Genomic DNA, 72,089 nt, shown 5'->3' with positions numbered 1-72,089 from the left:
TGCAAGCTTTCAACATTGCCTGACTGGTTTTGGTTCTCCCCACAAAAAACAGTGCCCATTCTTTTCTCCATTGCCATTGCTCCAGAGCCAATGCCCCAGATTTCATTTGTGTATCCGCCGCAGGGAATCTGTAGCTTTGGCATTAAACTCCTGATCCCAACACGTCGCTGCTTCGAATACTGGATATGGCAGCCGTTTGCTCTTCCATGAAAGCGAATGTTGAAGGACCCCACTCAAGGACACCACCGGGTTATCTAAATACGGAGCATACAACCGAGTCGTCCGCCTTCGTTCATATCTCGTTTCGAGACGTTGAGCGCCACAGTTTGTTTTATTTCATTTCTGTGGCATTCTGCAGTGGCGGATAAATTCTTTGGTATTGCGCAGACATTAATTAGGCTGCTTCCTGAAACCTAGTTTTTTCTCACAGTGCAGTGTACTGTGCTCATATAGGATTCTCATTCGCAGCCGTGTCAGAGGTGGAAGCGAGAATTCGACCTGGAGTACTCGCTGCGTCTCTGGAGTCGACGCCACGACCAGGTCCTGGCAGTTCAGGCTCCACCACCATGGCCCTGTGAGTGATTGTTGGTGAGCGGTTGGGATCAACCTTGTAGTACTGCACAGGTGAAAACGTTGGATAATTCCCAAGAATGTGTAATTTCGACGGTTATTAAATAGAGTGCCAGTAAGAAAGCCACACAGCATTGAGCTTTCTCAGGAACTAAGGATTTAAAAAATGTGGTATCAACTTTCTTTCCAGCTTGGAAACAAGTCCTCTTCCCATCACGCTTGCTGGACGCAAGAGTGAACTTACATGCTTCCGGCTCGAGCCATGAAGCATGTGAGCAAGTTGTGCGTTCGTCTCAGTTATCAACAGCACCCCTCGGCACAGCAAATTATAGAGACGGATGTGTAACTCAAGATGCATAAGGCCTGAGAACCTTAGAGCATCCTTAAAAAGCAAGCTACAACCAGGAGTGGACGCGGACACTTGGAGTGCAGTCGGACGATAACTCTGAACAAGCATTGCTTTACTTTGACACGGCTTTACTTGGGGTGGTCATACTCCATAGATACCGTTTCAGCGCATAAAGGGCAGTTGCATTCCCTTTTAGCATATACCTGAAATCACCACTTCAAGCGACTGATACCCGGAGATTACCAGATGCTTAAGTGCTTAGTCTTTGTGCCATATTAACAACCCCTCTTCCATTTCTTCTTCAGTTACAAGTCATGAAACAGGTCTCTACACACTTGACTAGTCAAATAGACATCACAGTGTCTTGCGCCATTAAAACAGTTTTTTCTTGTTGGTTCCGTTTTCAGTTCTTGATGATCCTTAGTCGACAGCAGCCACCGCGGTGGCTCAGTGGTTATGGTGCTCGGCTGCTGACCCAAAAGACGCGGGTTCGATCCCGGCCGTGGCGGCTAGAATTTTTTTGGAGGACAAATTCTAGAGGCCCGTATACTGTGCGATGTCAGCGCACGTTAAAGAACCCCAGGTGGTCGAAATTTCCGGAACCCTTCACTACGGCGTCTCTCATAGCCTGAGTCGCTTTGTGACGTTAAACCCCATAAACTAAACTAAACTAAACTTAGTCGACAGCGCGGGGCGGGGGATTTTACAGTATTTCCAGAGGACTTTTTAGTTCTATATCAGCATCATAAAAAAAAGTGACGAAAAAAATATGAGCTCCATCTCGTGCATGATAACTTAACAAAGCAAGAAAATGTAGCAGGAACTTTAAGGTTTCTATTCTTGGAAGCCGTTCTGACTTACGTTTCGATAACTTCACTTTATTTATATTGTTTGTAATGTATCGTTTTTAAGTATGCTCTGTTAAGAAGTAGCACACATGCCAGTATTTCTAGGAACCTTCTAGATCGCGGCGTGCCGTACTTGGAAGGCTCTTTAATTCTGTCAAGTAGTATTTCATCGCCATTTCTCACTGGCAGAAGCCTAGTCCCATACCTGCCTATAAGAGAAATTTTTTACAATGCCTGTTTAACTGCTGAGTCTTTGTGCAGTAATGACAACGCCCCATACATTTCTTCAGTTACGTGTCATGGGACAGGTTTCTACGCACTTGACTAGTCTTCAACAGACTTCACACTCCCTTGCGCCATTAAAACCGACCATAATCATCGTCATCAATTCTTAAGCAAAAATCTGCGTTGAGGTAAAATTTTACGATTGGCTTATACATGGAAAAGTGGAATATATTACCCAAGTATGCGTCATATTTGCGCGAAAAGGAAGTGTTTCTTCCTATTCCTTGGCCTCCTTGGTCATGAGAACATTGCTGGTCTGCATCGAAATTTCTGGAGTCCTTCACTTTGGCGTCCCTTGTTGCCTGAGTCAGCTTGGGATGTTAAACCCGCATTCAACTTCGGACCACCCTTATGGAAGTACGGGCATTCCGGTATTTTGCACACTCGTCATCGTCTCCATTAATGGCAGTGTTCAAGCGGTTGCTAATTAATGCTTTGTTATATATCTGCGCCTATAATCCGTTCCAACCGCCACCTTTCCAAGCCTTTTACTCTCCCAAGCCCTGGTCCCTGTGCATAGGATCAGTGCTGACATTCACCTTTCCGCCTTGTATCATAAACAACATCCCTCGCACGCCCCCATTTCGTCTCTATCACCATTGACTGAGTCCGCCCTCGTCTTACCTTTGAGCCGTTCACTAAGGCGTCCCACATAGACTGAGTCGCTTTGGGACGTTAAAATAAACTGTCTTACCTTTGTCAACTCTGATTCTCTTCAGCTGCGTTTGTCGACTACCTTTGAGCCTTTATTTCTGAAGAAAAAAATCACTTTTATCGCACAACTGTGCAGGAGACGGATTCTGACTCCGCGGCAAACAGATGCAAGGACTTGCAGCAAGTGCCAGGACCAGATCTACCTTGCTGCCACATTCTGCAGGATAACTCTTCAAAAGGTGAGCTTCTGGTAACGTGTGTATTCAGAAAAAAATTCAGGGGAGCGCTTTGTTGACCTAAAGTGCGCTGAGGCGAAAGCCTTAAGCGCGGAGTTGCTGCTTGTGTTACTGATGTGTGGTTAAGATGTTAAGCTTCGCCTCCAAGAGTGGAACGCGACAATGTCTTGCAGCGCTGACAGGGAGTCCATAGAACGCCATCGCCCGTTCTGTTCTAGCCCTTGCTCGTCGGTAAATTGGTTTTTGAGGAAAGGAAATGTATCTGTCTCGAATATTTTGATGGACACCTAAACCTTGCTGTAACGGGAAGGGAGGAAAGTGGGGGTGAACGAAGACACGTGTTCACTAGACGTGTCTTTTTCATTCCAAACCATCGAGCTGGCATGGCGGAGTGGTAAGCATGCTCGCCTCGCACTTCAGAGACCGGGATTCGATTGCCGAGCTCGACCAAGTTCCCACTCGGTTTTATTTATTAATCTGGCCTAATAGAAAGGTTAATTAGGCAAATTGTGTAATTAAGCAATTAAGTAAATTACCAAATAATTATTTCCTTTCCGATAATTATAATTCCTTTCCGATTGGAGAGCTCAGGACAGGACAACTTACCTTAATGCGCTTCACGGGTTAGGAAAGAAGAGCGAACATAGCACGAAGAGCTTAAAAGAAACGGTTAGTTATATAGAGAGCTGAGTACTATTTAGTAATTGTAATCTTATCTAGTACAAGCACCAATTATCGAGTATGAACCAGGGCTCCAGATAATTTTGATATCGCTGTTTAGCGCATACACGTGAAAACAGCCCTATTTGGGCTTCTTCCCTTACATCACCCCAGTGTTCGGATAGCAAAGTTCTGTCAACAATGCTCGTAGCCATGCTCTACCTCTCATACATGCAAAGATCACAACTGGGTGCGTCGTTTTGCTTCACCGCAATTGTGGGACCATTGAAATGCATTCTGAATGCATTCTCTCACCGATTCTGTGCATGTTTAGCTACAGTCCATTTCTAGAGGTCCGTTTACTGTGTGATGTCACTGCACATTAAAGAAGTCTAATTGCTCGAAGTTTCCAAAGTCGTTAACTACGATATCCCTCATAGCCTAAGTCACTTTCGGACATTGAACTCCTGTAATCCATAAACCTAGATATAGTCTGTCGGCCACCTCTCTCGTAGTATCCGCCAACATAATTCCTTGACTGACTGCTAGCAAAAGCCGTCTCGAGGATGTGAAAGCTTCTACATAACTTGGGTCAGAAAAGACGGGAATAATTCGTTTCAGGGACAGTCTGTTAGCAAGAATTGGTTTTTGGTCACTTCTAATTTGACGGATCAGAGTAGAGCCGCCTCTTCAGTCGGATTTTCCGTATGAGATAGTATGGCCGTGAACACGTGAAAAGTTGTTTGTTGAGTTGGTGAAGAGATGGCAGCGGCATTATACTGAATAATTGTCTCCAACCCCTATAACTACTCACCTTCATGGTGAATAGAATAGACCGAGCCTCCTACCACTACCCCGGAAAACCAGGATTCTCTCAACCTTTTAGAATAAACTTCTACCTTTACAAACAGAGCAACGTGAGTGCAATGATATAACGACTCGGAGTGCAGTTCATTCAGGCTTTGTGTTGTGTTCTCCTCTGTTGTTTCGACCATAAAATGTAGAACTTGTAAATGCCATAATTTGTAACTAAGTTACAACGTTAAGGAGCCCAAACTGAATAGTATGTTTGAAGGGCTGAGCATGTGTTGTTCACGACGCCATAGAGATGCTACGATGAGTTCTATTCCTTGATTGGTTACTGCAATATCCTAATGACCCCTTTTCTGTCCATAAAATTATATGTTTAATTTTACAGAAGTGAAGCCGAAAGAACCGCCTGCAACTCGACCATGAGTCTTGATGAAGAACCGCGGCAGCGCATATACTCTGAAGCGCATTCGTGACGTGGGTGCAAAGAAGGTCGCCGACAGCCAGACCCGCCTTCACATAAGTGACATTGAGGGCGAGTACAGACAGCTGTCACAGGTAAGGAAATTTTCCACCAGAGAAGTGCACGTAGCTGTCCCTAGGATTCCTCGCTGTCGTATCAGACGACCATTAAGGCAATGTATTTGTGTCAAAATGCGTGGCTGTGCTCTTAGGATCATTTTAAATATGAAGCTATAAATGTCTTACTTTATTGCATATGATACCATCAGCAACAATGTACCGCATGAAACATGTGCGGCAAAAGCCTCTGAAGGGTGAATAGCTGCAGTCAGTCAGTGTGGAAAAAAATGTGCACTGAGGCAGCACCGCAAGAGACCGCAGCATCTTAAAACTTTGCTGTCGTCAAAAGCGTTCTCCGTCGGTTTTCTATGGCAGTCTTGAGCAGTAGCGAAAACATTGTTGATACACATCTGAAGCAAGGGCCATTACCTCCAATATTTCCACAACAGTACCTCACAATTTTCTAATATTCAAAATTTTTGTTCAAATTGGTTGGACCTAATTAATCATTGGGCACGACAGGCTGCTCAGGAAGGGCAGCCTGGGTCGCTCAAGACCCGCTGTGGCAGGACTTGCCATCGCAGGGCAGTTGCGCGTCGCTTGACCGCTGCACCGATGGGCCTAGAGTCACCATTGCACAATTGTTAGTCAATCTTTCCCCGCGGCTTACATGTTCTCGGTAGGATTGCCCTGAAGCTAGAAAGGGAGCAAGAAAACCTTTAGAGTCGTCAAAGGTTGAGAGGAAAGTATCGATTCTTCAATGGGAGGTAAACTGACAACTTCCATTTCCGCTTCTACTCAAAACATATCTTCGTTCCATGGTATCACGAATACATAAGTGGGTAATACCTGCATCGCAATGCTTGCCCTTTCCCATGTACGCTAGTTAAATTAGACATCGTGACAGCTGAAGAGTAAGGCAAAATTAAATTATTCCACGTCGCCGCTTTGCCTACGTGCTCATTCCAGTGTGTAATTTTTAGAGCTATAATGCTCTGGAATTTGTTAGCTCACGGTAAACGCGCTGGTATACACATATGTGCGCGCAAAAAAAGGCGCACCCTATATTGTGCCGCCTGGGATCCCGTGGTGATGGTGGCGCCTGCAGATTTCCGGAGGATATATCCTTGATTCTTTAGATAGAAAGAGTCGTGAGGACCTGGCGCTGTTTGGTACATGCCTGCCATTGCGTGCGCGCCTGGTGTTTTCAACTCGTGTTTTCTTCTTGTGTCTTTGTAAGAATGGAAATGTACCAATACCGTTAGGTATTATCAATACGGAAAGCCATATCTGTGTCAAGATAACTGTTGAATATAGCAGCGCTATTTTCTGATCTAACATGTCTCTTTTGCAGGAACGGCCCTTCTTTCAATATGATACAAAGGAGGAGGACAGTTCGTGCTGTGCCGACCCCTTAACTTCATGCGTAACTATGGGGCTGCATTGTCCTGTTCCCATGACATGGTCATGTTCATGACCTGGCTCTTTTTGTGTACGTAAAGCATGTTCATCTGAGGTACCCACCTTAGAAATGATCGATTAAGTCTGTTGTAATATGATGAATGCATGATTTCTTGGCACCTTTGTTGAAATCCAGAAGCATTTCGCAGACTTGAAATCACTAGCAATGGTGCCAAGACAATACACCGGCTCGAAGATCTATGCGGTCAAAGCAAAGATGTAAGCAGGAAAAGTAAAATCGAGTTATTTAAGCACAGTCCCAATAATAGAGTAAACTGTCAGCAACTCTGTGGGACACCTTTGCAAGCCGCCCACATTGACCGCGCCATGGTGGCCAGAGCGTGTACGACTATTTACGACAGATCGGCAACGCTCAATACCCACGTGGCCTCAGAAACCGCTGCACACACGCGAAAGCAATGCAAATGTGTATAACTTCAATTATGCTTTTGAACGACCAATCGTATTCCCCTTCGTTCTTGGCAGTATAATACTAACCTTTTATTTCACATAGAATGGTTTTCATGGAGGACAAGGTTACTTGGAGAGACATGAAAGATGCCTTTGTCCTGCAGTGGGCATAGCCAGGCTGATGATGATGATGATGGTTTTCATGGCTGAACGCAATTTGGGACAGATCCTTTTTAAACCGACTTGAGCCCCCTTTTATTTACCCGTTTGATGTTCCATAGGCTGGTAGAATATATTTTGCGTGGTTAGTCTGCTGATTTGCCTCCTAAACACCTTTCATACCGCTCAGGATGAACGAGGGCCCAAATCGCCTTATGCGTCGGCAAGTATTTTTGCTTTTGTTTTCATTTGTTTTGTTTTGCACCAGTCCAGAACGCAGCCAGAGAGTCTGGCTGGCGGATAAGATGAGAAGTTAGCAGGTGGCGGGGACCGGCTGGCCCCAGCTAGCAAAGGGCAGGATTAACTGGATGGATATGAGAGAGGCTTTTCTCCTGCTGTGTATGCACTTGGGCGTATGATGATGATGTGAGAAAAAGCATTATCATAATCAGGGATTAGCAGTTGTCGAAGCGGGCAATGGCGTCAAGCTGCCAACCGCGACACCATGCAATGAAAGGAACTGCAACTTTTAAAATTAAAAGCTCTTATATCAGCACAGCAAAATATTTCATCTTCAGTTTCTTTCCCAGCCATTATGACTCCTACTGCTTGTAGCGGAATAGGTGCGTACTGTCTCAGTGGCGGTTAGGTTAGGACCGTACCCAAAAGACGGGTGACCTGGCTCGTAAGGATTTTTTCTGCAGATACGTGCCTTGAACCGCAAAAAAAAAACATCGAATTAGCCTTCAAGGATGCATTCTTGCGTCAGTGCCCATGTGCTTGCGTGTCTTGGTGCAAGTGTTGCTTACCAGAACGCTAGTACCACTGTTAGGACTGGGGCACCCAACCGATTGCAGCTACTGTTGTGACTGAAGCGTCCTCGGTTCATGAAGGTCAGGTGAAAAAAAACGACGGCAGCACAGACGAAGAAGGGGGCTTTAGGTACACTACTTACATGGCAGTAAGATACTGCACAAGCATCGACAGCATAATGGCCTCGCTCAGACATCGAAGAACCCGAACGCTATGTCTCTCTCCTACCGACCTCCGGGCTCGTTTTTACACCCTCGGCGGTGGCGATTTCCGCCAGCCAGGGCATGTCCTCTCTAGTGCTCTTGGTATTCTAGTTCAGTTCTCTTGTTCAGTGTTTTTGTTCAGTTTTCTTCAGTTCTCTTGTTCGCATTTAATTTTTTGCTCATGCTTCCGAAGAATCTGCAAGTTCGGCGCTATTGAGGCCATAGTCTCACCTTTCGGGATACCTGTGCACCGTCTTTACCAAAAGTAACCTGACAACGGCGGTAACACAGGGAAAGGGTGGAAGTCGCATACGATGAGCTGCGTGCATATATTTTGGAAGATTTCATCACCGAGGCAAGAGAAAGAGCAGCCTTAGAACCTCTGTCCTAGTCTTAACCCTTGCAGGACAGCGCAGGATTGCAAGACAGTTTCGCTCTCTTCTTTCTACCTGTAGTCTAATACGCAAGTTCTTGCCGGTACCCTAAATGAATTACATGTTCCTGCCTGGCGTCTAGCATGCTAGTCACCGTTTCACTCGCGGTCTCTCTTCTATCAGTGAATTCATCTTTATGTTCGGGCAACGGTCTTAATAGGAGACCGTTGTGAGTCGATACGGTCGTTTGATATCCGCTCTTTACTCGAGAACTTATCTCAGGACGTCTGTTTCTGAACTCACTGAATTGGGAAGAGGATGTGGACGGAAGGATCCTTAAACTGGATGTACCCATGCCTCTTTCTTTAAACTACAATGCTGATATACTTTTCACGAGGGTATGTTAGAGAGAGGGTTGGCAGATTAGTGGTTTACAGTCTTCTTTATTGCACGGCGTGTTTCCCGTGCAGGCTCTGTATTTGCGCGAATAAGCAGCCCTGGGTGATGGCACATGGCTGCCTAAGAAGAGCTGGGACCAGTCCTCTTCCTACGAGCGGCCCTACAGCACTGAGCGTGCATACGAGGGACTTGGAGAGTCAGACGGTAAGCTGACGTCGTTGCCGAGTGGCTGCTGTGAGGAGGACACCCGAAACACGTTTTGCCCCTCTTGTCTTTGAGACATCACCCAATGTTCTCGTCTATTCTCTATCCTAAGTCTCTAACTGTCCTCTGGTCGAATATGTGTTAAGCTGCAGTGAGATGCGGACTTAACTAGGGAGCACGTAGCTTCAAAAAGTTTGCAAAAAGGCTTAGTAATAGAGGAATTACAGCCGTCGCTTTCAAGTGGGTTCATTCTAGACCCATTCAGATTTTCTCTTCTGTCATGTCGGGTAACTACCGCAAGCGAGATATTCCCAAATTGTCCGATTTTAGCCAGAGGTGCGATGTACTTATTTCAGATCCTGCGTCATCGTCCCGCCTTTCAAGTACACTTTTCTTGCTTTTTGCTACCCGGAATGGTTCCTGAGGCGCTGCCAGTGATGTTTCCATACTCTGTATGCTTGATTTTCTTCGTAACACTCGCTGTTCACAGATGCATTCTTCACCCTTATGATTGGAAAGTCCACAATAGTGTTCACTTTGAAATAGGCCCAACCGTTAATGGCTGAATGGAAAGATTCCCGGAGAATCACCTGGAGAGTGTGAACACTGGATTATGATTCACCAGCTTTTCGCACTTAAGACGACGAATATCAACACTGCTATGCAGGCAGCAAAGCAGCGCGCGCTAGTAAATGGTCTCAAAATATAGTTAGGCAATGTTTAGACAATGTCTAACCTGCTGTGAAAGGGGGTTTGCGTTGTAGTGCTTTAAAAGCGAAAATATGCACGAGCTACAGGCGACACGAACCTGGCAGCACTCAGTGCACTGAATAATTTGTGACTGGCAAGCGCGTTATTTCTGTGAACCACCACTAAGTTCAGTGACGTCACAATGACTGGGGCAAGTGAACCTCAACGTCACTCCATACGGGTGGAAGCATTTGAAAACATGTTCAGTTATGTTCCACCCAACCGCTTGCTAGAATTATCTCTGAGCACCCATGAAACAAATCGCATTGTTTGTTCGGATTCCAAACTTCTTTCTTGTGACCCTTAAAACAAGTGGACATGTCTGCGTCTCTCAAAGGGTACAACGGCAGCGGTTTGCGGCGTTCATCGTATTCGGAGCAACATTTCCAACTCACTACCTATATCAGTGAACGTGACACGCAAGCGGCATTGTGACGCCCTCATATGCCATCATACTTCAGCTATTTTTTCATGATGCTGATACGGCACTGGAAGTTCTCTGGTCTGCAGTAAAACCCCCGGCCCTGCGCTGTCCTCCAGCCTTCTCATCAATTCAACGACTGTTCTTTACTTTTGCCCCACGACCTTTCGGTGCATGCTCGGGGCATAACACAAAAAATGTTATTAAATAGAGTGCCAGTTACAAAGCCCCACAGCATTGAGCTTTTCCGGGAACTAAGGATTTAAAAAAAAAATTGGTACCAACCTTCTTCCGAGCTTGGAAACAAGTCTTCGCTTCACGCTTGCTCGGCGCAAAAGTGAACTTAAATGCTTCCGGCTCGAGCCATGAAGCATGTGAGCAAGTTTTGCCATGCACCATTAAAACCTACCATCATCATAATCATTTCTTAAGCAAAAATCTGCGTTGAAGTGAAATTTTACGATCGGTTTATACATTGGAAAGTGGAATATATTACCAAAGTATGCGTCATATTTGCGCGAAAAGAAATGGCTTCTTCCTATTCCTTGGCCTCTTTGGGCATAAGAACTTTGCTGGTCTGCGTCGAAATTTCTGGAGCCCGTCACTACGGCGGCCCTCATAGCCTTAGTCGCCTTAGGATGTTAAACCCGCATTCATGTTCGGAGCGTTCTCACGGAAGTAAGAGCATTCCGGCATTTTGCACTCTCCTCATCGTCTGCATTCGTGGCAGTGTTCAAGCGGTTCCTAATGCTTTGTTATATATCTGCGCCTATATGTCGTTCCCACCGCCACCTTTCCAAGCCTTTTACTATCCTGAACACTGGTCCCTGTCCATAGAATCACTGCTTACATTCAGCTTTCCGCCTTGTATCTTAAACAACACCCCCGCTCTGCCACCGTTTCGTCTGTATCAACATTGACTGAGTGTGCCCTCTTCTTACCTTTGAGCCCTTCACTACGGTGTCCCAGATAGCCTGATTCCCTTTGGGATGTTAAATCCCATACACCGTCTTACCTTTGTCAACCGTGATTCCTATCGACCGTGTTTCGCGACTACCTTTGAGCTTTTCTCTGCACACAACTGTGCAGGAGAAGGATTCCGACTCCACGGCAACCAGATGCAATGACGTGCAGCAAGTGCCAGGACCAGACCTACCTTGCTGCCACATCGTGCACGATAATTTTTAAATGGTGAGCTTCTGGTGTGTTCTGTAGAAAAACCAAATTGTATGTGGCTTAGCTAAGGTTAAGCCTGGATATCTCGAAGCGAAAATCTGCAGCAAGGCGGAAGAGGAGCCTCGCCTGTAGTGAATACGGTGCTGTCTTAGAAGGTTGCTTTAGAGACATGTACTGTGGTGTGCATTCCTCTCGGGTGTACACCAAGATATGAGTGAGAGGCATTTGCTTTCCTTAAAAGCAATTTCCTATAGCTGCTCACCTTCATGGTGGATAGAATACGCCGAGCCTCCCACCACTACCCCGGAAGGCCATGATTTTCTCAACTTTTTAGAATAATCTTCTACCTTTACAAACAGAGCGACGTGAGTGCAATGATATAACGACACGGTGTGCAGTTCATTCAGGCTTTGTGTTGTGTTTTCCTGGTATTTTCAACCGTAAAATGTTGAACTTGTACGTGCCGTAATTCGTAACTAAGTTACAACGCTAACAAGCCCGACCTGGACCGTATGTTGGAAGGCTGGGCATGTGTTGTTCACGATGCTATAGAGATTTTGCGATGAGTTCTATCCCTTGCTTGTTTACTGCAATATCTTGATGACCCCTTCTCTGTCCATAAAGTTCTATGTTTAATTTTACAGACGTGAAGCCGAAAGAACCGCCTGCAAGGCGAGAACGAGTCTTGATGAAGAACCGCGGCAGCGCATATACTCTGAAGCGCATTCATGACGTGGGTGCAAAGGAGGTCGCCGACAGCCAGACCCGCCTTCACATAACAGTGACAGTGAGGGCGGGTAGAGAGCGCTGTCACAGGTGAGGAAATTTTCCACCAGAGAAGTGCTCGTAGCTGTCCTCGAGGATTCATCATTGTCGTATTGGACGACCACTAAGACAGTGTTTTTGTGTCAAAATGTATGCTAAAATTAATTATGAAGCTAATAATGTTTTCCTTTATCGCATGTGATACCATCAGGACCAATGTGCCACATAAGGCATGTATGGAAAAAAGGCCTCTTACGGAAAAATAGCCACAGTCAGGGCTAAAAGAAAGATGTATTGCGGCAGCTGCGGATATCTCACAGCCTTTTAAGACAAGAGCAACAGAGACAGACAACAAAACACATCTTCCTTCCATGGTGTCGAGAATGCATTCATATGTAAAAGCTGCTTCGCAATGCGTATTGTTTTCCGCACACTCTAGTCGAACTGATAGTGACAGGTAAAGAGTGAGGCAAAATTAAATTATTCCAGGGCACCATGTTTTGCCCACGTCCTCATTCTTGTGTGTAATTTTTTAGAGCTATAGTGTTCTTGGGTAGTTAGTTCTCGGTAAACAAGCTATTTCTCGGTAAATGCACTGGTGTCGTACAGACACGTACGCGCAAGATTGGGTGCTCCCTCTAATGTGCCGCCTGGGATCATGTGAAGCGGGCGCCTGAAGGTTCCTGAAGGATGTATTCTTGATTCTTTAGATAGAAAGTCACGAACACCTTGCGCTGTTTGGTACGCGCCTACCACTGCATGCGCACCTGCTCAGTTCAACTCGTATTGTTTTCTTGCACCTTTGTAAGGATACAAACGCACGAATAGCTTTGGGTGTTATCAATACGGAAAGCCATATCTGTGTCGTTGAATATACCAGCGCTATTCTTTGATCCAACATACAACTATGACGCTTTTGCATGAACGGCGCTTCTTTGAATGTGGTACAAAGGAAGAGGACAGTTCGTGCTGTGCCGAGCACTTAACTTTATGGGCGAGTATGCGGTTAAATCCTCGTGGAGATTACTACAACTTTTCCCTAGCAAAGCGAATATCTAGTAGAATGTTCATGACCTGGCTGTTTTTGTGTGCGCGAAAACAGTTCATCTGAGGTGCCCACCTGAGCAATTGATAGAGGAAATCTGCTAAAGCTGTAATATGACGAATTTCTCTACATCGGCAGATTTGTTGAAATCTGGAATGATTTCGCCAGCTTGAAAACACTAGTTGTGTTGGCAAGACAATATTCCGGCTCGAATGTCTAAGCGGTCAACGCAAATTCTTAAGAAGGAAAAGTACTATGGAGTTCTTTACCTACTAATAACGAAAATTATCTGACACTTCCAAAAAAGTTTCAACAGGAACCAGACAATGGCGGTAACAGAGGGAATGGGTGGAAGGCGCACACTGTGTGCTGCGCACATCTATTCGAGAAGATTTCGTCGCCAACTTGAAAACTGTGTCCTAGTCTTAACCGTTGCGGGGTAGTGCAGGATTACAAGACATTGTGTCACTCCCTTTTTTCTACCTGTAGCCCCATAATCAAGTTCCTACCGGTACCCTCAACGAATTATGTGTTCCTGGCTGACGTCTATCGGTCACCGTTTCGCACCCGGTCTCTCTTCCGTCAGTGAATTCACCTTTGTAGCACATGAAGTGCATTGACTAAGACCCTTATCTAAAACATTGTTAAAAAACTGCTTAGTATTTGCGAAAGCCTAGTAATTCTTCTGCTACCTTGGGAATAACACTGGTGTCTTTGACAGGCAACAGTCTATAAAGGATAGCGGTGTGAGTCTGCACGCTCATTTGATGCCCCCTATTTACTCGAGAGGTTATCTCAGGACTTTTCTGTTCTGAGCGTAGTGAATGGGGAGGAGGGTTCGGGGGGGAGGATTTTCCTTAAACTGGTTGTGCACATGCCTCTTGCTTTCAACTAGAACTCTGAGACATTTTTGATGAGGCTATGGTAGAGAAAAGGGTGGGCATATTAGAGGTTTACAAACAGTCTTACATACAGCAGGGCTGTTTCTGATGCAGGCTCTGTATTTGCACGAATAAGCTGTCCTGGGCAAATGCGCATGGCTTCCAATGGTAGAACCGCGACCAGTCCTCACGAGCAGCCCTACGAGAGCACACGAGGGACCTGGACAGCGAGATGGTAAGCTGACGGCGTTGTAGAGTGGCTCCTGTGAGGACACCCGAAGCATGTTTTTGCACGCTGAGGCGCCGTATGCCGCTTTAGTCTTTGAGCTATCAGCGAATGTTTTCTCAGGCCTGGAAAGGTCTTTATTTGATTTGTTCAGCTCCACTTGTCCGCACAAGAACTGTCACCGAGGACACCCAGTACTTGAAAGAAATTATACCATGTGTTTGGCGCATGACGGTCCAAGTTGTTTATGAGCCATAAACCCAATAGAATACAAAATTCAGGGGCCCACTTGGTTGACCTAAAGTGCGGTGAGGCGGAAGCCTTAAGCGCGGTGTTGCTGTTTGTGTCACTCATGTGTGCTTAATTTGTTATGCTTCGCCTCTAAACGTGCAACGCGACAGCGTCTTGCAAAGCTACCAGAGGGTCCACAGAACGCCATTACCGGTTCTACTGTACGCCTTGCTCGTCAGTAATTTTTTTTTTTTGAGGAAAGGAAATGTATCTCTCTCTTGCATACCTCGGTGGACACCTGAACCTCGCCGTAAGGAAATGGAGGAAGATGGGAGTGAACGAAAACACTGTACTCACTAGACGCGCCTTTGTTCATTCCAAACCATCGAGCTGTGATAATGGAGTGGTTAGCGTGCTCGTCTCACACTCCGGAGATCCTGGTTCGATTCCCCAACTCGGCATATTTGCTACTCAGTTTTATTTATTTACCTCGTCTCACTGGAAATATATACTAGGCTAATTATTTAAACTCAGTCCCACTTACTTCCAAAGTACGATTGGCCCCGTTTGAAATTCGCGCACTGTGACGTCACGACCATTAGAAAACGTGACAATTCTGTCGACAACTCCTGCTTCCAACGATGAGGCATTAAATAAAGGCTTCCGCCTTAATAAATGTTCCATTTTATTCGTCTCTCTCTCGCTCTCTCCCTAACTATCCTCTGGTCGAAATTGTGTTAAACCGCAGTGGGTGTGAAGTCGTCTGGGAAACACTTAGCTTTATTAAGAGTCAGTAATAGCGGAATTGCAGCCGTCGCTGTCAAGTGGGCTCGTTCGAGACCTGTTCTCATGATCTCTTCAAAGCAAACATTTTCTCTCATCATGTCGACTAGGTATACCGCAAGCGAAATATTTCCAGTTTACCCGATTTTAGCTAGAGGAGCAATGTACATACGTCCGATCCTGTGTCATCGTCCCCGTATCGTCATGTTTCCAGAGGCACTGCCGGTGAAGATTCCATAATCTGTGAGCTCGATTTTTTTTTAAACCTGAAGTTGTTGATGGGCGCGTTGTATATCTTTTCCCCGGGCTCAAGCAAACCCTTCTGTTTTTCTATATTCTTGGCTTGTGTAGCTACTGCATTGTTTCTTCTTGCTTGGCATGATAATTTATATGTTGTCAATTTTTCTATTTTTGAAATTGTGTATTTTTGTCTCTGTTTGCATTTTTGGAAACTCCACGCAGCTGCGGGCGGCGTCGAGATCCCCGCAGAGTTATGGCCGGCCGCAGGTGAGTCCAGCGGGCCCCGCCGATGCCGGAGCGCCCTTGGTGAGACAGTGAACCGCGAGTGTTCTAAACAAATGAAATTGGGAAGTGCACGATCGTGTTCACTTTGAAGGCCCCGCCATGAATGGCTGTTTGGAAATACCACCGAGGAGTCATCTGGCTGGTGTGGCGACTGGGTTATTATAATTCCCTAGCTTCGCGCTAAAAACGACCCTTATCAACACTGCTCTGCACTGAGCAGAGCAGCGCGCTAGCAGTGGTCTCAAAATTGAGTTGATATATATATCAACTTTCTGCCCCTTCTCCCCTCTGTAATGCCCTCTGGGCCAAGAGGGTAACTTCAAATAAATAAATAAAAGGGAGTATACGTTCAAGTGCTCTAAAAAGGGGAAATATGGACGAGGCGCAGGCGTTACCAAACTTACATCGCTCATAACACGCGGAATAGTTTATTGACCGGTACAAAAACAAAATCTAGCTCTGTGCGTACGTGCGTGCATCTATGCTTCGTGCATTCATTCGTCTGTCTAACCACGCGTCCATCCCTCTTGGAAAGTCGTTCATTCGCTGAGACGTCCCAGCGAGCTCTCGAATGCTAGCATAGAGGGTAAGCTTTTGTGAAAGGAAGCTTAAATGGCTTCGATTTCAATTTCGCCGTTTTTCCGCCAGCTTTCAGTAGACCACATTAGATCATATTTTGTCGTAGAGGTCAATTTCAGGTTTGTTGCGAACCTAAATGAAAGAGTGCAATCCTAAGACAAGTTTCGTCTGTGTGCAGCCTGGGGGAAGGTCATAGGAAGTTAAAAGGTTTCAGATATTGCTTGAGTCCTTTCTCGCTCCTAGTATTAGTCAGCGGACATAGCCTAACTCTCACGTGAAGTGCACGATGAGGGTGAGGGTAGTGGTTGGGTATTTTTCTTGGAATATCGGGTTGTGGAGAATCGGGCCCAGTCCACTTCTTGAGATATGCAGGACGATAGCTGTCCTGAGGAATAGCATGAGCTTATTACGGTCGTCTAGCAGTAGGTAACATAAAACGTCACGGGTATCTTCAACTGTTTCCATAACTAATGAACTGGTTTAGTGCAGCTGTTGGTATTTTCCCTCCCTGTCCAGTGTCCAGTGGTCCTCTTCGTAACCCCAGGAAAACTGTGAGCGCTTTGGATGCGGGACCTGCCTAGAGGTTTACGAGGCTCGTTACAGGAACGCGGCCAATGAAACGAGAGTTGTTATAACGAGGGTCCTTGGGCACTTTTGTAGAGGCAACAATGCTTAGTCTTGACGCTGTGGGAAAGAAATTATATGCGCCTCTTGTGGACTTTGCCCCTTAGCATCGCATAAAATAGGAAGACGCGACCTTCTTCAGCAAGGAGAGTTTGGCGTAATTGCGAGCAGTGCTGAGCACTTAGCGCATGAGCACTTAGTGTCTCGTTCACTTCGATGACATGCCCCGCCGCGGTGGCTCCGTGGTTACGGCGTTCGGCTGCTGACCCGAAAGACGCGGGTTCGATCCCGGCCGCGGCGGCCGAATTTCGATGGAGGTGAAATTCTAGAGGCTCGTGTACAGTGCGATGTCAGTGCAGGTTAAAGAACCCCAGGTGGTCAAAATTTCCGGAGCCCTTCACTATTGCGTCCCTCATAGCCTAAGTTGCTTTGGGACGTTAAGCCTCAATAAACCTAGTAAAACTTCGATGACCACGATAGCACTTGTTAGATGTGATTGTAATTTTCCGAGGCTCAAAACATCTTATGGAATGACCGCAATATGAGCAAACTCAAGAGTGCTGCGACAGGTAGTGGTTGGTTGGTTGGTTGGTAACAACTTTATTCATAGTCCTGCAGAGCTTTCGCCGACGGGGCCTTAAGTCTCCCACGTGGGGACGTCGAGGCGCTGCTTCGCCGTCGCCTCGCGGGCCTGCTGGACGGCCCAGAGTTGGTCCCCGAGGCTGGGGCTGCGCAAGGCAGCGGCCAACTGCGGCGGGAGGGTTCCGGAATCAGCACCGTGAAGGTTTTGTTACAGTCCCAGAGCATGTGAGTTAAAGTGGCTACATTGGCGTTGCAGACCTTGCATATATTTGTCGGGTATGTACCGGGGTAAAGCCTGTGGTATAGTTCCGGGTTGGGGTACGTGAGCGTCTGCAGTTGTCTGAGGGTTCGTGGGAAAATTATTCTTACGGCGGAAAATCCCGCCAACGGCATAGATACCGTGGGGACGGTATCCGGACGCCAGTCTCATGTAACTGCAAGCTTAGGGCTACAGACGTCGGGGCGTAGCCCCAAATAATTCAGGAAACCGTTCGTTAGTCTATATAGCATATTCTAGATAAATAGGTATTTACGTTCCACCTGCCGAGGCTCATTATACTTAGAACCGCTGTGGAGATTTCCATTGCATGGTCCTCAAGGAGCGTAACGCTACAAAATTAGAGAAAAGTTCTTCTCCTCGCGGCAAAAACGGCACCAGAAACACATTATTCGTACAGTCACCACCACTACGCAAAGGGTGGGCCGATATGTACGGCTGGTGAAGCCTTCACAAGCTGAGCGCCAAGCATTCAACGTCTCCATAGCCAAAAGTAGCCGGCCACCCCCTTCCTAGGAGTTCGCACCACTTGCGAGCTCCGTTTCTTTCATGCGATTCTATGTTTAGGAATAAATCCTGCCAGCGTTTTATGGGCAACGAAATACCAGACGGAACCCTGTGGTGACTTTTGCTAGGCTGCTGCGCTGACTTGTTCTTGCCCAGTCATATTCGGCCCCGGCAGGGGCTAGAATCTTGCGAAGAATCCCTTGCAATTGCGTGTGCAAGTGAACAACCACTTTCGTTCTCTTGTTATCTGGATAGGCATTGTGACGGAAGAGCGGGCGTGCGCAGCATACTAAGAGCTTTTTTCTTTGAAAGCGGGCCTTAAAGATGCGGACATACAAAACAAAATCCACGTAAAAGAAGGCTTTCCAATCCACACAGACATCTATAAATGCAGCTCTGGTGTGTTGCTGATTCGTACTGCAATCAGAACCTCGACTTTCTTTCGCTCGTTCCATAAAGTCGTAATAAGCGAGCTTGTGAGGTTTTTTAGCTACGCTAGCTCTGCTCTGTTTGTTCAGATACCATGTGCTTTTTGTCCTTAATTGTTGGGACAACTTCATTCTGTTCTCCTGAACGACTGTATCGTCTGTCCTTGAGAGGTGAGAACTCGTGTGGTACGTAGTCCAGAGCCTGAAGACAACGCTCAGAACTTGAGAGAGAAAAAAAAAACCTTATACAGGCGCCTATACTGGTTTGTGTATCCATTATTACCAGGAATATATCCGTTGAGCGTCTAGTAACAGTTCATACTACTATTTCAAGCATGCTGTTCGATCAGCAATACTTGTTGACCAGAAGTAGCACCCTAGCATACCAGAACATGTCTTTCTTCGACATGTAAACAACAGGTGGCCGACATTTCAGTCCAGTCTTGAGAGGGTGCTGGAACAATTTGAAGTTGTAAAGGTCTACGGCAGCTAGCAGTATAACATAGGAACTCTTCTGGGATTCCGTTTCTCTTGATGCGGTTCTACGCAGTTGAGTGTTGGGTGGCAACCATGGAATTCAACAGATAACTCCGAAGTTCTGGGGCGAGTTTGTTGCTTTTTCAGGAGTTAAGCAAATAGGTGATGTCATTCCACTTTAAGCAAGTGACCAATTGCCAGCAGATGTGTAGATGAGTACATAACACTGTCTCCGCAGATGTGCAGCTGCCGGCTTTACCGTACATTAAACTATGCACCGTACCGGCTGTTGCACTTAAGATGCTCTAAGTACACGGTTTAGCGTTTCATCACGGCTGTCTATACTCACGCGAGCGCAAGACATTGAAAATTAGCCTTAACGTTTGCATCCATCATGGTGCCCATCCGCTTCCACTGTACACATGTGACTCATAAGCTTATCTGTGTTGTCTTCATTGATAGTTCGTGAGGTTCACTGAGGGGTGAAAGTTTTTTCTAGCACCGTCGAAAAAAATTGACTGAATGTTGTTTCGTGTGCGAGAATAAGCTGCTCGGGAATTTACTGCAGGGATCACAGGTAGACCCTGTATTCTGGGTTAGCGACATAACAAAACCGATGATGTCATCACCTCTGCATCATCAAACCGACACGAAAATTCTGATCGCTCTCTGAATATCAGCAACGCGCTAGGCTGGGTGGGCATCCGGATTCCTTTTCCGAAGCCACTGCGTAAGCGGGTGTTGATGCTCAAAGACTCCGAATGCACTTAAGCAAGAAACAAAGAGGGGAGAATTGTAGGGGGTCCCTTTTCGTTACCTTGAGAAACTAGTTTTTGCCCGAAGCATCCCTTGCACTGAACATGTAAACATGTCCAGCATTCTTGGACAAAGATTTTGACTATTGGATGGTTTTGGGGGGTTCAACGTCCCAAAGCGACTCAGGCTATGAGGAACGCCGTAGTGAAGGGCTCCGGAAATTTGGACCACCTGGGGTTTTTTAACATCCAATAACATCGCACAGTACACGGGCCTCTAGAAATTGGTCTCCACCAAAATTCGACCGCCGCGGCCGGGATCGAACCCATGTCTTTCGGGTCAGCAGTCGAGCACCATAACCACTGCGCCACCGCGCAGGTAGAGGAGGAGGAGGAAGAACATTTACTTCCGCCGAATATGGCGTGGCAGCCACCTCCGGGTCCGCACGCAGGCGCCCGGGGAGGCAGTCTGTCGCACCGCAGCCGAAGGACAACCGATCCCGTCTAGGAGAAGAGGTCTTCAGCCTCGGCCGCCAGGCGGACGGCGAAGCGCTGAGTTTTTTCGTCGGAGCTTCTCAGCGTGGTGTCCCATTCATCGCCAGTTTTAATCGCGTTGTGCCCTGGGGCACGAACGCACCTCCAAATTATGTGATCTAATGTTGCCACGTGGCCGCAAAATTTACAAATTTCGGTTTCTGCACCGTCCCTGTTCCGCCCTCTGTAACCCGTCCAACTCCTCCACAGGGGCGAGAAGAAATTTCGAGCTTGGAGTCTTCTCGAGTCGTACGATTCCTTTTTACTCAGGGATCTATCCGGTGGCTGATATATCCTCCGGTCTTTCTTTGGATTTTCGGTTACATCCCTAAACGTACCAATACTTTCTTTGCTTTTAGATGATGTTGTGGAGGCGTCCGCAGAACCCCAGGCAGCCTCGTTGACGGCGATACCGGCGTGTGCTGGGGTCCAGATTATATTCACGCTTTCGGCTAGAGGGGACTTGTTCAGAATTTTGGCAGCACGATTGCTGACTCTACACTTGCTAAAATTCCTAACCGCCGCTTTGCTATCGCTGACGACGTGTTTCACGCCTGGTCGTGCAATGGCAATGGCTATTGCAATCTTCTCCGCCTCTACCGGCGGTAGATCTCGGTTTTTTCGATTCCTATGGTGATCCCGGTGTCTAATAGGGCGACTGAGCTTACGTCACCTTCTTTCCCAATCGCTGCATTGGTGTAGGCGACCGATCCCGGCGGGAGTTTGTACAATTTGTTAGCGAGGTGCTCAGCTCTGCTTTTCCTCCTCCCCTCGTCGTGTACGGGGTGCATGTTCTTCGGTATGGGGCAGACGTATAGATGCTTTCTGATTTCTGGATCTATGCTTTCCCTGACACTTTCACCTTCCCGGGGCGCTAGTAGGTTTACCCAGTCGAGGATTTGTCTACCTGCCGTCGTTCCTGTGAGTCGCTCTCTCTGGGATATCCTGACCGCCTCAGCCAGCTCTTTCCACTCATTATGCAAGCCCATTTTCTCTAGAATGTCGTTAGAAGTAGCTATGGGGAGCCCTAGAGCGCACTTCGTGCATCTCTTAATTATGGTGTTTATTTCCCGTTCTTCGCTCTTGTTGATATTGCCACGTATCATTGTAGCGTCCATTCGTTCGCGCAAGGCCGCAGAAAAGGGGTGTTATCATTTTTGTTCCTGACGCGAGAAGCGACCGGACTAATCTCGATTGTTCACAGCCATGAACAGCTTAGCCTACGTGTTTCTAGATTACTCTAGATGATCTCGACCTGTTATCTCGAAGTTTCCTAGCTGGCTTTAAATTGAACGATGCCGCGAGCGGCGGGCGTTAGTAGATCGTCGATTGACGAGCACGCTTGTTGTTTACGCCACCACCGAGTGATTCAGTTCTTTTGCGGGCGCAAGTCAGCCCAAATAAACAGCTTCATTTGCAAGTCTTTCTGGTGTCTTCCTGACCGCTGGACTGCCGTCACTACAACGTGACAATATTTAGGAATGGAGTCGCGTAGCAGATTCTGCTCGTGACAAAAGCTTGTACGAGTCTGAGTCTACTAGATTCCGTGAGGCCACTCCTTCTGTTGGACGTCGTCTTAAAAACTCTGACTACGAGCTCCGCCTGGTCTTTTAATTTCTTAATCAGGCTTTTGTTACTACCCCTGCGGTTGATAATCATACCTAATATTCTAATTTCATCTACTTTCGGGACCTCGTTCCCGTTGACTTTAATTTTGATATCTGGAGTTATCTTCCCGCTACTGCTGGTAATTACCAGGAGCTCCTCAAGCTCATCAAGATGCCCAAGCTTACGGGGGAGCTTCCTCATTACGGTGTTAAAAAGGAAGGGTGAGAGCAGAGCCCCTGCGGAGTGCCTCTAATGCCCAGCGGGAACTCTTCCGATGTTAAGCCCTGAAAGCTGATGATCGCCGTCCTGTCTCGCAGGAATGATCTAATGTAGCTGTAGGTTCTTTCGCCTACTCCTAGCTCAGCTAGCCCGTCAAGAATGGCGTCGTGGCTGACGTTGTCGAAAGCTTTCTTGATATCTAAGCCTAGAATGGCTTTCGTATTTTATTTCCTGAAGTCGCTGACTACATCGATATGTAGTCTGAGCATGGTATCTTGCATACAGAGGCCGTGCCTGAATCCGACCAATTCAGCCGGCCACACATCACTCTCTTCGGTGCATGTGGTTATTAGAAAATTGTAAGGTACTGTTATGGCAGTATTGCAGGCAATGGTCCAGTCTTCCGATATGTAACAATGTTTTTCTTTTTAAGTGTTTCCTTCGATTGCATCGAACAGTTAAGGCTGCCGTAGAAAACCAAATAGGGTACGCGTTTTATGATAGCAAAAACTGAAATATAATTAGCGTTAATAGACTTTAATAACCTTAATAAACGTTAATAGACTGCTGTTGGCTGATCCGCGCCGATATATTGTTATTGTGAAATCTTACATTATATGAAAAAATTGCGTTCATAAATGCTTTCCCGCACAAAAATTATTTTGTCCAAAATTGTTGTGTACGCATCGGCCTATTGCCCCATTGTCGTTGAAAGGTTTGCTGCCGGTGTGTTCTTTAGAAATCGCCATTCACTATCCCCTGAAAATGGATACTCAGCAGGTGATCGGATCTGAAGTCCAATCTCAGAAGTGATCTCAGAGGTTGTTGGATCTGAATGGCTCCAAACCTTAGGTGCGTCTCAGGGTGCCGCATTAATTTATTTTCTTAATTTATTTCTAGTAACTCACACACAGGGGTGCGGGGCATTTGCATTAGGCGCAGGCTGCACAGAGTTTAACAGAACAGTTATGTAATGTCAGTTTTCGAAGTAAATGGAACTGGAGTGAAGGATGACGTAAGGTATGGTAAGAAACCTTATGAAATAGGCGGTGTCTAGATATTTTACGGCCGAATTCTAGCCTGCCGAGATCGGCTTTATCTATAGAAAATTTCAATCTGGCACCATGGTTTTGAATTGATTTGATTGTAGTGATTTGATGATTGGAATTATTGGGATTATTAGAATTCTGTCTCCATCGAAATTCAACCACCACGGCCGGGATTTAACCCGAGTCTTTAGGGCCAGCAGCCAAACGCCGTAACCACTTAGCCACCGCGGCGACCAGTGATTCGATTAGGATGATGCAGGTCTCTTATGACACAAGCGTACTCAAGTTTCGGCCTCAAAAGGATTACATATAGTATGTTTAATTAATTTACAGGAGAATGAGCATACGCTAGGAAATCGCTGAAAATGTGGTCGCCTAATTGTTTTATAGAAGAGACAGAGGAGATAGTAACAAGATCTGTGGAAAAATATAATAGATGTTTGTGGAGACATAGAGTCATGGGTCTATTTTGACGCCCTTCGATTTTTGCTAGGTAGTTCTCACCACCTGGATTATCAGTAGGGCTATAAATGAGGCAGTAGGTAACATAATAATTAGCGACAACCGAAACGTATGGACAAGTCATAAAATTATGCTGAGTTCCGAGCCCTGTCGGCATAGCCGATAACGAAATAGCTGGCGTTTGTGCGTTACGTGTTCACAAAACATATGCAGAAAGTAAAGCTTCCACTCAAACATGGCTTAAAACTAGTACAGAGGAAAGACATGAAGGGTGACATAGAAGCATGGTTGTAGGTGGGTGCCTAAGGATGTATAGACATAGCATCGCCTCTATAGCTTGAGCTTACTGAATGGTCTCAAAAAAGGAACCTATCGACGTTTTCGACCTGGAGTCACATAGCTTGCTTAATTCACTCTGCTTTGCCTCAAAAGCTGCCGTGTGGTATTACAAGCCGGGATTCAACACAGAGGTCATTAAACTCTGTTTGCTACAGATGCGAACTGTTCAGATGTATGCTGACCTATGAGTCTGATCTCGCTTTACGCAGTCCGTGGTACCGCCTCTGACACGGGGAACTTCATTTCTCGGTAAAACTGACGAGTTCTGAATGCTACGATCTTCCAACACTGCTAAAAGGGTACATGACACAAGCAGTTGTATGCTAATACCAGATTCGATAATGTGGCGAATATCATTCGAAATGCCACGAGTGGTGTTCTTATTGTGCGCCAATCTTCCCACATCACTGCGAGTTTTACAACTGAAGACTACGCTGAGGCGCTGGAGAGCCCAGCACCAGGCCAGCGGAAAGCTTGTACCAATTAGGAAACCCGTGTATACCAGAGGGGACTGCCGGTCGAACTCAGCATCTCCCTATTGCGAGGCGGATGGTCATTCGGTAGCCTTGAGATTAACTTGTGGACTCCATAAGTTACGTCTACATAGTGTGCCCCGGTATATTTTAAACCCACGGCTAAAGTTAGCTCGGACTCCCAGTAAAGTAGAAAAGCTGCACTATATTTTTAAACGCGGATTAGAAAACTGAAATATTTCGTTCGCTTGGGCTATATTTGAAGTTACGAAACCATGAACCATCATCAATGCGTAGTCAAAAATGAGCAAGTACAGCTTCACCTTCTGCCGCGTTCAACACAGCATAGACTTGCTGCCCAACCACTTCATGGTTCCCTCACATATACATTTATTGGCTGTGATCCCATTTTGCCTGCTACTTGTCTGCCTGCTGTCACAATTGACATGAAACAAAATCTTAAGAGGATATGAGAGCAGCCGTGGAAATAATTATGGCGGCAAAACAAGATATGTCGTCCCGAGAAAATTTTCCACAGTTAGGAGCACAAAAATGCCTCGTACAAGGTACGATTACCCCTCTGCCTTAAATGAAATTTCCTGGCTCTTTTTCGCAGCATCCTTTCCTTCCCTCAAAGTGTATTTAAAATGTTCAATGTTAGGGAGACATACAGGGCCAATCATCTCATAACCAGCCAACTGAATTCTTTTTTTTATTTAATTTCAGCTCCAGAAGCGACGCCCCACCAACAGCACAGAAGTTTTGAACAGCGCTACCCACTGTAATTGATTTTTGCCACTAACCGCTAGTGCGAGCTAGTGACTGGGAGCTCTGTCTCCATACCATGGAGAAACGAGAAAGGCGGAAAAGTCCGCTCCTTCCGTCCTGCCATTGCAAGTACGTCCCCGTTGCTGGTTGCTGTTGAGTGTGCCTGGACTTAGGTGGCTTCCAGAAACGCGTAACTTACCCCTTTTTCTTTCTCCATGGCAGCTACAGAGCAGAAAGGACAAAATGTAGAACCTACGAGCAATAGCACCGTTTATTATACCCACCAAGCACCATATGTTCTCTGGAAAAAAACGCGGTGTAACCATGCCTCTTTTTTATGCGAAGCATATTGCTAGAGCTACCACTCACGCCGTCGCCGTGGGACCCCCACGTGACACCGTGACGTCACACCACGTGACATCGGATGAGAGAGCCGGCCTCCACCTCGCGCCGTCGCCGTGGGACCTCTAGCCGTCACGCCACGTGACACCGTGACGTCACACCACGTGACATCGGATGAGAGAGCCGGCCTCCACCTCGCACCGTCGCCGTGGGACCCCTAGCCGTCACACCCGCGCATTCCCGCGCATTTCGAACGCGCGTTCACACTCGGTGTAGGTGAAACGCTCGCTCCACCGGGCAGGCAGACGCGGCTTCCGTGGCAATCCAGGCGCTCACCCAACGCGCGTCTCGGGGTTAGTCGGCGTTCCGCTGTAGCCATGCCGTTGTCTTCCCCCACGACGAAGGCTTCTAGTGGTTGTATTAAAATGACCAAGTATTCAACCAAGGAAAGCCATGTATTACCAAGCCTAGCCACTAATATGCTTCGCATTCCCCAGGCTCAGCCAAGCTGAGCCTCAGCAATTTTTTGTGTCCACTTTCCCTGCATGTGCAACAACCATAGTGTGATGTGAAGTTTTCTGTTTAGTCATACAGCTGCGAAGCTGTGGCATGCAGAACGTCACCACGCCAAGTATGTGCAACGGTTCCCAGCAAGGGGGCGCTGTTCACAGTGGCGTGACCGCCATAGTGTATAGTTGTCAATACACCCACGAGAGAGACTGCGTATTCACCATTTTTGACTGCACAAAGAGAAGGTCTGCAATAAATCAGCCCGAAACATGTTAGCCCTTCTTCGTTTTCAGACTACAAAATTTGCATGTACGCACTGCCGTTTTAAAGCCCACGGTGAGGCGGTGTTGTAGTCGTGTAGTCAGTCATTCTGTGATCTAGGAATCATATTGGTGCTGGTGCATTAAACGTGACATTGTATAAAAAAAACGTTAATATGCCCCATTCTAATCTTCTCAAACCACCCGCTAGATCTGAGGAACCTGATTGTCCTGTTTCCCCACCTATTGTGACAGCTATAGACCAATTTGTTTTGCAGGCTAAATATTTCCATCGTCACAGAATTACTCCAAATAGCCACATTTGTGGCGGTCTTGTCCTGGCCTTCAACCAATACAAAACCAATGCTTATAATTCGTGTTTCAAGCTTTCTATCCAACCCGCACCTCTTTGCAATCCTTGAGGAACTAATTGGTGCCCCCAACCGAGCAACCATTCCGTGTACCATAAAGTGTGCATTCGCTGGCATTGCTACATTCTAGACGGGACGATTTGGTTTGGTTTATGGCGTTTAACTTCCCAAAGCGACTCAGGCTATGAGGGACGCTGTAGTGGAGGGCTCCGGAAATTTCGACCACCTGGGGTTCTTTAACGTGCACTCACATCGCACACTACACGGGCCTCATGAATTTCTCCTCCAAAGAAATTCAGCCGACGCGGCCTGGATCGAACCCGCATCTTTCGGGTCAGCAGCCGAGTGCCATAACCACTGAGCCACTGCGGCGGGGCTCTAGACGGGACGAAAATAGAACTTAAATTCATGGACGTAAATCAAGTGCGACACACACAACTGGCAACAGGGAACCTGCTGCAGTCACCATATCTCCCCAATCGACTCGGCTACGAGGGACGCCGCATTGAAGGGCTGTAGAAATTTGGACCACCTGGGGTTTAACATGCACAGATATCGCACAGTACACGGGCCTCTAGAATTTCGTCTCCATCGGTGGTCGGATTTTGATGGAGATGAAATGCTAGAGGCCTGTGCACTGTGCGATGTCAGTGCACGTTGAAGAACCCCAGATGGTCGGAATTTCCGGAGCCCTTTTTTCTTTTTTCTTGCCTAATGGTCTACTCAGAGAAAGTGCAGCCTAAGCGGTCTTGATAGCTCAGTATTTATGGTGCTCGGCTGCTGTACCGAAAACCGCAGATTCTATCCCGGCCCCAAGAAGCATGTCCATTCTATCGCTTGCTCCTTCGGGCCCTAACGTACTCAAGCCTGCTCCCTGGCGACCCGTAGCGGTGTGCATCATCGTGCAGCGAAGCTATTCCTGCAGCTCTGAACGGACAGCTTAGATGATGATGATGAAAAAGTTTATTTAAAGCCACAATGCCTTAGTTGAAGGGAAGGCTTATCGGGTCCCTAGTCGGGTACGCCGCTGGTAAAAGCCGCTGCCCGTGCTCTGGCGACGAGGGCTCGTTGTTCCTCGAAGGCCGAGCTGGACAGGGCCGCCTCCCAGCCCTTCCGCGTTGGCTGATTTATGATGTCAATGCTGTCATTTTTCTGACAAGCCCATACCATATGGAATAAGTTTGCGAAAAAAAAAGTTAGGAGCGATCAGTTGATTGACAAGGAGTTAACTCGACAGCGTCCTCCTTTCAATCACCAATCAATTCCAGTTGTGATTTTATTGCAATTATCAGTACATTGTCTTTCACACTCCAGTATATCCTAATTCTTATTTTACTGCATTTCTGACTACGCAACTACGCAAATTGTGTTACGCTTTAAGATCGCGGTGAGCACTCCGACCACTGCCGGTGCTGCGGTACAGCGGTTAAGCGATGCGCCACTGCACTGGCAGGTGCCTGTTTCAAACACAGCCACCGGCGGAGGTTGTGAAACCCAAGTGGCTCTTCCAGAGCTCACGTAAGATTCATCTTCGCACAGGTAGTTCTTCGAAATTTCCTCGAGTGGGAGAGGAGTAAGTGTAGAGGGGGGCCAGTCGACCGATGGCTGATATCGATATTTACAACAGCGGGCTACAAGTGCGCTAGTGAGTATGTCTTAGCTGCATTCTGATGCAGTATATACTGCTGACAGAACTGGAGAGAAACTTAAGCTCCGCCTTAAGGGTATGACGCAATAGCGTAATAGGTCAATTCCAAAATTTGCAGAAGGGCATTATCTACTTCACGTTCATTGATCCCTGCAGTCCTAATATCCCTCCCGACGCAGTGGTGCAGCGGTTAAGCGATGCGCCTTGCCCTGCGATGGCAAGCGCTTCCATGTTGCTGTTCCCGGGTTTCCAATCGTAAATTGTGCTGCCTGCAATGGTGGGTAGTTTGCTCGCAATCAGGTGGCCGGGCTGTGATGATGCCGCAAGGTCATGTGACCTAGGTATGCCACCTACCTCCAAGATTGCTCTCTGGTGACATCCCAGAACATTGACGATGGTTCTTCGCTGACAACGCCGACGCCGAATTTTATTCTGAACCGGGCCTTTAACACTGCGACTTTAATACTATGGCAAAGAAACGCTCTCGTAACTCAAAATGGTCTTTTCTAAAAAACGCTCACAGTCTTAAGTAAAACAGCCTGCATATAAATTGTTTTGTCGCGCTCAATTTTACGTGCTAGGAAGCAAGGATCAGGAGCCTTGTATCTTCTTTTGTTCTCTATATTTCGGGGAGCGACCCAGTAAACTGCTGGATACATTTGGTTTATTGTGGGTGTTTAACGCCTCAAAGCGGCGCAGGTTATAAGCAACCGGTCAGCACAAGTATTGAGCCACTGCAGCGTTAAAATGTGTAGTGTCTATTTCAACCACTCGCAAAGAGATCAGTTTCTAGTTTAATGGCTCGCTCGTCTCGTGGTGACGACTGAATTTGGCTGCTTGCTTACCCTATATCATCATCATCATCAGCCGAATGATTTCTACTGCAGGACAAAGGTTGCTTACATATATCTCCATTTAACGCTGTGCCTTGCAAGCAGCGGTCACCATATCTCCCTAAATCGACTCAGGCTATGAGGGACGCCGTAGTGAACGGCCCCAGAAATTTGGACCACATGGGTTTTAACGTTTGCAGATATCGCACAGCACATGGGCCTCTAGAATTCCGTGTCCATCGGTGGTCGAATTTCGATGAAGGCCAAATTTTGGAGGCCCGTGTACTGTGCGATGTCGGTGCACATTAAAAAACCCCAGATGGTCGGAATTTCCGGAACCCTTTTTTCTTTTGTCTTGCCTAATGGTCTACGCAGAAAAAACGTGCAGCCTAAGCGGTCTTGATAGCTCAGTATTTTTTATGCTTGGCTGCTGTACCGAAAACCGTGGATTCTATCCCGGTCCCAACGGTTGCAGTTCGTTGAAGCCGAAAGGCCAGAGGCTTGTGTACTGTGCGATGTCAGCGCTCGGCTACAGCGTTCCTCACTGTCGCTTTGGGACGTTAGGCTCCATAAAACAAGTAAAACCAACAGACACGCAGCCTTACGCGCTCCCTGAATTGCTTCTCTCTTACAGGCCAGGAGCAAGAAGCTGCCACTTCGTTGTCATGGAAACAGCCAGTAGCGGGACGTTGTGGCTCGCTCTGCCATTGGGTCACGCGTCTCCGACATTTAGCTCGGAGACATTCGATCAGCGAGCGGCCATTGCACGATGCAGCGTCGCTCCGTCGGTCCCAGAACAAGGAACATGTCCAGTCGTACCTGCCAGGCAGCCCGCTCAACACCGAAGAAAACTGCCGGAGGTGAGTATGTGGTTCCTAAGATACAATAGCGTACAGAGGACAAGCTTGCCTTTGTAATTTAGAATGACGTTGTCGCTCTTCTGTGCGAGAAAATTTGTTACTCTGGCTGAGAGTTTTAACAAGCACGCTAATGCAAGATGAAATGAACGGCGGCGCAACAAGGACACTAACAAGAAAGAGACACTACCACCTCTTTCTTGTTAGTGTCCTTGTTGCGCCGCCGTTCATTTCGTCATGCACCAACTCGCCCCTCAGGCAATTCTTCTGACGCTAATGCATGTGTAGAAATTTATGCACAAGACATTTGCACAGAGGTTAAAGTAATAAATATATTTGTTTTCTTCGCTCTTGTGGCCTAATCTTCTACGCTGAGAAAATAACGTGGATCCTGAAGAGCCGAAGGCTGTGTAGCAGACAATGTCATCACAAACCAGATGCCCTCAGATCAGCTGACATAACATGCCTGAAATTTCTTTCGGTTGATCAAAATGTGTAGCTGTGTATTTATTTTGATTGAGCGAAATTTCCCACAAAAACCACCTATTCACGCAATTTTCTGTGGAAGAATAAATGGGAAAACTCTGGAAAACTGGTCACTTAGCTGACGATAGAATTCCCAGTTTTCTCTTGATCTTGTAACAACCGAGCAAGCTGAAACAGGAACACAATCAACAGTGGTGTGTGTTTTCGCCCAAAGCATTATAATATAGAAATATGCCAGCTCCCCCAAAAGAATTAGCAGTAGGAGTAGGAGACAAGGGTCCTAAATTTTTATAGGATGCAAGTTTTTAGCCAGTTCGCGGTATACTTCAGTGAGCGCATTTGCAATCTATTGAGGTGCAGGTGTTTAGTTTTCCACTTACAAATGAAACATCGGTACAGGCTTGAAGATGCAGTTCATCAATAGGTGTCCAGGTAGATCGTCGACTCAAGTGGAAGCTCTCTGAATCCACCATTCGTGGTATTAATCCCTAACGCAAACATTTTCTGCAACATGGACGGCAGTAGTCTTGCTGTCACTGTAGTCTGCACATTGCAGTCGTAAAGCCATTGCCTGTGGCAGGGACCCAAGGCCGGTCGATGGTCAGGATTGAATATATCAGCGGTGTCGTAGGATGTAACTGCCAAATATTGCTTTGGTTTTGCAGGTGTCTGCGCTTCCTTTGTAGCAGTACCTCATCCCCTCCGGTCTGCGGTGGGACGCTCACTTTTGGTCGCTTACACCTAAACTAGACAGGTAGGCTGCTGTTAAGGCACGTTCACAGTGGCGAGTAGCGGAGGTCACGCGACACAATAGAGCTGATTCATCATGTAAGAGGCGCCCTCAGCAAGTCGCCAGCGACCATTTTGGGCTGTCATTCATTGACCAATTCTTGCGACGCGACTACATGTCGCAGAACTCCTCAAGCAATTTCTTTAAGCGAATTATCTCTGCAGTTTCGACTCCAAGCTTGTGACAAAAGCCCTTGTTCCTCGTAGGTACAAGCATTTTCCTAACTCTGACGAACCGGAGTCGTAGCCCCTTGTTCGTATCTTATACTTGCACCCAGTCAAGACGGGGTGCCTGTCGACACACAACCAGTTTCCTTTACAGCCCGCGTTCAAATACAGTAGGCGGATAAGGGTCGCATACACCAAGAATGAGGGAGGTCAGGATGTGAGCCACATAATGCCGCGATTAAGAAAACTAGACAACAATAAGCATGCAAAAGTTTCCTCGATGTTGCAATCGGGGTATAATACAAAACTGCCCGTGTGCTTGGTGATGTCATGAGTTTAATGAACTCCAAGTGCTCAAGCATTAATCCGGAGTCTTGAACTGTGATGTTCCTCATGGCATAAGGGCCGTGTCGGCACACTGAACCATCATACTCACACCGTACCAATAACATCTCCTATCGTATTTTGCCAAACCATATTATACTATATCTTAGTCGAGCACTATGCCACGAAAAAAAATGATTCATTTCTTAAACTGTGCATTGCTAACTTAAGTGTTAACAGAAAAAATTGGTAGCCCGTCTCTCGCTCCTGGTATGACGTCACGCCATACCGTCACTAGCGCCTCTAGCGGGAGGAGCGCGGCGCACCGTGCCAAGCAGCCGCCGTTACCCGACTAGCCGAGTTGGTAGCCCCTATCTCGCTCCTGGTATGACGTCACGCTATAACGTTACTAGCGCCTGTACGTAATTTCCTTTCCTCTAATTCATTTTAAGGCGAAAGTCTTTAATGGCTCATGCTCGCGGTGTCCGTCCGTTCTCGCGGCGCCCGTTCATGCTCGCGGTGTTCATCCGTGCGCTGGAATCGTGCCAACTGTGGCCTCTCCTCCGCGCAATTCATTTTCTTCACTGCGGGCCCTCTTTCTGTTTCTTCTTTCACTCCCACTTCCTGCCTTCCTCTGCAAACGGATGACGGGTGTCCACCGAGAGATGCCAGAGACGGGTGTCTGTTAGGGTGTCTGTTATGCGCAATTTCCTTAATTTCCTCAAATAGAATTTTCATTTTCTTCACTACGGCTCCTCTTCATCTTTCTACTTTCACTCCCATTGCCTCCCTTATGTACGGTGCGGTTCGGGTTTCCACCATAACGGTTACTACTTTTTATTTATTTTATTTATAGATACTGCGATCTTGTACAGATCATAGCAGGGTGGGACAAAACAAAATACAAGCATATAAATACACACAAATTCACAACATTTACAGGCACTTTTCAAACAGAAGTAAAGAATTTTGATTAACAGTCTCGCTATTAAGTTTGTTCCAATCAGTAATTGTCCTCGGAAAAAAAGAATATTTAAAGCAGTTATTTCGCGCGTTCAAAGGGGTGATTGTTAGTGCATGCCTTTGTCTCGTGTGATAACCTGAGTAGTAAGAAAAATAATTAGAGGTATCAACTTTATAATGTCCTTTTATAAGCTGGAAAAAAAACTTTAATCGACAAACACGATTGCGCTCAGTGACAGGGGGCAACCCACTTCGCCTCACGAGCTCACTTACAGATGCACGGCCATATGAGTTAAAAACAAATCTAGCTACTTTATGCTGTATTCGCTGTAATTTCTGAATGTTTGTTAAAGTGAAAGGGTCCCAAATGATTACGTCAGAGGTCATTCTAAAGCCCAGCGTGCCTACCGGCCGCCGCTACGCGAAATGCCGTTAGTGAGCGTAGTATTGCTTTCGCAATAAAAGGTATGTACTCATTATGTTGTTGCTACGAGGATCTCTCTTTTTTTTTCTCTCTCGCAACGCGAAAATCTCAACGCCATTAGGTGCCAGTACTTGTGGGCCTCCGGGTCCGTTCTCAGAAAATTTGTGAAAATGTGTGTCACGGACGATGCTTGTCTACGTAGGCGTTCGCAAGCGATGTTCGGTGAATGTCGCCATAGCGCAAGTCGTATAGCGAACCAGCTTGAACTTTTGTCCCTTCTTCCTCAAACAACAGAGCCAGCGGGGCCGATGTATAGCAAGACGCGGCAGACAGCGCTGTCTGGAGTGCCTTCGTCACGTGGGTGCGAGAGGGTCCTCCGGCCTTATCTCCCTCGCCCTTACCAACGGGACGGGGACGAAGAGAGCTGTACGAGGTGAGCAGGATTGATACTTGACTCTTGTGGCAATGGCTGGCCCGCTCGCATTGCTGTAGTGCAATTCATTCGACAGTCTGTATTCTAAAAAATTTCACGGGGCACTTTGTTGACCTGAAGTGCGGTGAGGCAAAAGCCTTAAGTACGGTGTTGCTGCTTGCGTCACTGATGTGTGGTTAAGATGTTAAGCTTCGTCTCTAACAGTGGAACGCGGCAGCGTCTTGCAACGCTGCCAGGGAGTCCAAAGAACGCCACCACCCAATCCGCTCTGGGTCTTGCTGGTCGGTAAATTGGTTTTTGAGGAAAGGAAATGTATCTCGGTCGGTGGACACCTGAACCTCGCCGTAAGAGAAGGGAGGTAGATGGTAGTAAACGAAGACACTGTATTCACTAGATGAGCCTTTGTTCATTCCAAACCATCGGGCTGGCATGGCGGAGTGCTTAGCATGCTCGTCACGCACTCCGGAGACCCTGGTTCGATTCCCCAACTCGACCAGTTTCCTACTCGGTTTTATTAATCTATCTGGTCTGACTAGAATGGTTAATTAGGGTAACTGGTTAATTCAGCAATTAATTAAACTCAGTCCCACATACTCGGAGTATAACCATACCATCCCTTTCATTGGTTGCATGGTTACTAACCAAAGAACAATTGGCCCCGTCTGAAATTCGCGCACCGTGACGTCACGACCATTTTGACCAATTGAAAAGTGTGACATTTTTGTCGACAACTCATGCTTAAAGGCATTAAAGGGGCATTAAAGGCATCCGCCTTAATATACGAGTTCGGCCTTTAATGTGCTTCGACGTGTCTCTAAAACTCGCTCATCCTCACTACGCATCGTACATTATTTCATGAGTGAAAGCTATTGTCTTGTGCCACCCTTACTTTTCTGCAAAGAACTGCAGTGTTGCTGGTTTAAATTGTGCAAAATTCTTTTTTTTTTGCCCTCCTTTGGGCGGTTTACTCATGGCAGCGTAATAGGCATAGGAGGTTATGGCATGGACACATACATGAACAGGGCCTGTAAAAGTATGACCTCTTAAGAATGCTTCAGTACTGAGAGGTGGGAAATTGAGCTTAGCGCTTACCAAGAGCCAGATAAACACCAACCGCTTTTCAGCCTAAGCCACCCCTATTTGAGGCAGTTCAATGGGGAAAGACGTCGCTTTTCCACTGTCATGGATACAAATAGCTGAGATTCCTTGTGCCTTAGCTGTGTCACTTGATTTTGGGCGCTGCAGTTGCCAATGCAGAAACGTCAGCATCCAGTCAGCATGGTAGGACATGGCTTCAATCCATCCAGCTCAAAACTCAGTACCAAATATATATGAAAATGAATATGAGCATCAACCAAACGTGAAGTTCAATGCCACAAAAAGGCTGAGTTGCAAAATAAGGCCATTCTATGCACGGTATCTTCAGCAGTTATAACCAGATTTATTCTAGTAAAAGATTATACAAATAATGTATACTGCGTCCCCGCAAGAATATAGGTGCTCTTTACCAAAACTCGCTTGGATTTCTGCCGCATCATTCTCGCTCGTATTTTTCAACCTCTTTCTGCGCATATTTTTTTGCCTTGTTTCATCTGCTGTGTTACTCTGCCTTCACCAAGTTTCTAACTGTGCCATGACGAACGCGGGCTTCTGATTACACTATGATTACAATAATGCTTTCGTACTGATCAACACCACAAATTTAAACAAAAAAAAAGCTTCCCTATGCTTTCCTCGCTTTCAGTGACTGATCGCTTCGTTCAAATGTATGTCGTTAACAACAACCTCATTTTCCTATTCTTTTTTGCTCAGTGGAATGTGCAAAATACGTGTGAAACGTCATGCGAAACTAACGTAATTTTTTCATTCCTCGTCAGTGAGGTGGCCTCTACCCCACTGTGGGCATAAATAGGCTGATGACAATGATGCTGAATAAATCTGAGCTATTCTATAATCCTAATATCAACTTTTTTTCAGCTCATGCACTGCGTGGTACTGTTTAGCAGATGTATCAGACACATAATTTTATGCTTGCGAGAATTAAAAAAAAACTGAATTAAAATGGACAGTCAACTTGGTCAATCGAAAGCTAGTGCAAGCCTTCAGGTTGGTCGTGCAAGAAGCTAGCCAAACGACTCGCTGGGACCTGAAATGAGTGGCGGTCCTTAGTAGTGCAAGGCACAACATGCCATGACATGGCCAGACACGGCGGTGATGGCAAGGCAACGCTGGGTACGCTGTGCGCGACATGTCAAGAAAGAGAAAAGGAGTCGAGAATAAGTGACGCTTGTTGGAGCACAGGACAACGCAAGAGGGGGTTATCTTGTCAGGCCTCGTTGGCGATGGGGAAAGAAAGGGCCGAGCCATATACGGTTAACAAAAAATTTTCTATGGTATGAATACACTACAGAATGCAGTACGTACAATATGAACGAAAAGCACACATTTCTGTGAAGGCAATCGGTAGTGGTCTTTTTTTGCAGACACGTGGAAAACCTGCGGCTAGCTTTTGAAGAAACGAAATAAGCCCGCTAACTTAATTCGAGATTCCTCAGTGGTGCAAATAAACTGCGGCTGGTAACTTCGTTGACGAGGCTGTAGCTACCATACCCATGGATTCCTCCAGGCATAATGCTTTTGCTGGTTCGCTTATTCTGAGTCCAGATTTTTTTTTTTTTGCTTATACTCAATACGACAGCCTGGGAACACACTCTGGCCTCTATGCAGTGGTGCTGGGTCGGCCACTTTCGTCGCAGACACTGACTCTCTACGGTGCCTGCTCAGTGATCGCTAGCGGGAAACCGACTTACATTGTAGAAAGCCTGTCCGTAAGCTTGTCATGAAATAGGGGTATAGATCGTTATAGGATGGCTGCATGGATTATTTAAATATTGCATTGTTACTACGTATAATTTAGCGCGTAACGTCTGAGTGCCAGTATGACTTGTGCCTCACCTCTTCGGCATAGTTATAAACAACCCGCATCTCCTGACAACCCTTTTGCAACCTTGCTGTGAATCTCGCCACTCCTTAGACGGCAGCTTTCCCCTGTATAATTCATTTTCAGTAATTGCGTAATCCCTCCACCTTTCTTGAAGCTTTACGAACCAGTGTCAGAGCAAGGACCAATGTTGGGCGAGGAAATGTGGCCTCCTACGTGTTCTGTGGTGCCTTCGGCACGTGGGTGCCTCTTATCCCACCGACAGCTTGAACATCTGCTACCGACTGGGATATGGTGAGAGAAGACTGTGCTCGGTAAGGAATAATTTGACCGCAGCAGTGCATGAACCTTTCGCCCTACTCAAAGTTTAAATATGAAAAGTTCCATAATTCCATGCGTTTCGATACGAAACTTTATGCAGTCAATATCGAGCATATGGAGTCGTTATGGGCGATATGGAAGCACGTATGGAAGCTTGCGGACTCAATATAAGGTCATGCGCATTGCATGGAAATCCTGTAAAAATTTAATAGAATGCTTATAGGCTCCGTAAAGATAAGATTTCGATCTTCATATGGTTTGGTTTATGGGGTTCAACATCCCAAAGCGACTCAGGCTATGACAGACGCCGTAGTGAAAAGCTCCGTAAATTTCAACCACCTGGGGTTCTTTAACGTGCACTGACATTGCACAATATTCTTCCGTGTGTAATGGGCTTCATATTCCCATAATTTCATAAGAGTGGTTCATATGGAATGTTTCAGTAGGGGATCCCCCTGTGCTATTCCGCGCTGACTCTCTTCAGTTATTTTAACTTCACCTTGGACAAATGTTCTCATTTGCATTCATTGCACCAAGGCTGATGCCCCGCCATTCACTTGCCAGCACTGTTAATGCTACCCTGCTTATTCGCCAATTTGGTCCTCGGTTCCGGCTTTCGTTAGTTGTAAAGCACCTAGGGAGCGCTTAGTTTGTGTCTCATGGCAACAGACGTTGAATGGATTTTGCGCCCTTTGACAAAATCTTAATTTCCCGTCAACCGCTTGACCTCCGCAACGGGAAAGATCGAAATAATGCAGAGTCGCGTAGAGGACACCACATTTGTTGACTTTACGACTGTTATTCCATGCACAGCTCTAACGACAGATTTTGCTATCCATGTAAGCTTAAGCGCTGCAAACCATCTATGTTGTGTGCCTAAGTGAGGTTTACGACCATAGTAATTGCTTTAATGGGCCAAACCTTAGGTTGTTTATTTTTCTACAACTCAATTCTTGCGGCTTTATTTCTTTTATTACTCACTCTCTTGCCACTCCAGAAACAGAGATGCTAACTTTGCTCCCCGTTTCTGAAGTGGCGACTTCAAAACCTCGTAATTCGACTCTTGTTATATACACAATAATTTTACCCTTATTGCACTCCATGATGTCAAGCCAAACCAGTGGAATGCATATCAGCTAGCTCCCATCTGCAAAATTGCTGAAGTTTTCTGCGGTAAAATTGCTTTAATTCTCGCTACTTAATATTTTCATACTTTCATAACATATTGTATGAGTATACAAGTACAGTCTTGGTCAAAAGTGTTGAGGCCACAGCGTTCAGCTGCAGTGAAATGGATGTCCCTAGAATGCTCCGTGTAGGGGATCATTCAAAACACTCGTCAAGCAGGAAGCTTCTCTGCCGCAAGAAGAAGCCTTCTGCAAGCATTTCAAGCTGATCAGGGGCGCTATGCCGGAAGGCCCGAGTTTGGCGCTCGCCCGAGTTTCATCCGAGTTCGCGATGACGGCAGTCAGTGAACGAAGATAGCGCGGAACGTGCCCACGCAGCGGAGAATAAAATGTAGAGATAAAGCCACGTAAAGGCGATACAAGCGCACCCTGCGCGCCTCTTTCACACTTCAAACACAATACACTGCGCAATACCAGGCCGCAGCGCTACCTGAAGTTATCAGCGCCATATCAGCAATCGCGAAATCGTGACTTTTCTGCTATCTATCTGCACACTCGCCGCTAGCTGTTTGACACGCCTTTTCGGGCGCGTCAAAGGCGTGCATAAGGCGTGTCTTCTCTTTCAGGCTCTATCTGTCTCTCCATTTCCGAAGACGAACAGTGCGCACTAGGTGCACTCTTGTAGCAACCCTTTCTCTTCTCTCGAATACGTTAAAAGGCAACAGATAATATTATAAACGTTTTGTTCATTTCCAAATGTATTTTTAAAATCTGAATCCAATGAAGCGTTGTTGAAAAGCATAGCTTTAGGAAATTAACAAAGATTTGACACTTTCTGCCGCTAGTGGCGATAGTGAGGCCATTGCTTGCAGCGTGGCTTGCATACGAACTAGAGCGGCAGCCCACCTTGCCGAAAACGAGAGAGCTCCTGCGTTGACACGCCGCCGGTAGCGCTACCTTCGACTGGAATGACTGGGCAACTACTACACGCTGAATCTTCTTTATTTTTCGGCCATTGCGATAATATATTTTATTCTGTCGTATATCAAAATATAAGTCATGCATCTTCCGGCTTGCATAATACACAAAAGCAAAAAACTGAATGCACTGCACTCCCGCGTCACTGCTGCTCTCTGCAGTGACCTCAGGTGGAGTTCTCGGCTGCTACGGCCGCTGCCGCACCCCGCTATGGCTAACCATTGCTTTTAGTACGCTTTTGGCGAATCTCAGCGGTAGAAATTGGCCGTGCGAGCGGCTGTGATGCGGTGTGAGAAAAAAATTGCTGTCTGGCTGTATTCAATGATTCATTACGTATGCCTGTTGTGTGTGACGCCTCTTTAGTGCACTGCGGATGCGAAGATCGTGCTACCCAGCGACACAACTCATCCTATGTCATCAGACGCTGACTAAAAGCTGTGAAGGTGGTGGCGCGCGTATCTGCGTAGTATTTGTTTACGTCGCGCACTTGAAGGTTTTGAGGACTGGTTTTGTCACTAACGTCGATCGCCGTTGTATACCGCAGTGACATCGCAATAATATCGTTCGGGCAGGTGAGGGATCCTGTTTGTAATAATGGAATCGGACTTATAAGAGAGAAAGGTGTTACGGTTGTGAAGTACGCAGTGTTTGCGTGCTGGAAATTACAAACTCTTTATTGCACTGGGTCTAGAGCAGCGACCGTTTGTCGATCCCGGATGTTTTGACACATTGATGCTGAGCTTTATCACCGATGAAAGGGCGGCCAAGCCAAACACCTGGGATGTGATGTTGGAGTAGGACGTGCTCCAAGCACCGTTTCGTCGTCGTGCTCCGTGTTTGACGCCTTGCAAGCGGGTGTGACGCGCCGTCAGCGTTGTGCTGTGTCTTACGTGGTTGCAGCAGGCTATAATGTTGTGCAATCTTGGTATGCGAGCGAAGAAATCGGCGGCTGTCGCCACGTTGCGTGTCCTTCGCAGAGGAGCTTAGATTAATCAGCGAAGACGTCCGTTTTGCCTGTTATACTTCGATGGTCAACATCGTCGATGTCTGTCAGCAATCAGCACAGCCGCGCAGCATACCTGTAGCCGGCAGGGATGTTGGGAGTGGCCCACCCATAGCGCGTACGCCTATAATTTATGTACGGCACGCCGGGGGCGTGACCAATGGTTTTGATTGACAGGTGAACTCGGAGCTAAACTCGTGAACGGGGAAGTGCCCCGAATTCATCTCGGGACTGTCATGGCGGCAACAGCAGCAGCCTGGGTCATCGCTTCCTCTGACGGCAAATGTCAGTACGGCTGGCTGGACCCGTTTACTGCCATGGCCGACGGCGAATTCCAGCGACATTTTCGCCTCTCCAAAACATCGGTACGATGGTTGTGTAAAGAGTTAGGCGACGACCCACGCCTGCGGAGAGTGCGTACCGGCCCTCATTCGCATTCGGCCGAAGAGCAAGTCCTCTGCGCCCTCCGGTTCTTGGCAATCGGGAGCTTCGATGGGAGCGTCGGCGCAGACCGCTTTATTGGACGCCACCAAAGCAATGTCAGCCGCTGTGTCAGGGACGTCTCTGACGCGCTTATCGACGCGGCTGTGCAGAAGCGGTGGCTCGCTTTCCCCTCAACTGCGGCCGAGCGTGCGTGTGTTGAGGAGCATTTCCTTCTGCGCGGCGGCATCACAGACGTCGTGGGATGCGTCCACGGGACCTACATTGGCGTAAAGACCCCTTCGAAGTCCAGCCCTGACATGGTGAAGGCCAACTATTTCACGAGGAAGGCACATTATGCATTGAACACAATGGTTGTAAGAATGCTCTGCTTTTGCTTTCATGCATGTCATGGTTAATAGAATGTTCTCCCATTGATTAGTGATAGTGGTCCGTGTACTGTGCAGTGTCAGTGGATGTTAAGGAACACCATATGGTCGAAGTTATTGGCAGCCCTTCACCATGGCATGCCTCATCGCTTGAGTTACTTTTGGGCATTAAACCTCAAAAACCGCTTCCGTTTATCAGTAACTGAGCAGTTTTACCCACAGTGTAGATAATTTTTTGTTTTACCTCATGTTTGCGCATGTAATAAGTGCATGGATTTTTCCAGATATTTCATGCATGCATTTTAATGGGTTTTTAAACGGTAGCTTTTGTGTCACTTGGCAGATTGCATTCTTATGCAATATTCATAGTCGCAATAAACGTTTCACTTTGGCTGAAGTGGAAAAGCTCCTGCCGGAAGCACTGGCGTCTGTGAGCCAGGAAAACTGGCAAAACTGTTGTGTTCATGTGGAGCAAGTTGACGCTGAAGCATGGCAACGTGATATGATTGTTGACGCTGAAATTGAACCGGTTGTCTTCAGAATTTCTGACTCGTGCAACTCCTCCTCTGATGAGTCGAGCACTGATTCCAGTGATGAAGATTTGATTTGAGTGATTCCAGTGATGAAGATTTGAGGTTTTCGTTTTATCAAATAGTGTTGTTCGATGGCTCCACATTTTTTTCTTCAATTTTGGAGCACTTGAATGATTGTGTGTTGGTGTACATCCCTGCGCGTGTCCTTTAATTTGTATGCACTGTGATCCATGCCACTGGCTGTTTCCAGAATAAACCATTTCTCGCAAACACTGCGGGGTCAGCATTCTTTATTGTCCTGTCTCATTTATTGTTTGCTCTTTCGAAATATTTTTTTCCTAGCGTTAAACAACTTTTTCTGCAATCCTTAGTTGACGCTCCCACAGTTTGGAACTCTTTTTACCTGGCTGCATGAAGATCCTGCCTGCGCAGCTTCTGCTCTTCTAGGAGAGCAGGGAAATCGAGCCAAGCTGACTCTTGAGGCTGTACTATTTTCTGTCACTGTGTGAATCAACACTATGTTCAAAATTTAACACTTAACACGGGAAAACAGGCCTTATCGAGGTGGTGTGTGTAAAAATACTTTGACCAATCGGTTTAAATATACTGCTCTTTTGCCGCATATAATAGCCAAGTTATAGAGCTCTCTTCAATGACAAAGGAAAACGCGCTTTGCTTAAGAACGAGAGATATCTTAACAAAAACAAAAGAATTGCAGATATGCACAAGAATGTGACACATATACAGTGAGAAAATAGGCGATTAAGAAGTCTAGAACATGTTTTCTGCGCTCCTGCATGATAAACCAGCATTTTAAATTAACAGACATCTTGCTTCTGAACTTTGCGATGAGTAAAAAATAATTGTAGAATAGTCCTTTGGGCTATTCTACAGCACAGTGCCAAAGTCGGTCCCAGACTATTTTGGCGAAGACTGGATCAGCCGCTAACCGGTTGCACAGAACAATTCATAACATGCCTGGTACCTTAAGAGAGGCTCAAAAAAAAGTGGGCTCCTCGGCAACGGCGAAATCGAAAGTTGCAGACGGCCACTTTTTAATGGGGCAACTGCAGAGCACTCACCACGGTGCTAATTAATTAAACCCGACGAATGAATGTCATCTTCCGCACAAACCTCTCGCCTGCATCTAAAAAGTATGGTCACAGTGCTGCAGAATCGGGAAGAAAACCGCCACTGCTGACCAAAAGCCGGTGCGAGCTCATTGACAACGAATTTCGGACAGCTCACATTAACGCGGTATGCATCAAATGAACAGATGCATGCAGTTCATTTCAGAACACGAAATAATATTAAAGCGATTGTGAACAAAACGAGTTTTCTCATTCAGGTCACGCGAAATTCAACTTGCGATGAAAAAAAAATCTGCGAAAAATTACGTTTCACCATGCGGGATTTGAACCCACGCACTCCCATTGCCTGTCGGCTCTCCGGAGCGACGCGTTAGACCACACGGCCACAGAACAGCGCGGAGTAATACACCTCTCTTTATTTTTTTTTGCGGACTACTTCCGTAGCCTTCACAGCGTTGCACATGTGCCTCGTCGCCATTGGCAAGTCAGCTGATGACGGGACCGTAGCGTTGGTAGCGTTCCCTCGTGGTACAAAGCAAAATTTAATAATGCATGAATCACTCTAAAGAGCTTTAAATCCAAATCTTGCACGCTATAAAATGCTTATAAAGATGTACTAAGTGCATTATAAATTTCAACAAACCTCGTTTGTCTAATTGCACACGCAATGCACTTGGTGGAGCGACACACAAATGAAAAGTGCACCGGCGGTTGGCTCACGTGACCCGTTCTTTGTAGACCGCCCAAGAAGCCCATGAGGTGGCGCCGATGAGATGATAAAGCACGGAATATATCCAGATAACCCAATGAAGTTGGAGGCGTGACGGGGGTTGGATTTTGTCTTGCTACCATTAGTTCACTCATCCGAGGGCGTCGCCAGAGCTCGGGAAGATTCCGAGTTTCAGCAAACTCGGGCCTTCCAGCATAGCACCCCAGATCTTTAATAGTGCCGTAACCACTCTGTTATGTGGTGAAACAAAACGCCTTTTTCCTTGAGACTTTTGAACACGACTGTACATGTTTAGTATAAAAATAATGGACATATTTAGTTTCAGCGCACTGCTCCCTGCAGATTGCATAATTAGGACTTCATTATTAAATTTCATTTTTTTTTAAAGAGCAGCATTCCTCCTCAAAGCAGTCACACTGTTAGGAGGTATTTCGCTGTCAGCTGGCCCATGTTTTGCGAGTGGACGGTGATCAGCACACTGAGGCTTCCCTCTCCAGTCCACTTGTTCAAATCTTCGCCTCCAAGTGCAAATTATTGTGATCTACTCTGTGATCTGCCAAAGTGATGAAATTTACCAGAAGGAAGAAAACTTTATTGCTCACTCCCGAAGCACTTCCCCCGCAACACGCCACCTCACAGGTGGCATGCTGCGGTCTGTGACGTAGGGGAGTAGGGCAGTAGGGGCAGTAGGGGATCGGCAGGGGACAGGCAGTAGGGGATCGAAATGTCACCTGTCATGGCATGAGCGGAGGAATGGACAACTGGAAGTGTATGGGTGGTTAGCAGCCTAACACGGTATTTGCCAGCTGTGGCAGGTGGTTTATTATTGTGATCTGTTCTTTGAATCACGTGTGGCGTAATATTTAATAAGACTGGCGAGACGTATGTTCTTGCTTAAACTCTTCCTTAAAGCGATACTGAACCAAACTTTTGGAGCTGCTCTTTTACATGTAAACAAGAGTTTGCCTGCTAAAATTGATAAATGCGGCAAGCATTTTTCCGAGAAAAGACGGATGGCACGTTTTTTTTCGAGTTTTATTGCCCTATCGTTGCCCCTGGCGGCCGCCTGTGGAAGCTGCGACTAGACATCATAATACCCGCGCGCCCACTGTTCCTGCACGAGCACGATTGCCATCGCTACTCACGGGTATTGCCAGTTTTGCGTCAGCAGCGTCGGTGGTTGGAAGCCTTATCACTTGGCCTACCCAAACTGCAATGCGACATGGCGCTTCGAGTGACACGACCAGTTGCCTGTCAGATGAGGGTGTCATGACGTCACGCTTTTCACCTCGCACCGGCCGGGAGGGCTCGCCGCGCGCTCTTAAGACATCGAAAATAAAACCATTCGCTGAAAAATATGCGAAGTGACGACTTGATTTCAGTGTAATCACATTTCGAGAATCGAATTTCAGCATTTTTGTTCAATTTTAAGATTTTGCTTCGGCATCCCTTAGAAAGGTCAGCTTAGAGCGTAACTTTTGTTATGAATTAAACAAGAAACTACGAATGCCTTTAAGAGGGTTATGTACGATGCATTGTCTCTTCCTGTCAGGAATAATTTTTATCTGATTAACCAGCTTGGGGCGAGGCGTGCTAGATTTTACAAAATTTTTCATTGTGAACGACCCGCCCAGAGTTCTTCCTTTCTCTGAAGTGATCAGAACTCGCTGCCGAAGAATTTGAATGGAGGTGCAGCACGTCGGGGCTGTCCAGCATGTTGTAGCCTTATATCTGCATCGCAGTCGGTACCGCGAATGCTCAACAGCCGAGCAACAACGCATCCTCTGTAAATTTCCGGAGCCCTTCACTACGGCGTCCCTCATAGCCTGAGTCGCTTTGGGACTTTAGACCCCCCATAAACCAAACCAACCTGGCGGGAGCCAACAGTTGTACAACGATATTTATATCCAAGTTAAAGAACCTCACGCGGTCGAAGTCCATCCGGGCTCTTCTGCTGTGATGCCTTTACATTTAATAGCGACGCGAAACCCTACATAACCGCCTCCCATCACGTTTAGAAATTTCAGAGGGTGGAGACCTGATTTGTTAGCTCGGAGTCAACCAGAACCGATGAGTACTGCTGATCAGAAAAGTTTTCACAGTTAAACATCTGGAAATCGCTTCCTAAGCGCGCGGTTGATCACTGGTTCCATCCTGCGAGGCATATCTGCTGCCGGCCGTTAGATCTTGCATCAATCTGGCATTGCCACATCCCTGCGTCCACATGCGGCGCTTCGCTCTAAGCGCCAGCGTCTCCCGTTCAGTGAAGCCGGTAGCCGACACCTTGAGGCGACATGGGAAGTTAGACCTAGTTCTGTTGTCTTTGTTCCACAACTATGAATGTGCTACCACTGCAAACACGCTGCCGATAAAATAAAGCCAAATTAATGTTAAGATAAATATTGGCTATAGCAATGCGGTTTCGAGTTGTAACCGCAGAATTATGTGGTTTTTGCAGAGCTCTGTTTCTTTGGATGTGGTACCTGGGAGAGGGCTCTGCTCAGGAGACTACACTACGACACCTGGTGAGTATACTGTTATCTGTTGTAGATTACTCGGGCTATTCCCAGTAAATGGAATGTCTGGCTCCAGTTTCTGTGACTCGACTGCTCTTATCTACCTGCGGCACCTTTATTTCCAGTAGTAATAAGGAGTAAGGAGTTGTAGTATCGCGATATCCTATGGCACTTCTTTCGTGGTCATGAAAATTCTCAGTAACACAATTGGACAATCCTGTAGGCCACCCTGACTGACCGTGCCAAGGCGCCACCTAAGTGAGAGGGCGCAGCCTCCGTTTTAAACACATCACACATCAGCACCGTTCAGTGTACACCTAGCTTAAAAGACCAAAGTGATGAAAATTATCACAAGGAAGAAAACTTTATTGCTCATTCCCGAAGCACTTCCCCTGCAACACGCCACCTCACAGGTGGCGTGCTGCGGTGTGTGACGTGGCGTCTTAGCAGGCAGTAGCAGATCGAAACGCCACCTGTCACGGCAAGAGTGGAGGAATGGACATCGGGGGTGGATGGGTGGCTAGCAGCATAACACGGTACCTGCCACCGGTAGCAGGTGGCGTTTGAAAAGCTGCGCTCAAATTTTGCATGCCTACCGTAATCGTCTGCCAATTTTAAGCCAGTTTAATTAAGCCACCTTCTATTCAGAAATGTTTGGCGCTTGTCGATTCGCATATTGTCTGAATCTAAACAGACACTATTAGAAACGGCTATTTATTTAGTTCGATTACGCGGCTACAGCCACGTACCCTTCAGTAGCTATATAAGAAGATCGACTGCAGAGGGAAAGTTCAACTATATAAGTTTTTAAAATATCGCATGCTCCTAGTTGCCGCCAGTTGAAGTCACCAAGCGCCTTTGGTACGGATATGTTTTGACCAACAATTTGTTAAGCAAGTGCAGTACAGGACAAACATTACTATATATTTTAATGATACAAAGGGCATTATGCGTTCCCCCGGAAAGAATCTCTGACGGGAATGTCGCTGACTTGGCTGTACTCTCAGCGCACTCTTTTTTTCGGGCTATTTCTTCCGGCTATTCATTTTTTTCATCAGCCATCCAAACTAGCTGCTGTGAGCAGGGGGTGTCCGTTCAGTGCGTGTAATGATACTGAACAGAAAATTGCTCTTACAGCCATGGTTTGACGAGGGTCGCATAGTAACGGTAAGATTCTATGGTCACCTGGCACCTAGGCAATAATTTAGATTTAAAAAAAACTCTGATGGTTAGCGCTGCCTTCAACCGGAGCAGAAGCTTGAAGCAGAACTCGGTGCTACGTTCCCTAGTTTTAGCGCACGCAGACTTGCGCCTTTGTGTCTACTGAAGTATAATGCCCGCGCAATTTCGGACACTGTCTCCTCAAAGTGACTTCTGCTGTGCTACCCCAGGAGTATGTGTGCAGCCTTTGACTGAAACGCTCGTTTAATTAAACCTGGGAGATCATCAATAATAGCATGTAATCACCAGTTTACGCTCTAGCACTTTCTCCTGGTGTCATCGCAGAGCTGGCATTCCTTCGGACGTGGTACCTGGATACCAGGGGCTTCCAGAGCCTGAATCAACTTCATAAGTAAGTCAACCGTTTTTGCTTTCTTACACTCAGACAGGCAGTTTTATGAACTGGAAGGGAATATCATAGCGTAGGCGTCTACGCGCCCGTGGCTGGGCCGCTTTATCAAAGCGGCCTACTCGCGAGAGAGCACGACTTCGTGCGCATGCTCTATGCGCACAGGTTTAGCACAAAAGCGCGATTAAACAACTCAAAAATATATTCTCTCAGGACAAGCAGTTACGCACCATGCCGCTTTATTGGTACCTGCTAGAGCTGCGGATCACGTCGCTGTTTTAATGCAATCCCGTGATACTGCAGTACATCTGTCACCTCCACACATGTCAGATATGAAGACTGGCGAGGGGTCTTCAAAGTTTTAAGGCGGAAGCCTTTAATGCCTCATCGTTGTAGGCAGGAGTTGTCGACAGAAATGTCGCGCTTTTCAATTGGTCGAAGGGGTCGTGACGTCACAGTGCTCGAATTTCAAACGGGGCCAATTGTACTTTGGCTAGGAACCATGAAACCAATTAAAGGGATCGTATAGTGGTGCTCCAACTAAGTGGGACTGAGTTTAGTTCATTGCTTAATTAACCAATTATCCTGATTAAGCTTTCAAGTCAAACCAAATAAATAAATAAAACCGAGAAGAAATTTGGTTGAGTTCGGGAATCGAAACAAGGTCTCCGGAGTGCGAGACGAGCACGGTAACCACTCCGCCGTGCCAGCACGATGGTTTGGAATGAACAAACTAGTGAATAGGGTGTCTTCGTTCACTCCCATCTTCCTCTCTTCCCCTAAGGCGAGGTTCACGTGTCCACCGAGATATGCAAGACAGATAAATTTCCTTTCCTCAAAAAACTAATTTACCGACAAGCAAGACGTAGAGCCGAATGGCCACGGGCGATGGCGTTCTGTGGACTCCCTGGTAGCGTTGCAAGACGCTATTGCGTTCCACACACAGAGCCGAAGCCTAACATCGTAACCACACATCATTGATACTAGCAGTAACACCTCGCTTAAGGCTTTCGCCTCTCCGCGCTTTAGGAGAACAAAGCGCCCCCTGAATTTTTACTTCGCATACAGGTGGCAGTGTACCGAAACGACGACTTTGCATTTCCGGTTGCAAATATGCAGACCTCAGCTTTGGCGCCGTAGAGGAATTCGTCATAGTCACATTTCCTGAGGTATGTTATCGGAGTGTATGAAAGTGAATGATGCCAATGTCATGGCCCGCATGTAGAACGTACAGAGAACCTACTTCAGACGAACCAATAGGATCAGCGTTGTCGTGAGGACTTTTAACAAGGCTGTGTGCACAAGTTATTGTTTTTAGCACTGCGTAAGTTCAGTTGTCAAAACGTAGAGGTAAACACACGTCATGTGTCCATGATCATTGACGTGCATATTTCTTGTGGTGGTGTCGTGTATCTTTGCACTTGGAACCTTTCCTCTTTAGTTTCCATCATGACCGCAAGGTGGTCGCTCAGCACCCGATCGCATTGGCTCCACTTCGTCTCGTTAAAGCTCTGAACATACTTTCGTACCAAAGATGGCGTTGTCCTTCCAGGCGCCTGCAGCAGATTCCCAGCAAAGTCTCTGGAATTGTGACGTGTCAGCTCCCAGCCGTTGTGACTCTCTGCTGGACAGGAACCCTGGTGAGGGAATGCTAATTAAGGGGACAGGGTTATGGGTCCCATTTTCTAAGTAGCCTGCTTCAGGATATAAAAACAAAGGGCGAATGCTTTTTTTTTAGTTTTCAAATCATGCCCTGTGTTCGACATGGGAAGCGTCTAAGGTTCGTCTGTACTGAGAAGGTAACGACATTGATTCCTTGTTGCCTGTTTAGACGCTGACCACCTTGCCGATTTATGATTGCAAACACTGCAAATGGCGTTCAAACATGCTTCCGGGAGATAAAAAACTGCAATCTTTGTAATTATCCTGCTATCCTTGCTTAACGCTAAATTTCGAATGCAGTGTTAAGTCATGCAATTTGCTAGGGATCGGCCGGTTTTGACAGTCTCATTGAAGTTTTCAGATTTTCTGGTCCGAACTAAAAAGCATAGCTAACCATTTGAATTGCTCTCCTGCACGAAACGAGCCGATGAGGGATACCCGAGAGAGACAAATAATTAACCGTTAAACTTCTGCAGGGTGAGTGCGCCGTCAAGTAATGGCACTGTAGTTTCATGTATCCAGGGTGCCTTTGAATATGGAGGCACCACTTATGGAGCGTGATTTTCCAAACAGTATGCGTCGACTGAGACTAGTGTCAAAATTGGGGGAGGTATGCTCGAGAAGTAGATGAGTGATAAGAGTATTTCCACTTTGTGCTGTTCTGGTAGCACCCATCCGCCCTACTCCTCTACAACTGACGACTCATAGAAATGGTAGGACCGGAAGTTGTAGCAATGACTTATTACGTTGCAGCTCCTATTTTTTGCCATTTTTACAAGACTGGCATTTCCTTGGGTGTGGTGCCTGGGCAGAGGGCGATTTCTGAACAGGACCTGAAATTTCAGCGCCTTGCCCTGAAATTCATGGGTGAGTTCATTTCTATTTCTATTGAGTCCGCGAATTGCTAGTGCCCAGAAAAAAATGTAAAAACATTTTATAATTATGCAACAGCGCCTGCTGGTGTGAAGGAAGAGAGAACTGTTAACGAATTGCAAAACGCCCATAATGCAAGACATACTAGCTGGAAATAATCAAATATATAAGTGCATCGGACTCGCCCTACATCACATCGAGTCGAGTAGAGATGGTAACTACCCAACTGGCTAAGCCGCTCGATGAGACTATGTTGTCACTGTGGGCACTTTGATGCTTGGCAAATGCGAACCAACTTGGAGATGTGAATTTCATGCAGAACATTTTTGTACAGCGTAGCAAACAGAACGAGCATTAATTATTTACAAAAAAGGTAATACACTGCAAATAATAGCAAATGGCACCGAGCGTTTCGCCTGTTGTTCCTAACTTTTGTAGGCTTATTTTTGAGGACTTCAACTGAAAAATGTTTCTCGCGTCCTATAAGGATATTTCAGGCGCTAGTCTGTAGCATAACCTAGAACCTTCTCTTTCTTTGGTAGGATTCATGATTTGATGATTTGAACAGCGCGAACTACAAGGGACAAGAAAAGAAGGGACACAGGACGAGCGCTGAACGAAAAGAAGGACACTCGCCCAACTGAACGTTTTGCTAAACCATATTTCTTTGGTAGGATGCCTATTTTGACGAACCTGTCCTTCAGCGCACTGGTCTGAAGTTCGTGGATGAGTTCACTGCTGTTGCCTTAAATAATATGTGATGGTACTCCCACGCAGCACAGGAAAGGGGCCCAATATTGCAAAGGGATGGTTTTACTGTGGTCCTTTGTGAGACCGGTATTCGCCAATATGTTTCCAATATTGGGACGATTACCTGGTGCTGCTTTGATTACTGCCTGGGAAGATGTGCTACGTTGCAAACTTCATGCTTGTACTGTTTATCGGTTCATTACGACTGTCTGCTCACGCATTCGCTCCATTGCACTGAATAATTTCCACTGGGGAGTCATTCTTAATCATTTGGTGGCGTATGTGGTTTTTAGTCTTCGCAACCGTCGACTGAAAAGCACATGTTCTTTCAGAAGTCTTGACTTTCAACCTCAAACAAAAACCTGGGCTGTTGAACAAGTCATTGGATGTGTTTTGACTTAGGACCAAAAATAAAGGATAACAAATGCTATTGTCACCACGGCGTTTATTGCTGTAATGTACGGCATTGCATTTAGAGTGCTCATAAAGAAAACATCATTATTACAGTAACAGACACAGTTCTTGGGTTTTGTGGGCACTTATTTTGGCACAGAGCTCTTCGCGCACTCTACATCTATGAGTTAAACAGTGTGATGTCACCACTGAACGTGCAGCTCTTGGCACATTCAAAGCAAAGCTATTTCGGGCATCATTCAAATCTTCTGAATGGGTTGCGAATGCGATTTAAGTCTTCCTCCTTGCGCAGGGATCAACTGCGTTATCCTATTCGGGGCACCATTTTCAAAAAAAAAACAGACCTTCGTTAGGAAGGCCCTCTCCTTTTTTCTCGCAAAAAAAAGTTGTCGATCCGGAAAAAAAAACATAATTCCTAAAAGAAGCCCATCTTTTTTTAAACTAAAACATGTTCTTTTCTGCCAGGCATATTTACCTCTTGACGCATGACAGCTTTAGCTGCTTACATGCTATGGAGCTGAACGCAACACATTTGTTCCCTTTCGACAAGTCAGCTTGTCCTATATCCAGACATCGCATGGCTTCAGTTGCTTTGATGGGATACAAAGCATCTGGCTCCTGTCAGCAGCCATTTGTAATAAGTCAGATTCGGGGTAAGACTACACTGGTGAGGTTGTAATGTTTTTTAAGGGTTAGTTTGATACAATTGATTTAGGCAGTCATCAGACATATCAGGGGCGAGAAAGTGTACAAAATATGAAGCGAGAAGCAATCCCATAAGCCACAAAAAAAGCATATCACCTGTTTTCAAACCAGCCACTTCAGACCCTGCACTGATGCTGTATTCCGCAAAATCAGCAACACGAGTTCCCTCTTAGCACACTTGTAACCAACTCAAATATGGTGTTTTCCTTCCTTTTTTTTACTTCCAGCGATGCGTTGTGGGAACATGATGAACCCCGACATGCCACCCCTTCCAGAATTTGCTGCATGCTTGTTCCACCAAATATTCAAGTAAGACCCGCTTCCGTTCACGCGGTACAGTTCCGTTGTGATTCCATTTATATGGAAGGAAGAACACGTGGCTCCACGAAGCACCTTCTGCTCTCGTAGGGCTCTCTTTGTAACAAGGTGTGATAATGCAACAGTGTGTGAAGGAGCTGCAAGCTATCAAAGTGTTTTTAGGCTGGCTTTCCCGTTATTATTCGGAAACTCAGATCTGCTGTTCTCTATCCACCCTGGGCATAAGCTGAAGGGCGAACTGCTGGAGCAGAATGATCGGCTGCACATGCAATACATGTACTTCACCAGTATTCGCGCTAAGCGCAGGAGTGATGTGTGATTCTAAAGGCTTATGACCTTTGTTAATGTTTTGTAACTTCACATAAACTGGCCACATACTCACAGGCCTGAAATCCAAACAAGCACCTGCAGACACCGTCTGTGATAAAGAGCACGTTATGGGTGACGGTCGCCATCGAATGATTTCTGGACTGCAACATTTTCAGAAAAACACTAGAGTGAGAGGATTCAACATTAAATTTCTTTTCAGTGAGCTTGTCGTTCTTCATTGTGCTTCCTCCACAACCGCACAGTCGCAACAACTAAAATTCTCTTTCCAAGAATAAGCGCGGCAGAAGACTGCGTTGAAGCAGTGTACTGTTGAAACGTTTTAGACATCAAGGCCCACCTTTCCAGTGTCCGTCTCTCTTTGTGGGCTGTAACGTGCGACAGGGAAACAAGACATATTCAGGCATTGATGTGAATGTAACAACTATTCTATTTGGTCTCAGCGAAGTGTTAACGCTGTATAAGGCTAAACATATCGAGCACGCATCGTTTCCTGCTAAGCTTCGTTCCAGCTAGCCTCCCTGTGGTGTATAAGGTACCGGGTCTCCTTGGTTATTTTATTGTTGATTATGTTGCAGACGCAGTCCGTTTCGAATGAGTACAACACTCATTAGCGGCCTCATGCCATGGATGCATGTATTTCTGGCGTGACACTTTCCTGAAGTAATCAGTGAATGCCTTTTGTAGTGATAAAAGATAAAGCAATAAAGTGTAGTGATAAAGGTTTTATTGTCTCCAGACAATAAAACCACTTCCAGCTTTTCCGAAATACAGCGGTGCTGAAAAACCTTTTCACCGAAACTCTCCAGCTGCTATCCTAATTTTTAGCGGCAAAACTGTGCCCAGCAAGAAATATTTCATGTTTGGAAAAAGATTAGGAGGGGGAAACATCTGGCAGATCACACGAGTGAGGAACAAGCTGGAACTACCAGGCACTTGTCCTGATGGTACAATGTCCTGATGGTACAAGACTCCCCTGGTCAGCGCTCCTGGTTTCCTTTCTCGCATTATTTTAGACGCTTCAGAAGTTCGCAGTAATAAAATCCGGCAATGTTTTAACCTTTCGCATGACACTCAGTGAGCAACATATCCTTGCCATCCCACAAAACTTGATGCTCTTTCTCTAGCCAATGGTACAGAGATGAACCGATATTCGCCCATGATAAATAATCGAGTAAGCAGATTGGTGCTCACGAGTGACGGGACGTGGAACCTATCAAGCAGAAATTTTTATGAAGCTAATATTCCTGGATATAGCATAGTATGCTCTCTTCTGTATAATTCCCAGCCATTCTGCTACATGGCGCGTAGACAATTGCCGAGCGTGCGTTGCCGCATCCAAGAGGGTCGAGCACCTTCGTTGGTGGTGCCTGTCAATAGTCTCCCTGGCTTCGGCTCATCTTCTAAGCTCTCCCTGCCGCACTTTAGATCTTGCACCCATTGTTTTTAAATGTGCGCAAGGGAACTGTCATGTAATGTCATGAGTTTAAGATGGCGACATGTCCTTCTTACCATGGTATTTTATTACAGCGCAGTGGTCCAGTTTGCCCAATTTCTTCATTCTTAAAAGCTAGCTCATGTAAAATACTGGTAAAAATGTAATAGAATCTTAGAAATGCAGAAATAGTAAATGCTACGACAAAGGGAGTGAAACTGTGAAACTGTTTTATATTTCTAGTAATCTTACTCGCTTATCCCTAAAACTCAAACACCCAGTGTATTTTATGTAGAATTAATGCATTTTGGTTTAAGAGTCTGTTGGTATGCTCATTGCTCTTCCAATACCCCAAAACCGAGGGCGACGTTAAGATGTAACGCAAAACAAGTGCCTGTAGCTAAAACCAGCAAACAGCAACCGCTTGGGAGCGGCGTGTAAGAGGTATTCACATAAGGTCACGGGCGCCATTTTGGCGTCGAATGCGCTGGTTCAGCGATGCAGGCCAGAGGAGTCGGAGATAAGCCTATTAGACATGCACCGTAGCCATTCGCTGTGTTTCATCTATGCCGAAATGGCGACCACTGTGGCTTGATTGCGTACCTCCTATAGGCCGCATAACTACTTCCAGCGAAGTAGAAGCTGGAACAAGAAGAGCATTTTGCAATAACTCTTTCACATGAGGGACACATGACCTTTGCTTTCAGAGCGAATTCTGAGTAATTCCTTCTGTCCCTTGGGCACATCAAGATGACAATGAGCATCCACTATGAAATCATGCTCCGTTCCGATTAGAACAGCTAACTGTGCTATGATCTGCTATGTGACCTGTGATTTTATTTTGCTTTACTGCCACCGGCACGTGGTGCATAACATGTCGGTAGCAGGAGACTATGGAGGCGGAATTCTAGAGGTCCATGTACTGTGCGATGTCAGTGCATGTGAAAGAACCCCAGGTAATCGATATTTCCAGAGCCCTTCACTATGGCGTCCCTCATAGCCTGAGTCGCTTTGGGACGTTACACCCCTGTAAACCATAAACCATAAACCATAGGGGACTGCAATAGTCACATGTCTTCGCAGCCGAATTCTCGCTGGAAAAGAGCAGATAGGATTCCTGACTATACAATGCAACTCTGACAATTGTGTACCGTCCAGTGCGGGATGATAGCGTCATGTGTCACGCAAAAGTAATGGCACTGTCCAGAAGGCGGCCGCTACTCCAGTGCAATGAAAACTGCTGGCAATAAGTAGTCCCTTGGAGACAAAAGAGGCTTCACTGACATGAATATATGTACACTACGTTATGCCAGTAACGGTTGTTTTGCGGTTATTATAACGTTTCTACCGAACCACTTATACCGAAAACTTATTATACGGTTTTTATGCCGTTTACTTATTACCATAGGGAGTTTCAATGCATAGTTTGACGTCAGCATGTTCACAGCAGCCAGCACATTCTGTTCCAAATGTTTTGCGTTAATCTGAGTGAGCTCACACCTTTTGATATTCTGAGAAATGGTGCAAGTAAAATAAAAAACATTAGTTGGATGTAAACTTGTTCAGTGTCTTTGGGCCATCAAGTTGGTCACAAGCCTTAGATTTGTTCTTTCACAGAATTTTGACTATGCACGAAATGAACCAAATACTAATTGTTGCGAATCGGCAAGATAAATTTTAGCGGTGCCAACAATGTTTTCATAGTGGCGTTTGAATGCGATTGCTAGCATAATGCGGAGGTAATGATTTCTGTCTTTTGTTTCGAAGTTTATGCTACGAGTGGTTAAGACTTAAATAACCACTGCCTGTCGTGCCATAATTTCCAACTGCAAGGAACGGACAGTCTTTTTTTTTATGGACGTTCACCGCACCATCATGACTTCACTGCACTGTGAAATCCTGTTTATAGAGTGCACACATTTTCACGCCTCATACAGATCTGGCATCACACCAATGGGGTCATTCTGTTCCCCATGTCGTTACACTTGTGTTAAACGCCGCCTTTTTTGTGTAAACCGGTTATTAGTTTTTATCAGAACGAGCTAATGGCAGTATATCTAATCATTTATCAGGGACATCGTAAGCTAGCAGAAACGGTACACACTTCGTGACCAGACTGGCCACCGGCACAACCTTCGCACTGAATCTTTGATGTCAGCCCACAAGCTTAACGTCGCAGTTTTTTGTTATACAGCGTATACAGGGTACCCACGCTTGCAAGGTGCTGTATTACGATGGTTGTACCTAAATAAATGCAAAAGTTGGTACAACTTCTACATGTTGATAGCATAACTGTTTGTATAATAACCATTGATTTTTTGCAGGTAACTAAGAGATCATTTTCGTTGCATGCAGCTAACGGATCTCAAGGAGAAGCAACGGTTCCTCATGGAGTTACGAAGGGTGCAGGCTGCCCGACATCCATTGAAGGGTTACTCAATGTTTACGGGGATAACACCGTGCACAAGAACAACGTGCTTAGATGGATTAAGAAGTTTCAACACGGAATATCAGCATTGAAGACAAACCACGGAGAGAGACATCATCTGTGCGTGACACGGATTGTCAGCGAGTAGACAAAATGATGCTAGGAAAATGTACCAGCTGTGATAGACAACATTGAGTAGTACTTTTGTATTCAGAAACAGTTGCGCTACAAACAAATAGAATTTGAACAATGTATGGGGGTTAATAAAAAATTACAACTCTTGCAACATTTTCAGTACAATCCTCATTTTTGCTGGAATATGGAACTGCTACATGTCCAGCAACCATTTTATGGCCCCTTTAGCCTATCCTTCCGCAGACTGCTGGACTGAGAGCGAAAACTGTGTCCCCTTCTTTCGTCTTCCCTCTTAGGCTGGCGCTTCGAAGAAACTTAGCGGAGGGCAGTCAGCATACGCAGGGCTTGAAGCAAAGGGCCCTCATAAGACTTACATAAAAATGCATGGTGCACATTCAATGATGGACACAACTTCATGTACTATCGCGATCAGAAGTTTACAGAATACGAGTGTGCATAAAAAATTTTTTAGGCGCAGTAGCGTTAATCCAGTGGTCCGATTGCGGAGCAGTGGGAGACTCTGCTGTCCAGCGACCGCTGTGAAGACCAAGAAGGTCTGGTACAGCGAGCTCTACGGGCGGCAGTGGCCAGCGGAGCCCTGGACTGAGGGCAACCGACCACTGGTTAGAGGCGGAGGACTTCGACAGAGAAGGCTCCTGGGGGCAGAACCAAGACGTCTCTGAAGATGCCCCCAAACCGCAGAAATAAGCATTAGCGAAAATAAAGTTTTTCCTTCCTTCAGCTTGCAAACAACTGAAAAAGGAATAAACGCAACAGAACTCTTAAAAGAGATGAACGCAATTGTAGAAGCGTATTTAAATCTGTACTCTAGAGCTTCTACACAAACAATGGTGGCAGATTTGTGACGCCATGAACGGTCAGCATTGGTGAAAGAAGATTCGACACCTCCCAGCCTTAATTCTGTACAAAAAAATGTCATTGTATTCGATGGGCACAGAAACTTTACAGACAGGTAATGTCTTATTCACAGCACAGCTACCGAGTGACTATCGCAGCAAAAATAATTTCACATTTGCGGTACGTGTTTGTTACGAAAACGTTTCGAACCCACCTGTCTACATCTCGATTCAGCTGGGAGTTCGCGCGCTACAGATAAATCCTTCATTGTCCCGAGTCCATTCAAGCTCAGCCACATGATTAATGGCGCGCAGGCTAGTTAGCTGGTGGCACCTGCCATTCAGAAAGTGGACACATCACAGTGTCACATCTCTCCCCAGGCTATGCTTAACAGCCGTTTTGCAATAATTTTAGAGCGTCGGCAAAAGAAAACTCAACGAGACCACGAATTTAACGACTTAACAGAAGGAAGCAAAAGGCGGAAATCAATAGGACAATATATTTAATTGGTAGAACTAAAACCGCTTATACGCTTACTTCTTCACTTACCGCTTACTTCTTCGCTTTGGAATAGGCTTCCAAAGAGCATAGAACAATGTAAAACGGTTAAACATTTTCACTCTTTCCTGGCGGCCAATCTGTCGTAGAAGCTTTCCACACTTTCAGAACTTTTCTCGGACCGCCATTACAGTGATGCGTTACTGTTTTATTTTAGACAAAATGTGCCTTATTGTTTATTTTCAATATTTGTAACATGCTCATTTTAGGTATATGTTTACTGTTGTTGTCCCCCCTGCTATAATGCCCCTGGGCGCTGCAGGTACTTATTTATACAAGTACGCATTCGGAAAATATGTCTGCTTCATTGATGAATGCCAAGTGGTTGCTTAAACTACACTGCGGGCAAGAACAATTACAGATTGTCTATTTGTTTTCAGTGCGAGAGCAGCTCGCATTACTTGGCTTGTTTAGCGAAAACCCCGCCGTCGTCAGAAACAGAAGCGCGGCACGTGAATAACGTCACCACTTCTGGAAGGGACACCGCAGCCACCCAGGCAAGAGAAGGAAACCTCCTCGCACTGCAGAATGCGACTCTCCCTCTCCGAGATGGGCAAACCGACTTCTGGGATGAACGAAAACAGATTTAGGGGCGCCCCTCCCTCTCCCTGGCGTGGCTATACATTACCGCCTCAATCGGGCAACAAAGCAAACCATGCTCAGGCCTTAATTACAAAAGGTGAAGTTAATCATATTTGCCATATCTGTGACAAAAACCTTACCGCAGACGATTACCATATTCTCTGGAGATGAGAGAGAAATCCACCCCCCAGAAAGCTCCAGCCATATCATTCAGCTGATAGCTGGAAAAAGATCGTACGCAGTGAAGACAAACAAGTATACAAGCCAATATCGCTCAGTGGTTACGGCGCTCGGCTGCTGACCCGAAAGACGCGGGTTCGGTCCCGGCTGCGGCGGTCGAATTTCGATGAAGGCGAAATTCTAGAGGCCCGTGTGCTGTGCGATGTCAGTGCACGTTAAAGAACCCCAGGTGGTCAAAATTTCCGGAGTCCTTTACTACGGCGTCCCTCACAGCCTGAGTTGCTTCGGGACGTTAAACGCCACGGGACGTTAAACCAATAAACCAAACAAGCCAACATCGCAGACTGGGTCCTCGTGGTCGTCCCTTCATGGAGGCCACCTGAGGCGAAAGTGGGCTAACGGCGACAAAAGAGGTCTAATAAAGTTTATTCCTCCTCCTCCATGACAATGTGGCACATGTTAAACTGTGACGTGTCGCCTACGCAGGGTACGCTAGGAACTACGACGCACCACTGACGTAGAGAAACACTACTCCTTGCACAATGAAAACATCAAAAACAGCATCATCTATACAGATTCACTGAGCGTCCTTACAGCATTAAACTCCAAAAAATGCCACGGAGCCACTGATTTGAAGCGTCATACACAATATAGTAAAGGTCACAACACAAAAACATGTTATAAAATTCTGCTGGGTTCCCAGTCACGTTGGCATTAGGGACAATGAGAGAGCCGACATCTGTGCTGCACAAACTAGAACCATGGAAATAAAACATGTGAATTTGCGTCCTAGGGATTACATGAAGTCAGTACATAGCAAACTAAGAGCCAAGTGGCAAGCTTCTTGGGAAAATGAAGGAAACAACAAGCTGCATACCATAAAGCCCATTTTAAAAGAATGGAAATCATGCCGCCACAGAGAGCGTTTCATCGAACTAATTTTATGTCGGTTACGCATAGGTCACACACACATCACCCATAACTTCTTAACAAAAAAAGACAAACCTGTGTGTGAAATGTGTGGTGAGGAGCTCACAGTAAATCACATTTTAATTTCTTGTTCGCATCTCGAAGAACTTGGAAAACATTTTTACGGTATTTTACAATGAACACATTCCATTTCATCCCGCATTGCTTTTAGGCGAGCAAACTTGTCGAGTTTTCACTTGTTTGTAAGTTTCTAAAGAAAGCCAATGTTTCAAATCTATTATAATGTAACCTCTATACACTTGACATAACATAATCTAACCTTGTGCGCATGATAGCCATAGTTGCTTATGCGCCATGAAACCCCATATAACTAACTAACTATCTTTACACAATGGAATGCCATTCTGCCCATCCACGAAGGTCAAGTCGACTTCCGCAGTGAATGCAACCGGGTTTAGGGCCGCCCCTCCTCACTGGGGTGGCTGTACGATACGCCCTCTGTCAGATAACAATGCAGGCCATTCTCTAGATGGGAGCCGCTGGTCACCTCCGCCGCATACACTGGGCGAGAGGCTCCTGTTCCTGCTTGATTTGATGGCGTACATGTAGTGTCACCTTCTCGAGATACGCTGGAAATAGCATGCACCAGTGTCGTATTCACGTAAACGCGGTTAGAGATTACACAAGGCGAGAAACCTCGCCGTCAACGTCAGTTGTCCTTCAGCTTTCGGAGAGTGAGGTTGAGGAGGTATGGGGTCTTCATGTTCGAAGTTGAATCCCTCGCGTCGCGTGTACATCATTAGGCGAGACTGCATTGCGTGGCCGGAGGCGGCAGCTCAATGCCGATGAAGTACGGGAACCAGACAACGCAATGAAACGCGCGAAACGAGCTGCTGCAGCGAAGACGTTCGAGTCTCAATTCCTCGATAACTCGTCGGCAAGCAACGTTCTCGCATTACACATAAGAATCGCATAAGTACCCCAATAAAATACTGAGACGACAAAAAAAACGCGAGTAAAACTAAAAACTTTGAGATCACTACGGCGACCCGCAATGGAGCAATGCAAAAGCAAAATGCCCACATACGATATCAACGTCTGTGGCTGTTCTGACGTCGTCCATGTACCATATTGAAGTCTATAGCTATTTTGAAGTCTTATTTTATCGCGTTTCTAGCTTTTTATTCACTTATTAAAGCTCATCAACCACATTTTGCCCATGACAACACTATCTGTCACAATCACATTTTCACACATTTATCTGTAGAAAACGTACAGCGGACAAAATTGCGGACACTTTTCGCTAATGCAAGAGAGTCATAATATAAAATAATATAAAAACACAGTTATTGCAGTAAACACGCAGGCGGAAGAAATGTGGAGCGAGAGGGACCCTCGACCATATTATTTGGGAGTACACACAATCCCCAGGCAGGGCGAATAAAATAGGCAGTAGAGACGCCCGGGAGACCTTGCTGCGTAGCCCAGACACTGAGCACCAGCTCCCCGCCGTCCGACTGGCTGAAGAGGCCGGCGGGATTCAAAAATTCCAGGCCAGCACAGTCCCCGACAAGAAATTAACCCGCGGCAAGTCGGTCACGTTACGCTTGCTCCAAGCGAACTCATACCCCAACCCCTGGCGCATGAGGCACATCGACCCAGACTACGACGGACAACATGTGTGTGAACAATGCAGTGAACGTGTAGACTTGAACCATATGCTGTGCGGTTGTGCATCGGGTGACGCCTACTCCAAGAACAAGGAACATTGGGACAAAGTGCTAAAAAGTGCTTCACTACATGACCAGCTTCGGGCTGTCCAGGAGGCCTGCGCAGCGGCGGAGATCTTCGGGCTCTCTGTGCCTACGTGGGAGCTGCCCTGTGCACCTGGTGCCTAGCCCAGTGTACTTCACGACCCCTACTGTGGGCAATAAAGTTTTACCACCACCAGTATCATCTGAAACGGCAACCCTGTCCTCCGCAATCCCTCCTGGCCCTCATCTCTCGACTGAGAGGGAGAGCCGGAGGGTAGGATGAGGTCGTCGTCATCTGTCGGACAATAAAGTATTTCACTCACTCACTCACTCGTGACCACGTAGTCCAAAAACAGGTAGCGCCGGAGCGCCCTCCAGCAATCCTCGTTCAGGTCGTCGAGCTGCGTCCGCATGTCTTGCCGGGCGCGGCACACGACGTTCTCGCGAACGACGCCCGCCATAACCATGAAGGAGCGCATGTCGTCGAATGCGCAGAGTGCAGCTCTTAGCCCAGCTGCGGCCTTCTCCGCGGAGATGCATTCCACTTCGGCGAACTCTTCCAGCAGAGCACGATGTCTGAAGACGCGTTCCATGGCACCGGCAGTTATCCTGCGGACACAGCAGATGGTTTGTGACGAGACAAGAGGCTGAGTTGTGGTGTGTGCTTGCGAGGAAATGAGATTCTCTAAATGACCTTTCCTGAAGGCTTGTCACGTAACACCATGTGAAGATTTCGTATCACGTTTTTTCCTGCCAGAGTCGATGCATACGAAATAAGACAGTGCCTTTTTTCTTAAGGCGGATAAAAAAAAAGATTTAAAAAACAAAACTTTTGCTACGCTCGCACTGCATCTGCTTCATATTGGCATTCCCCCTTGCAGTGGGCGCACCGAGAACCTGATCGAATAGAAACGGAGGCGGAAGAGACGGAAAAAGAAGAGAAACAGGGGAAAGCAAGCGCGCCGCGACGCAGAGTGCCCCATAATTTATAGCTGCAGGAAACAACGAAAGGGGATAGATTAAAGGGAGGAGACTACAGGAGGAAACTTTATTTAGCAAACACCTACGCGTCGTAAAAAATTCAGGTCGTGGCTATCAAATCCCGTCTCTAAAGTGACGCGATTTAGCTTTTCAGAGGGGCCAATTACTCGTTTCCTATTCGTTTTTCGATGAGCCCATGACTACAGCGTAACGAACGGGACACGAGGAATGACACAGGCAGAGACACAACACAGCTGACTGTGTCCTTCCTCGTGTCCCGTGCGTTGCTCTGTAGTCAAGGAATATCGGAACCAACTCGCCCAGCCACTTACGTTGTACTTTTTCAATGAGATTATAGCGCAAACAAAAATTGAAGCGCACACTCAAGCTATACCTAAGGGTATCACGTGATAGTGTAATGGGTTAATTCCCATATTGACATGAACTCATTTTTAAATTTACATCTATAGATTCCTAGTAGTACTCGTACCCCTCCTTGCGCCAAGGTGCAGCGGTTAAGGGATGCGCCACTGTAGAGCGATGGCAAGTGCTCCCTCCGGGGGGCCTTATGAGGCCCAGCTTGCTCCTCCCGAGCGACCAATCAATATTTTAAATGGTACATTTCAGGGTGAGCAGTTGGCTCACTATCAGGTGGGCTGGTTTTGATGACGCCTCAAGGTCACGTGACTTAGGTGGCCCACCCATCTCCTGGGTTGCTCTCAGGGCACCCCCTGCCTGAGCCAGGCTCGTGATTTTTCGCTCACAACACCGACATGCCGACAACGCCACGACGACAACGCCTACGCCGGATTTCCGGGGTAATGCGGCCTCTAACGCTATCGCGCTATCGCGGCCTCTAACGCTATCATTCGACGAACGAAAGCACTACCAGCCGTTGCTTATGCATAAGTACAAATAATGAAGCTGAAATTTTGAGCCGCACAGCATCCGTGTCCAACGAGCGTCATGACACAAGGTGTTTCCGTCTACTCGAGATGGGGTCAGCGACCCATTTACCAACCACTTCACCCTAAAGAAGCAGAGCACCAGGCCAAGGCAATGCTTGTACCGATTGTATCACTTCTGGGTAGCTGACAGCGCTGACCCAATGGGCACTGAACCTCCCCTGGATGTCCTGGGGACATTCAGGACGTCTTGAGGACGTCCACGGGACGTTCAGTGTTCATTGGGTGAAGATCGAACCCAACACTTTCAGCATGCGAGGCGGATGCTCAAATCACTAAGCCACCTCTGCGGTAGCCGTAGATGTATACGAATCGAAGGTATCGTACTAAGCGATATAAAATAATAATGGCGCATCACTGATTAAACATTTTCCTCGTCTCCTAAAGAGGGGATACTTGTGTGTCCCATGCATGTTAATCTACACTTAATCAGTAATCTTGGTACGACGAAACAGCGCTGACCGACGGGACGGAAGTAGAGAGACACATGCGCATGAGTCTGCCTGCGCATGAATGTCTGCGCATGAGTCTCTCCGCGCATGAGTCTGCCTCTTCTTCCGTCCCGTTCGTCAGCGCTGTTTCGTCGTACTATTTAACATGAACCAACCAGCCCGACTCAGCCCTCTCCTTCAATCTTGGAACGTACAGTCGTGATGCATGCCAGCACGAATTATTGTGAGCCACAAAGGGTAGTACGTATACATTGGTTTGCGTTGCTTTTAACTTCATCTACGTATTACCTCTGTCGACATGAATGAGCGACGCAGAGACCGTGTCCAGCAAGCATCCAAACTTATCAGGGGAAAATGTTAAAAACAAAATACAGCGCACGAAAAGTGAGATGACCGTACTTGACTGCGCACCACTATTTCAAAGTTCTTGTAACATTGGGAGATCAATAACAGTCCACTGCAGCGAAACAAACAACAAAAGGGGAACACGATGCGCCCTGTATTTCGTAGGTCCCTTACACTCGTTCACGTTAAGAAGTTCAGTTGAAAGACATGCCGGCATTTCAACCTTCCAGCGTTGTCACATTTGCCGCACTAAACATATTCTTTATCCAACTAGAAAGAAAAAAAAACGTCTCATTGCCACGAGAAAAAAAAAGTTGCTGTAACATTACCACTTATCAGTAGAAAATTTGAGCGGACACTGGACGTGGTTCGTTCCTTCTCTGCCAGAAACAAAAATCCCCTGTCGGCATACAACGTGTTTCACCTAAGAATTTACAGTTCTTAAAATTAGGTTTTTTCATTTAGAAGAACGCTTTTTTTTCGACATAGCAATGTCAGCTGTGTAGTACATCAGCATTCAGCTAACACGTGCTGTCAGGCTGTTTAACTACTACTGAATAGTTATTCGTAACTATTACCGTTTGGCTCCTTAATTATTGAGAGGCGAGTAGCCCACCGCAAAATATTACTCCTATTCGTTCTTAGAATTTCGAAAACGTCGTTAGCCTCGGCGCTGTGGCCCAACAAATTTTGGAAATTTTGCTGGGATAGCTGGGCTCCAGTAGAGTTGCTTTCGCAACAAAATGGACCACCAAGTGCAACCACACACGTCAAATTACAGCGTGGATATGCGAGGAGTTTAGCCGAGGGAAGAATTTTACTAGGGGCAATTAGGGACGCAAAATTCACGCCAATTAAAGATATGGCCGCCGGGTGTGCGTTCTTTGAAGCAGCCATACTCACCTTTCGAGATGAGCTCCCATCTGGAATTGAGAAGCCCGTGCCACCAGACTGGAGTTGCGTCGCGTCGTGTCCCGGACGGCGTACGCGTTTGGGTCCGAGTAATTGAGAAACTTCACGCTGAACAGGGCGTAGTTGCTGGCAATGCCTGTGGACAAGTGCTTCGTGAAGAGGTCCGACATCCGCTCTTCAACAATCACACCGAGCCTCCTGATGCTATCACTGCATCTGATAACATCGGCCAGATATTCGATGTCTTTCGCCTCCACGATATGCGAGTTTATGCGCAGCTTTGAGATGCTCTGGTTTCTTGAGAGCGACTCGATGGTGGCTTTCCAGCGTACGTTTTTGTAGTCCGCAGGCTTAACGGTTGCAGTCACAAAAAGACGCAGCGTCTTAAGCGTGGTTGTTGCTCCGATTAGGCTGGCGATGGGAGACAACGGATCCCTCTCAGTCGGATGTAGGGAGATGCTCAGGGTTAATGACGTCACGTGACTTACAGCAGAGACCTCGGCTGTAAGTTTCTTAAGTTGTGGGGCACTGTCTCCACAATCAGCCTGGATGTCGACGAAGCTGTTGCAATGAATAAGGCTGAAGTTCTTACCGTAGAGGGAAAGATCGAATGCAGGGGTGAAAGTAACTCTTCCTTCTGCTCCACTTTGACAGATTGCCACGCACAATTCTTTCAAGTCCGATACTGACACTTCGACCCAAGCTATGCTGATGCTTTTGAGGTTCTGCTTCGTCGATAACAATTCGAAGAACTGCAGCCACTGCGGTAGCCTCCAGATCTGAAACGGCACCGTCATTTCTTCGATAGTGTCATTTCTTGTCAGACTGGGGAGCCAGCTATCACAATGACCACCCCCTTCGATGACGCACTTGTAAGCAGGATGAATGTAGAAGCTGCGAAGCACGGTGTTATTTGCGAGCAAACTGGCGATGAGGTCGAGCGCCTCATTATCGAAGAAAACTCCGTCCAGTTTCAGTTTGAGGATGCTTTCGTTACCGCATAGCGCCCGTAACACCGCCTTGCCGCAGGAGCAACGAAAGTCGCAATCACCGTCGAGGCTCAGAGTCGTCAAGGAGCCGCTAGTCTTGAGGTACTCTGAAAATGCCTCAAAGTCTTCGGAAGGCGTCTCCAGAAACGTGTAGTTTAGTGTAAGCTCTCTCAAAGAGGCATACCCAGTAATCGCAGTCAGGACGTCCGTTGGGTCCATGTCGTAATTCCAGAGTCCGGGAATATGCAACGACTCCAACGTATTCGTTTTCTCCAGAGTTGACTCCAGAGCTCTCAGATGTGCCCTGCGGAACTCTGCATCGGTTGTGTATTGAAAGTGCGTCAAATTCTTCAACGACGAGATCACCGGGAAAAAAGGCTCGAATGCATCGCGGTTGTGCGTGAAATCCACAAGGGTGACACTACGGATGTGCTCGTTGTCGCGGAGGGCGTCGCAGAGGAGTGCGTCGTACACCCCGAGTCTGCCAATGACGACGTCAACCGCTGTCAGGCAGTGATGTTCCTTGATAAGGAAGTAAAGGAGCTTGGTCACTCTCAGCAACTTTTCAAGATCGTAAACTGTGGCGCACGGATCTATGGTCGCTAACATTAATTCGGGACGTGTTCGTGGTCGTTCGCGGAGTTCATAGAGGCCCTGGAGTAGTGCTTGGTTCCACGCTGAGAGGTGGTGAATGATCTGGCAAGCTCAGTATTTGGTGCCGGTGCAGGGTAGTGTGCAGTCAACCACTCCACCTGTGAAGGGAGCCATGAAGCCGCCAGCGCATGCCAAACAAATTCGGCATGCATGCAGTGTAGCCGTTGGGTTGCAAGACAGCGGGTCCTGACTTGGGTCTCTCTTGCTAGTAATCTGACCTGCGATAAGTAAGCGTTCGTCATGGCGTAGCGAAACAGCAGCTCAAGTGTTTTCAAGTCATGCCGTGGATGCAGGTGGAATGTTTCTCAAAAAACACACGTTTCATTTGGAACATGTTTGAATACTTCCACACCAGATTGTTCACTAATGACGGTGTGTGTTCGAATGACCTGCCGTCCAAAAAAAAAAGAGGAATCACATATGCGCTTCGCTACTGTTGCTCGTGTAGATCTCCGCCATGTTAGATAACGACTTCACACAGATGCGTTGTCAAGTATCAAGTGAACATGGGTGAACTCTTTGTGCTTAGGTCATATGTTGCATCAGCGATACTTCTCTCACCTTGTCCAGAAGCATAGAAGGGTTTTTTTCGCGTTTTGGTCTGATCATTGAACACGGCGCGGCTTCTCATGTTGGTGTCCCTTACACAAATTTTTGTAGACTGTCTATAGACTTCTGTCTATAAAGTCTTGAGAACAGTCTATAGGCAATGCTATAGACAATCTGTAGATTTATGGCCATACACTCTAATAGATTGCTGTCTATAGACTATGAATAGACAAAAAATATCTGCATGAAGGCAATAGAGTCTATAAGAAGTCTATAGACTGTCTACAGACCATTTCCATAAAGGGTAACTATGGATCGCACGCCCTTTAGCACGCGTGCTATGCACGTTCACCATGCTATGCACGTTCACCATGCTATGCACGTTCACCATGCTATGCACGTTCACCATGCTATGCACGTTCACCATGCTATGCACCATCATCCTCGGCTCGAATTAAGCCAAGTGAGAGTACCGTTCCTACGGACTTCCCAGAACCCCAGGTGGTCGAAATTTCCGGAGCCCTTCACTACGGCGTCCCTCATAGCCTGAGTTGCTTCGGGACGTTAAACCCTAATAAACCAGAATACGATGCCCATCATCGCGATGAGTTTCATACCGTTCATTTCCGAGATTGCTTCAAGATACCTTCCACAGTTTGGCGCCGCTGAAACCCAATGCAGAATAAGAAAAGACGTTGCGACAAGCGAGCCACCGGTAGCAAGGAGAAAGGGTGGCCCGACGCGCTTCTGTCGCGCAAGCAAATATTCAACGGGACTTCCAGGCATTCATATTACCGTAGCACGGGGATGCAGACAACAGCCGATCACTAGCGCGCATTGTATCACTCTGCTTTGCATATTCCTCGTCGGCCACGCTTGAATGTGCCTACAAGTTCACATACTGCCCACTTCTCGCAAAAAGCGCTGTCTGTTTTCTTAAGGAGCGATTCGCCATCGTCGAATGGTGAGAAGACCCAAAAGCACTGGTCGACGCCAGCCTAAAGATTTCCTGGCATTTCTATCACCGCGTACATCTGCGCATTTCAACATCAATAAAACGCTACCTCACGAGTGACTTGACAGGAAGTTAAACGAGTGAAGCAGAAAAAAATGCCCTTCAAACGATACCTACCGTGACCCCAACCTCTGATCAACCCCCCCCCCCCTCGCCCCCAAATCCAAAGAAATAAAAGCCAGCTAGCCTCGCCCTCAATGTATCACGATTTTCTCGTGCCTCGCCGTCTATCACTTGTGGCAATCTTCCTTTCTTTTGCACTGTACTATCGCGCTCATTAGGCAGTTTTAGCTGAGCGTTTTTGCGTCCAGCGGAGAGGAGCAGGCGAGCGTAGATGCCACTGCGCAAGCGCACGTCGGTGGGCCGCTCAGCGTTTTTACGGAGCGAAGCTTACGCCCGCTGGGAAGCCCCCTCCAGCGGAGCGATAGGCAGCCCGCGAGAGTGCGGGCGTGTATGGGTATTCAAGATGGCAGCCTCTTTTGTACATATAAAACGCAACATTTACCCAATAAATAACTATACAGAATCTACCTTTACTAAATAGTTTCAGCGCATTATTAGCTGGCTTAATTGACATTTTTTTCACTGTAACTCGATTTTTGACCTATAGATGGAGCAGCCGAGCAATTCGACTCTACCCCGCTCGAGAAGACGGGCGATCCGCACGGCTAAAACCCTTTTCTCGCGCACGTCTCCGCTGGCGTATCCGCTCGCCCGTTCCGGCCCGCTGGCCGTAAAAACGCTCAGCTAAAACTGCCTATTATGACTTGCAGCGCACGAGCGTGTGGCCGCAGCGTTTTCCGGACGCACGGTGGTGCCAACACGCGGCATGCCTGAAAACAAAGTAGAAAGTATTCTGCTGTTCCACCAATCAGCCGCATCCCACGCGTCGTCTGTCCTCCACAATGTGAGATCAGTTGCGACATGCGCCTTGCGTTGGCGATGCGATAACGCTATGCTCCTTTCAAGGCTAGACGACAGAGGGGAAGAGGTTCACTGTGGCAACAGCAAAACCCTTTCCCTTCTATTTGCAACAGCACCGCTTGCTGGCCCCACCATGCTTCCGGTAAGCGCTCCGGCCACGCTTCCCGGCGTTGCAAGTCATATTGAGCGCGATAGTGCATGTAAAAGTAATACAAAAGGAAAACAGCGAGTCCGTAGCGATCCTGTCCTAAAGCGCGCCTCCGGCTCCTGTAAGTATTGAATGCACGCCCTGCCCAGCTTGCGGCAGGGCGTGCTGCAATTTCAAAAGCGGAAAGCTCATCCAAGTACCATTTTTGCAAGCATAGCAGCCAACTGGTTTTCTAAAGCAAGTGGTACGAAAGCACGACATGGCAGCCTCGAATGTTTAAAAAAGCCAAAAGACTGATCGGCCCTCACATACACAGGCTCCCGTGTTCCCTTTAACAGTGCTGCTAGCTGTGCACGTAAACAAGGCTCCTCGTGATTTGCAACGCAAAATGGCGCACGTAGTTTAGAAGACAAGGAAATGTTAAGCGGTGCTCGTTACGACATCAAGGAGCCACCGGAACCAAGGAGCATATGGAATGTCTTTTTGTAGTTATTTAACAATGGGACATAATAAAAGCAGAAGAAAAACAACCTCATCCCACCGGTGGGATCCGAACTCACGACCTCCGAATTTCGCGTCCTGCGCTCTTCCAACTGTGCGCATAGTTTAGGAAAGGCATAACACACAACCATCACTTAAAAGTAGCCGAAGGAACGACGGCAACGGAGGACAGCCAGCACGGAAACACAGGGGACCAGAGACGTTAGGAACTCCTTGTGCTGAGCTGCCAACCCTGCTTCGAGGCCGCACCTTGGCGTTGCTCTGTTGTTAATCATGAATGTTTGCGTGCGCGCTGTATGTAGTGCAGAGGTGAGCAAGCTTGCCTAGAGTACTTGAGCGTTGTGCTGCGGAGCAAATAAATGCGCAACTTCTTTGCTAGGGGCAATCCGCTTATCCCTGCAGGGTCGGCATTTCTATTCGGCTGCGCTCGAGCGCTGGTATCATCACTGACTATCAGCACCTGCACTAACATTTCGGCTAATTTCCTGCTCGAAGCACCATCCGAGCGCTCCAGACAAGTGTGCTCACCTGCGGACAAGACCCGAAAATTGAGCGCAGAGGGCAGTTAAGATGACGCGCAGAACGCATTCGAAAAGCGTAGTGACTAGGGGAGCCTACAAACTGCTGCGGAAAGACCGAAGAAATAAGGTGCGGGGTGCGCGGCATACTGCACGCACCGAGGAACAGCCAGAGGCCGAACAGGTTGCTGAGTTTTCAAGGCGAACCGAACAAACGAAGGAAAACAGGTACAGTCTGAACAAGAAGCACGCGAGGTCTATGGCAAACGCGTGAGTTCAGCCGCTGCTCAGCCGCTGAACAGCGCTCAAGCGTATGTCTCGTTCCCTTTGTTCCTCGTCAGCGCGTACCAAGCAGCCCACATCAGCCCTCTTCTGGAGTACACGACGGGCCACGCAGTCTGAAGAAGACCGGCAGCAATGACACTCAGCACGAGAAGCGCTGGTTCAAACACGGTCTATGAACCGGGTGACCCTTTGCCTCAAAGCAATGGCAGCTGGCAGTTTTTAGCCATACCTTGACCCACTAGTGCGGCAGCCATTAACATCTTTTTACTATTTCCTTGTAAGGGCGTAACACTTGTGCGGCTTGTGAAGTAACGCAACAGGGCCCGCACATTCATAATCCCCTAATTAAGGCTCTAGCGGACACCGCGCAAAAGTAGTCTCGTAAAGCATTTACTCACGCAGAAGGAATTGTACGAGGCCTCAAACTGACTTCCTGCTAAAAGGGTTCTCGAATAAAGGTGAAGGGTTCTCGAATTCGTCGTGTCCGTCGTCACAGCCTTGTTCGAGGCTATGCCACGTGTCGTGAAAAAAAAGCTGGTATCGCTTTTTTGTTTTAATTCTGCCGCAAGTTTTCTGAGTTCGGCCCTGCAGAACTTCTGCTGGTGTAATCGCCCCGTGCTGACACATGCTAGGAAAGGGGGAAAGGTGAAAAAGAAAACAACGATAAGGTAGCTTTGTCTCTTCCCTACTTCTCGATGTGCCATTTCATTTACATGGAATGACCCATATGCGATTAATATCGGCACGATGGTTGACCGCACCGAAATGCACGTGCCAGTCGCCGATTTCATGGCGGTCAAGAACCACCGCATAGTATCACCGCGCCACGTAGTACCGTTACGCCGCGCCACCAATACATTTCCCTCTGCAGAATGGTCACACAGGAATGACTACCGTTGAGTGTAATCCAGGCGTTGCTATAGATGAGATGCAGAACATACGCGCAGATTAGTTATGCAGTAGACACTTCCTGTAGAGATTACAGAAGATGTAAAGGATACCAGTGCATGTTCCTTTAAAACTATTATTCAATTGTTCACAGACAGTATACTTCCGCATAAAGGGCTCGCCATAAATCCATTATGGTCAAACTGTGCATTGAATAATAATAGTTTACTATATCAAGGCTACTCATGAGTTATCAGAGCCGTTAATCGCAAAAAGATTTCCATTGCAGCACACCCACGACACCAACAACACGTTTCCATAAATGCTTCCCCATAGGTCCTCTAATTATCAGATCGATAGTAACATGATCTTCGTTTACTTTTACCAGCAGAAACCGACAGCAAGATCTGTACACATTCTTATTATCGTCTGCACTGCCTCGTAAAGCCGTCGAATGCGCGTTCGATGCCAGGATCGTTTCGGCCACATCCCCAGCCAACAAGTCTCAAACTGCGTACTTTTCACGTGCTTCAAGGCGAAGTAAGGGAACGGGATCACTATCTGTAAGCATGGACGAGACGCGTG

The 72,089-nt window shown here is 46.8% G+C and overlaps 1 protein-coding gene and 1 long non-coding RNA gene across 2 annotated transcripts; both read left to right on the top strand.

The window, feature by feature from the left end:
- Positions 1-30,096: 30,096 nt before the first annotated feature.
- On the top strand, positions 30,097-37,080 carry LOC149347566 (uncharacterized). Its single transcript, XR_016292145.1, has 4 exons — positions 30,097-30,266; positions 31,415-31,503; positions 33,712-33,850; positions 36,949-37,080. It is a non-coding gene; the product is annotated as an uncharacterized LOC149347566 (long non-coding RNA).
- Positions 37,081-49,003: 11,923 nt separating this feature from the next.
- LOC149347565 (uncharacterized) lies at positions 49,004-56,669 on the top strand. Its single transcript, XM_089541603.1, has 4 exons — positions 49,004-49,109; positions 49,885-49,998; positions 52,101-52,182; positions 56,309-56,669. Exons 1-4 carry the CDS (start codon positions 49,004-49,006, stop codon positions 56,310-56,312), a joined length of 306 nt encoding a protein of 101 aa, XP_089397729.1. The 3' UTR covers positions 56,313-56,669.
- Positions 56,670-72,089: the final 15,420 nt, after the last annotated feature.

This window comes from Amblyomma mixtum, chromosome 4 (genome assembly GCF_055824585.1).
Source record: "Amblyomma mixtum isolate Tamu chromosome 4, ASM5582458v1, whole genome shotgun sequence".
Classification (NCBI taxonomy): Eukaryota; Metazoa; Arthropoda; class Arachnida; order Ixodida; family Ixodidae; genus Amblyomma; species Amblyomma mixtum.
This window is presented reverse-complemented; position numbering and strand designations above follow the sequence as displayed.

Bases quoted from the DNA above. Each gene is read 5' to 3' on its own strand.
- LOC149347565 (XM_089541603.1), top strand. From the start codon at position 49,004: ATGGCGTTGTCCTTCCAGGCGCCTGCAGCAGATTCCCAGCAAAGTCTC. The intron at 49,110-49,884 runs GTGAGGGAATGC...ATTACGTTGCAG, and splicing joins TCTGCTGGACAGGAACCCTG to CTCCTATTTTTTGCCATTTT. The intron at 49,999-52,100 runs GTGAGTTCATTT...TTTTACTTCCAG, and splicing joins CCTTGCCCTGAAATTCATGG to CGATGCGTTGTGGGAACATG.